Here is a 69,093-nt window from a genome sequence, read left to right as displayed (position 1 = left end):
GCAGAGTAAGGAGTCGTGCTGGGGGTAGTGTTTCAGGGATTAGGGCAGTGCAGTGGTGTTCGGGCAGTATAGGAGATCGTGTTGGGGCTGGTCTTTCAGGTTTTAGGGCAGTGCAGTGGTGTTCAGGCAGTGTTGGGGGTCGTGCTGGGGCTGTTGTTTCAGGTTTTAGGGCAGTTCAGTGGTGTTCGGGCAGTGTAAGGGTCGTGCTGGGGGTGGTGTTTCAGGGTTTAGGGCAGTGCAGTAGTGTTCGGGCAGTGTAGGGGGTCGTGCTGGGGCTGGTGTTTCAGGGTTAAGGGCAGTGCAGTGGTGTTTGGGCAGTGCAGGGGGTGGTGCTGGGGCTAGTGTTTCAGGGTTTAGGGCAGTGTAGTGGTGTTCGGGCAGAGTAGGGGTTGGTGCTGGGGCTGGTGTTTCAGTGTTTAGGGCAGTGCAGTGGTGTTCGGGCAGTGTAGGGGGTCATATTGGGGCTGGTGTTTCAGGTTTTAGGGCAGTTCAGTGGTGTTCAGGCAGTGTAAGGGTCGTGCTGGGGGTGGTGTTTCAGGGTTTAGGGCAGTGCAGTAGTGTTCGGGCAGTGTAGGGGGTCGTGCTGGGGCTGGTGTTTCAGGGTTAAGGGCAGTGCAGTGGTGTTCGGGCAGTGTAGGGTGTCGTGGTGGGGCTGGGTTTTCAGGGTTTAGGGCAGTGCAGTGGTGTTCAGGCAGTGTAGGGGGTCATGCTGGGGCTGGTGTTTCAGGGTTTAGGGCAGTGCAGTGGTGTTTGGGCAGTGTAGGGGTCATGCTGGGGCTGGTGTTTCAGGGTTTAGGGCAGTGCAGTGGTGTTCGGGCAGTGTAGGGGGTCGTGCTGGGGCTGGTGTTTCAGGGTTTTAGGCAGAGCAGTGGGGTTCAGGCAGTGTAGGGTGTCATGCTGGGGCTGGTGTTTCAGGGTTTAGGGCAGTGCAGTGGTGTTCGGGCAGTGTAGGGGGTCTTGCTGGGGGTGGTGTATCAGGGTGTAGGTCAGTGCGGTGTTGCTCGGGCAGTGTAGGGGGTTGTGCTGGGGGTGGTGTTTCAGGGTTTAGGGCAATGCAGTGGTGTTCGGGCACTTTAGGGGGTCGTGCTGGGGGTGGTGTTTCAGGGTTTAGGGCAGTGCAGTGGTGTTCAGGCAGTGTAAGGGGTCATGCTTTAGGTAGTGTTTCAGGGTTTAGGGCAGTGCAGTGGTGTTCGGGCACAGTAGGGGGTTGTGCTGGGGCTAGTGTTTTAGGGTTTAGGGCAGTGCAGTGATGTTTGGGCAGAGTTGGGGGTCTTGCTGGGGGTAGTGTTTCAGGGTATAGGGCAGTGGTGTTCGGGAAGTGTAGGGGGTCGTGCTGGGGCTGGTGTTTCAGAGCTTAGGGCAGTGCAGTTGTGTTCGGGCAATGTAGGGGGTCATGCTGGGGGTGGTCTTTCAGGGTTTTGGGCAGAACAGTGGTGTTCGGCCAGTGTAGGGGGTCGTTCTCGGGGTGGTGTTTCAGGGTTTCGTGCAGTGGTGTTCGGGCAGTTTAGGGGGTCTTGCTGGGGGTGGTGTTTCAGGGTTTAGGGCAGTGCAGTGGTGTTCGGGCAGTGTTGGGGGTCTTGCTGGGGGTAGTGTTTCAGGTTGTAGGGCAGTGCAGTGTCGTTCGGGCAGTGTAGGGGGTCGTGCTGGGGGTGGTGTTTCAGGGTTTAGGGCAGTGCAGTAGTGTTCGGGCAGTGTAGGGGTTCGTGCTGGGGTGGTGTTTCAGGGTTTAGCGCAGTGCAGTGGTGTTCGGGCAGAGTAAGGAGTCGTGCTGGGGGTAGTGTTTTAGGGATTAGGGCAGTGCAGTGGTGTTCGGGCAGTATAGGAGATCGTGTTGGGGCTGGTCTTTCAGGTTTTAGGGCAGTGCAGTGGTGTTCAGGCAGTGTTGGGGGTCGTGCTGGGGCTGGTGTTTCAGGTTTAAGGGCAGTTTAGTGGTGTTCGGGCAGTGTAAGGGTCGTGCTGTGGGTGGTGTTTCAGGGGTTAGGGCAGTGCAGTAGTGTTCGGGCAGTGTAGGGGGTCGTGCTGGGGCTGGTGTTTCAGGGTTAAGGGCAGTGCAGTGGTGTTTGGGCAGTGCAGGGGGTGGTGCTGGAGCTAGTGTTTCAGGGTTTAGGGCAGTGTAGTGGTGTTCGGGCAGAGTAGGGGTTGGTGCTGGGGCTGGTGTTTCAGTTTTTAGGGCAGTGCAGTGGTGTTCGGGCAGTGTAGGGGGTCATATTGGGGCTGGTGTTTCAGGTTTTAGGGCAGTTCAGTGGTGTTCGGGCAGTGTAAGGGTCGTGCTGGGGGTGGTGTTTCAGGGTTTAGGGCAGTGCAGTAGTGTTCGGGCAGTGTAGGGGGTCGTGCTGGGGCTGGTGTTTCAGGGTTAAGGGCAGTGCAGTGGTGTTCGGGCAGTGTAGGGTGTCGTGGTGGGGCTGGGTTTTCAGGGTTTAGGGCAGTGCAGTGGTGTTCAGGCAGTGTAGGGGGTCATGCTGGGGATGGTGTTTCAGGGTTTAGGGCAGTGCAGTGGTGTTTGGGCAGTGTAGGGGTCGTGCTGGGGTGGTGTTTCAGGGTTTAGCGCAGTGCAGTGGTGTTCGGGCAGAGTAAGGAGTCGTGCTGGGGGTAGTGTTTCAGGGATTAGGGCAGTGCAGTGGTGTTCGGGCAGTATAGGAGATCGTGTTGGGGCTGGTCTTTCAGGTTTTAGGGCAGTGCAGTGGTGTTCAGGCAGTGTTGGGGGTCGTGCTGGGGCTGTTGTTTCAGGTTTTAGGGCAGTTCAGTGGTGTTCGGGCAGTGTAAGGGTCGTGCTGGGGGTGGTGTTTCAGGGTTTAGGGCAGTGCAGTAGTGTTCGGGCAGTGTAGGGGGTCGTGCTGGGGCTGGTGTTTCAGGGTTAAGGGCAGTGCAGTGGTGTTTGGGCAGTGCAGGGGGTGGTGCTGGGGCTAGTGTTTCAGGGTTTAGGGCAGTGTAGTGGTGTTCGGGCAGAGTAGGGGTTGGTGCTGGGGCTGGTGTTTCAGTGTTTAGGGCAGTGCAGTGGTGTTCGGGCAGTGTAGGGGGTCATATTGGGGCTGGTGTCTCAGGTTTTAGGGCAGTTCAGTGGTGTTCAGGCAGTGTAAGGGTCGTGCTGGGGGTGGTGTTTCAGGGTTTAGGGCAGTGCAGTAGTGTTCGGGCAGTGTAGGGGGTCGTGCTGGGGCTGGTGTTTCAGGGTTAAGGGCAGTGCAGTGGTGTTCGGGCAGTGTAGGGTGTCGTGGTGGGGCTGGGTTTTCAGGGTTTAGGGCAGTGCAGTGGTGTTCAGGCAGTGTAGGGGGTCATGCTGGGGCTGGTGTTTCAGGGTTTAGGGCAGTGCAGTGGTGTTTGGGCAGTGTAGGGGTCATGCTGGGGCTGGTGTTTCAGGGTTTAGGGCAGTGCAGTGGTGTTCGGGCAGTGTAGGGGGTCGTGCTGGGGCTGGTGTTTCAGGGTTTTAGGCAGAGCAGTGGGGTTCAGGCAGTGTAGGGTGTCATGCTGGGGCTGGTGTTTCAGGGTTTAGGGCAGTGCAGTGGTGTTCGGGCAGTGTAGGGGGTCTTGCTGGGGGTGGTGTATCAGGGTGTAGGTCAGTGCGGTGTTGCTCGGGCAGTGTAGGGGGTTGTGCTGGGGGTGGTGTTTCAGGGTTTAGGGCAATGCAGTGGTGTTCGGGCACTTTAGGGGGTCGTGCTGGGGGTGGTGTTTCAGGGTTTAGGGCAGTGCAGTGGTGTTCAGGCAGTGTAAGGGGTCATGCTTTAGGTAGTGTTTCAGGGTTTAGGGCAGTGCAGTGGTGTTCGGGCACAGTAGGGGGTTGTGCTGGGGCTAGTGTTTTAGGGTTTAGGGCAGTGCAGTGATGTTTGGGCAGAGTTGGGGGTCTTGCTGGGGGTAGTGTTTCAGGGTATAGGGCAGTGCAGTGTTGTTCGCGCAGTGTAGGGGGTCGTGCTGTGGGTGGTGTTTCAGGGTTTAGGGCAGCGCAGTGGTGTTCGGGCAGTGTAAAGGTTTGTGCTGGGCGTGGTGTTTCAGGGTTTAGGACAGTGCAGAGGTGTTTGGGCAGTGTAAGGGGGCATGCTGGGGGTGGTGTTTCAGGGTTTAGGGCAGTGCAGTGGTGTTCGGGCAGTATAGGGGATCGTGCTGGGGCTGGTGTTTCAGGTTTTAGGGCAGTGCAGTGGTGTTCATGCAGTGTAGGGGGTCGTGCTGGGGGTGGTGTTTCAGGTTTTAGGGCAGTGCAGTGGTGTTCAGGCAGTGTAGGGGTTCGTGCTGGGGCTGGCGTTTCAGGTTTTAGGCCAGTGCAGTGGTGTTCGGGCAGTGTAGGGGGTCATGCTGGGGCTAGTGTTTCAGTGTTTAGGGCAGTGTAGTGGTGTTCGGGCAGGGAGGGGGTTCGTGCTGGGGCTGGTGTTTCAGTGTTTAGGGCAGTGCAGTGGTGTTCGGGCAATGTAGGGGATCATATTGGGGCTGGTGTTTCAGGTTTTAGGGCAGTTCAGTGGTGTTCGGGCAGTGTAGGGGTCGTGCTGGGGCTAGCGTTTCAGGGTTTTGGGCAGTGCAGTAGTGTTCGGGCAGTGTAGGGGGTCATGCTGGGGCTGGTGTTTCAGGGTTTAGGGCAGTGCAGTGGTGTTCGGGCAGTCTAGGGTGTCGTGGTGGGGCAGGGTTTTCAGGGTTTAGGGCAGTGCAGTGGTGTTCGGGCAGTGTATGGGGTCATGCTGGGGCTGGTGTTTCAGGGTTTAGGGCAGTGCAGTGGTGTTCGGGCAGTGTAGGGGGTCATGCTGGGGCTGGTGTTTCAGGGCTTAGGGCAGTGCAGTGGTGTTCGGGCAGTGTAGGGGGTCGTGCTGGGGCTGGTGTTTCAGGGTTTTAGGCAGAACAGTGGTGTTCGGGCAGTGTGGGGTGTCATGCTGGGGCTGGTGTTTCAGGGTTTAGGGCAGTGCAGTGGTGTTCGGGCAGTGTAGGGGGTCTTGCTGGGGGTGGTGTTTCAGGGTTTAGGGCAGTGCAGTTGTGTTCGGGCAGTGTGGGGGTGTTCTGGGGGTAGTGTATCAGGGTGTAGGGCAGTGCAGTGTCGCTCGGGCAGTGTAGGGGGTTGTGCTGTGGTGGTGTTTCAGGGTTTAGGGCAATGCAGTGGTGTTCGGGCACTTTAGGGGGTCGTGCTGGGGGTGGTGTTTCAGGGTTTAGGGCAGTGCAGTGGTGTTCAGGCAGTGTAAGGGGTCATGCTGGAGGTGGTGTTTCAGGGTTTAGGGCAGTGCAGTGGTGTTCGGGCACAGTAGGGTGTTGTGCTGGGGCTAGTATTTTAGGGTTTAGAGCAGTGCAGTGATGTTTGGGCAGTGTAGGGTGTCGTGCTGGGGGTGGTGTTTCAGGGTTTAGTGCAGTGGTGTTCGGGAAGTGTAGGGGGTCTTGCTGGGGGTGGTGTTTCAGGGTTTAGGGCAGTGCAGTGGAGTTCGGGCAGTGTTGGGGTCTTGCTGGGGGTAGTGTTTCAGGGTGTAGAGCAGTGCATTGTCGTTCGGGCAGTGTAGGGGGTTGTGCTGTGGGTGGTGTTTCAGGGTTTAGAGCAGTGCAGTGGTGTTCGGGCAGTGTAAGGGTTCGTGCTGGGGGTGGTGTTTCAGGGTTTAGGACAGCGCAGTGGTGTTTGGGCAGTGTAAGAGGTCGTGCTGGGGGTGGTGATTAAGGGTTTAGGGCAGTGCAGTGGTGTTTGGGCAGTATAGGGGATCGTGCTGGGACTGGTGTTTCAGGTTTTATGGCAGTGCAGTGGTCTTCATGCAGTGTAGGGGGTTGTGCTGGGGCTGGCGATTCAGGTTTTAGGGCAGTGCAGTGGTGTTCGGGCAGTGTAGGGGTTCGTGCTGGGGCTGGTGTTTCAGGGTTTCGGGCAGTGTAGTGGTGTTCGGGCAGGGTAGGGGTTTGTGCTGGCGCTGGTGTTTCAGGGTTTAGGGCAGTGTAGTGGTGTTCGGGCAGTGTAGGGGTCGTGCTGGGGCTAGTGTTTCAGGGTTTAGGGCAGTGCCGTAGTGTTCAGGCAGTGTAGCGGGTCATGCTGGCGCTGGTGTTTCAGGGTTTAGGGCAGTGCAGTGGTGTTTGGGAAGTGTAGGGGGTCGTGCTGGGGCTGGTGTTTCAGGGTTTTAGGCAGAGCACTGGGGTTCAGGCAGTGTAGGGTGTCATGCTGGGGCTGGTGTTTTAGGGTTTAGGGCAGTGCAGTGGTGTTTGGGCAGTGTAGGGGGTCTTGCTGGGGGTGGTGTATCAAGGTGTAGGGCAGTGCAGTGTCGCTCGGGCAGTGTAGGGGGTTGTGCTGGGGGTGGTGTTTCAGGGTTTAGGGCAATGCAGTGGTGTTTGGGCACTTTAGGGGGTCGTGCTGGGGGTGGTGTTTCAGGGTTTAGGGCAGTGCAGTGGTGTTCAGGCAGTGTAAGGGGTCATGCTGGAGGTAGTGTTTCAGGGTTTAGGGCAGTGCAGTGGTGTTCGGGCACAGTAGGGGGTTGTGCTGGGGCTAGTGTTTTAGGGTTTAGGGCAGTGCAGTGATGTTTGGGCAGAGTTGGGGGTCTTGCTGGGGGTAGTGTTTCAGGGTGTAGGGCAGTGCAGTGTCGTTCGCGCAGTGTAGGGGGTCGTGCTGTGGGTGGTGTTTCAGGGTTTAGGGCAGCGCAGTGGTGCTCGGGCAGTGTAAAGGTTCGTGCTGGGGGTGGTGTTTCAGGGTTTAGGACAGTGCAGTGGTGTTCGGGCAGTGTAAGGGGTCATGCTGGGGGTGGTGTTTCAGGGTTTAGGGCAGTGCAGTGGTGTTCGGGCAGTATAGGGGATCGTGCTGGGGCTAGTGTTTCAGGTTTTAGGGCAGTGCAGTGGTGTTCGGGCAGTGTAGGGGGTCGTGCTGGGGGTGGTGTTTCAGGGATTAGGGCAGTGCAGTGGTGTTCGGGCAGTATAGGAGATCGTGTTGGGGCTGGTGTTTCAGGTTTTAGGGCAGTGCAGTGGTGTTCAGGCAGTGTAGGGGTTTGTGCTGGGGCTGGCGTTTCAGGTTTTAGGGCAGTGCAGTGGTGTTCGGGCAGTGTAGGGGTCGTGCTGGGGCTAGTGTTTCAGGGTTTAGGGCAGTGTAGTGGTGTTCGGGCAGGGAGAGGGTTTGTGCTGGGGCTGGTGTTTCAGTGTTTAGGGCAGTGCAGTGGTGTTCGGGCAGTGTAGGGGATCATATTGGGGCTGGTGTTTCAGGTTTTAGGGCAGTTCAGTGGTGTTCGGGCAGTGTCGGGGTCATGCTGGGGCTGGTGTTTCAGGGTTTAGGGCAGTGCAGTGGTGTTCGGGCTGTGTAGGGTGTCGTGGTGGGGCTGGGTTTTCAGGGTTTAGGGCAGTGCAGTGGTGTTTGGGCAGTGTATGGGGTCGTGCTGGGGCTGGTGTTTCAGGGTTTAGGGCAGTGCAGTGGTGTTCGGGCAGTGTAGGGGGTCGTGCTGGGGCTGGTGTTTCAGGGCTTAGGGCAGTGCAGTGGTGTTCGGGCAGTGTAGGGGGTCGTGCTGGGGCTGGTGTTTCAGGGTTTTAGACAGAGCAGTGGTGTTCGGGCAGTGTGTGGTGCCATGCTGGGGCTGGTGTTTCAGGGTTTAGGGATGTGCAGTTGTGTTCGGGCAGTGTGGGGGTGTTCTGGGGGTAGTGTATCAGGGTGTAGGGCAGTGCAGTGTCGCTCGGGCAGTGTAGGGGGGTTGTGCTGGGGTGGTGTTTCAGGGTTTAGGGCAATGCAGTGGTGTTCGGGCACTTTAGGGGGTCGTGCTGGGGGTGGTGTTTCAGGGTTTAGGGCAGTGCAGTGGTGTTCAGGCAGTGTAAGGGGTCATGCTGGAGGTGGTGTTTCAGGGTTTAGGGCAGTGCAGTGGTGTTCGGGCACAGTAGGGTGTTGTGCTGGGGCTAGTATTTTAGGGTTTAGAGCAGTGCAGTGATGTTTGGGCAGTGTAGGGTGTCGTGCTGGGGGTGGTGTTTCAGGGTTTAGTGCAGTGGTGTTCGGGAAGTGTAGGGGGTCTTGCTGGGGGTGGTGTTTCAGGGTTTAGGGCAGTGCAGTGGAGTTCGGGCAGTGTTGGGGTCTTGCTGGGGGTAGTGTTTCAGGGTGTAGGGCAGTGCATTGTCGTTCGGGCAGTGTAGGGGGTTGTGCTGTGGGTGGTGTTTCAGGGTTTAGAGCAGTGCAGTGGTGTTCGGGCAGTGTAAGGGTTCGTGCTGGGGGTGGTGTTTCAGGGTTTAGGACAGTGCAGTGGTGTTTGGGCAGTGTAAGAGGTCGTGCTGGGGGTGGTGTTTAAGGGTTTAGGGCAGTGCAGTGGTGTTTGGGCAGTATAGGGGATCGTGCTGGGACTGGTGTTTCAGGTTTTAGGGCAGTGCAGTGGTCTTCATGCAGTGTAGGGGGTTGTGCTGGGGCTGGCGATTCAGGTTTTAGGGCAGTGCAGTGGTGTTCGGGCAGTGTAGGGGTTCGTGCTGGGGCTGGTGTTTCAGGGTTTAGGGCAGTGTAGTGGTGTTCGGGCAGGGTAGGGGTTTGTGCTGGCGCTGGTGTTTCAGGGTTTAGGCAGTGTAGTGGTGTTCGGGCAGTGTAGGGGTCGTGCTGGGGCTAGTGTTTCAGGGTTTAGGGCAGTGCCGTAGTGTTCAGGCAGTGTAGCGGGTCATGCTGGGGCTGGTGTTTCAGGGTTTATGGCAGTGCAGTGGTGTTCAGTCAGTGTATGGGGTCATGCTGGGGCTCGTGTTTCAGGGTTTAGGGCAGTGCAGTGGTGTTCGGGCAGTGTAGTTGGTCGTGGTGGGGCTGGGTTTTCAGGGTTTAGGGCAGTGCAGTGGTGTTCGGGCAGTGTAGGGGGTCATGGTGGGTCTGGTGTTTCAGGGTTTAGGGCAGTGCAGTGGTGTTCGGGCAGTGTAGGGTGTTGTGCTGGGGCTGGTTTTTCAGGGTTTAGGGCAGTGCAGTGGTGTTCGGGCAGTGTAGGGGTTCTTGCTGGGGGTGGTGTTTCAGGGTTTAGGGCAGTGCAGTTGTGTTCAGGCAGTGTTGGGGGTCTTCTGGGGGTAGTGTATCAGGGTGTAGGGCAGTGCAGTGTCGCTCGGGCGGTGGTGGGGGTTGTGCTGGGGGTGGTGATTCAGGTTTTAGGGCAGTGCAGTGGTGTTCGGGCACTTTAGGGGTCATGCTGGGGGTTGTGTTTCAGGGTTTAGGGCAGTGCAATGGTGTTCGGGCAGTGTAAGGAGTTGTGCTGGGGGTGGTGTTTCAGGGTTTAGGGCATTGCAGTGGTGTTCGGGCAGTGTAGGGGGTCGTGCTGGGGCTGGTGTTTCAGGGCTTAGGGCAGTGCAGTGGTGTTCGGCAGTGTAGGGGGTCGTGCTGGGGCTGGTGTTTTAGGGTTTTAGGCAGAGCAGTGGTGTTCGGGCAGTGTAGGGTGTCATGCTGGGGCTGGTGTTTCAGGGTTTAGGGCAGTGCAGTTGTGTTTGTGCAGTGTTGGGGGTGTTCTGGGGATAGTGTATCAGGGTGTAGGGCAGTGCAGTGTCGCTCGGGCAGTGTAGGGGGTTGTGCTGGGGTGGTGTTTCAGGGATTAGGGCAATGCAGTGGTGTTCGGGCACTTTAGGGGGTCGTGCTGGGGTGGTGTTTCAGGGTTTAGGGCAGTGCAGTGGTGTTCAGGCAGTGTAAGGGGTCATGCTGGAGGTGGTGTTTCAGGGTTTAGGGCAGTGCAGTGGTGTTCGGGCACAGTAGGGTGTTGTGCTGGGGCTAGTGTTTTAGGGTTTAGGGCAGTGCAGTGGTGTTTGGGAAGTGTAGGGGGTCGTGCTGGGGCTGGTGTTTCAGGGTTTTAGGCAGAGCACTGGGGTTCAGGCAGTGTAGGGTGTCATGCTGGGGCTGGTGTTTTAGGGTTTAGGGCAGTGCAGTGGTGTTTGGGCAGTGTAGGGGGTCTTGCTGGGGGTGGTGTATCAAGGTGTAGGGCAGTGCAGTGTCGCTCGGGCAGTGTAGGGGGTTGTGCTGGGGGTGGTGTTTCAGGGTTTAGGGCAATGCAGTGGTGTTTGGGCACTTTAGGGGGTCGTGCTGGGGGTGGTGTTTCAGGGTTTAGGGCAGTGCAGTGGTGTTCAGGCAGTGTAAGGGGTCATGCTGGAGGTAGTGTTTCAGGGTTTAGGGCAGTGCAGTGGTGTTCGGGCACAGTAGGAGGTTGTGCTGGGGCTAGTGTTTTAGGGTTTAGGGCAGTGCAGTGATGTTTGGGCAGAGTTGGGGGTCTTGCTGGGGGTAGTGTTTCAGGGTGTAGGGCAGTGCAGTGTCGTTCGCGCAGTGTAGGGGGTCGTGCTGTGGGTGGTGTTTCAGGGTTTAGGGCAGCGCAGTGGTGCTCGGGCAGTGTAAAGGTTCGTGCTGGGGGTGGTGTTTCAGGGTTTAGGACAGTGCAGTGGTGTTCGGGCAGTGTAAGGGGTCATGCTGGGGGTGGTGTTTCAGGGTTTAGGGCAGTGCAGTAGTGTTCGGGCAGTATAGGGGATCGTGCTGGGGCTAGTGTTTCAGGTTTTAGGGCAGTGCAGTGGTGTTCGGGCAGTGTAGGGGGTCGTGCTGGGGGTGGTGTTTCAGGGATTAGGGCAGTGCAGTGGTGTTCGGGCAGTATAGGAGATCGTGTTGGGGCTGGTGTTTCAGGTTTGAGGGCAGTGCAGTGGTGTTCAGGCAGTGTAGGGGTTTGTGCTGGGGCTGGCGTTTCAGGTTTTAGGGCAGTGCAGTGGTGTTCGGGCAGTGTAGGGGTCGTGCTGGGGCTAGTGTTTCAGGGTTTAGGGCAGTGTAGTGGTGTTCGGGCAGGGAGAGGGTTTGTGCTGGGGCTGGTGTTTCAGTGTTTAGGACAGTGCAGTGGTGTTCGGGCAGTGTAGGGGATCATATTGGGGCTGGTGTTTCAGGTTTTAGGGCAGTTCAGTGGTGTTCGGGCAGTGTCGGGGTCATGCTGGGGCTGGTGTTTCAGGGTTTAGGGCAGTGCAGTGGTGTTCGGGCTGTGTAGGGTGTCGTGGTGGGGCTGGGTTTTCAGGGTTTAGGGCAGTGCAGTGGTGTTTGGGCAGTGTATGGGGTCGTGCTGGGGCTGGTGTTTCAGGGTTTAGGGCAGTGCAGTGGTGTTCGGGCAGTGTAGGGGGTCGTGCTGGGGCTGGTGTTTCAGGGCTTAGGGCAGTGCAGTGGTGTTCGGGCAGTGTAGGGGGTCGTGCTGGGGCTGGTGTTTCAGGGTTTTAGACAGAGCAGTGGTGTTCGGGCAGTGTGTGGTGCCATGCTGGGGCTGGTGTTTCAGGGTTTAGGGATGTGCAGTTGTGTTCGGGCAGTGTGGGGGTGTTCTGGGGGTAGTGTATCAGGGTGTAGGGCAGTGCAGTGTCACTCAGGCAGTGTAGGGGGGTTGTGCTGGGGTGGTGTTTCAGGGTTTAGGGCAATGCAGTGGTGTTCGGGCACTTTAGGGGGTCGTGCTGGGGGTGGTGTTTCAGGGTTTAGGGCAGTGCAGTGGTGTTCAGGCAGTGTAAGGGGTCATGCTGGAGGTGGTGTTTCAGGGTTTAGGGCAGTGCAGTGGTGTTCGGGCACAGTAGGGTGTTGTGCTGGGGCTAGTATTTTAGGGTTTAGAGCAGTGCAGTGATGTTTGGGCAGTGTAGGGTGTCGTGCTGGGGGTGGTGTTTCAGGGTTTAGTGCAGTGGTGTTCGGGAAGTGTAGGGGGTCTTGCTGGGGGTGGTGTTTCAGGGTTTAGGGCAGTGCAGTGGAGTTCGGGCAGTGTTGGGGTCTTGCTGGGGGTGGTGTTTCAAGGTGTAGGGCAGTGCATTGTCGTTCGGGCAGTGTAGGGGGTTGTGCTGTGGGTGGTGTTTCAGGGTTTAGAGCAGTGCAGTGGTGTTCGGGCAGTGTAAGGGTTCGTGCTGGGGGTGGTGTTTCAGGGTTTAGGACAGTGCAGTGGTGTTTGGGCAGTGTAAGAGGTTGTGCTGGGGGTGGTGTTTAAGGGTTTAGGGCAGTGCAGTGGTGTTTGGGCAGTATAGGGGATCGTGCTGGGACTGGTGTTTCAGGTTTTAGGGCAGTGCAGTGGTCTTCATGCAGTGTAGGGGTTCGTGCTGGGGCTGGTGTTTCAGGGTTTAGGGCAGTGTAGTGGTGTTCGGGCAGGGTAGGGGTTTGTGCTGGCGCTGGTGTTTCAGGGTTTAGGCAGTGTAGTGGTGTTCGGGCAGTGTAGGGGTCGTGCTGGGGCTAGTGTTTCAGGGTTTAGGGCAGTGCCGTAGTGTTCAGGCAGTGTAGCGGGTCATGCTGGGGCTGGTGTTTCAGGGTTTATGGCAGTGCAGTGGTGTTCAGTCAGTGTATGGGGTCATGCTGGGGCTCGTGTTTCAGGGTTTAGGGCAGTGCAGTGGTGTTCGGGCAGTGTAGGGGGTCATGGTGGGGCTGGTGTTTCAGGGTTTAGGGCAGTGCAGTGGTGTTCGGGCAGTGTAGGGTGTTGTGCTGGGGCTGGTTTTTCAGGGTTTAGGGCAGTGCAGTGGTGTTCGGGCAGTGTAGGGGTTCTTGCTGGGGGTGGTGTTTCAGGGTTTAGGGCAGTGCAGTTGTGTTCAGGCAGTGTTGGGGGTCTTCTGGGGGTAGTGTATCAGGGTGTAGGGCAGTGCAGTGTCGCTCGGGCGGTGGTGGGGGTTGTGCTGGGGGTGGTGATTCAGGTTTTAGGGCAGTGCAGTGGTGTTCGGGCACTTTAGGGGTCATGCTGGGGGTTGTGTTTCAGGGTTTAGGGCAGTGCAATGGTGTTCGGGCAGTGTAAGGAGTTGTGCTGGGGGTGGTGTTTCAGGGTTTAGGGCAGTGCAGTGGTGTTCGGGCAGTGTAGGGGTCGTGCTGGGGCTGGTGTTTCAGGGCTTAGGGCAGTGCAGTGGTGTTCGGCAGTGTAGGGGGTCGTGCTGGGGCTGGTGTTTTAGGGTTTTAGGCAGAGCAGTGGTGTTCGGGCAGTGTAGGGTGTCATGCTGGGGCTGGTGTTTCAGGGTTTAGGGCAGTGCAGTTGTGTTTGTGCAGTGTTGGGGGTGTTCTGGGGATAGTGTATCAGGGTGTAGGGCAGTGCAGTGTCGCTCGGGCAGTGTAGGGGGTTGTGCTGGGGTGGTGTTTCAGGGTTTAGGGCAATGCAGTGGTGTTCGGGCACTTTAGGGGGTCGTGCTGGGGTGGTGTTTCAGGGTTTAGGGCAGTGCAGTGGTGTTCAGGCAGTGTAAGGGGTCATGCTGGAGGTGGTGTTTCAGGGTTTAGGGCAGTGCAGTGGTGTTCGGGCACAGTAGGGTGTTGTGCTGGGGCTAGTGTTTTAGGGTTTAGGGCAGCGCAGTGATGTTTGGGCAGAGTTGGGGGTCTTGCTGGGGGTAGTGTTTCAGGGTGTAGGGCAGTGCAGTGTCGTTCGCGCAGTGTAGGGGGTCGTGCTGTGGGTGGTGTTTCAGGGTTTAGGGCAGCGCAGTGGTGCTCGGGCAGTGTAAAGGTTCGTGCTGGGGGTGGTGTTTCAGGGTTTAGGACAGTGCAGTGGTGTTCGGGCAGTGTAAGGGGTCATGCTGGGGGTGGTGTTTCAGGGATTAGGGCAGTGCAGTGGTGTTCGGGCAGTATAGGAGATCGTGTTGGGGCTGGTGTTTCAGGTTTTAGGGCAGTGCAGTGGTGTTCAGGCAGTGTAGGGATTTGTGCTGGGGCTGGCGTTTCAGGTTTTAGGGCAGTGCAGTGGTGTTCGGGCAGTGTAGGGGTCGTGCTGGGGCTAGTGTTTCAGGGTTTAGGGCAGTGTAGTGGTGTTCGGGCAGGGAGAGGGTTTGTGCTGGGGCTGGTGTTTCAGTGTTTAGGGCAGTGCAGTGGTGTTCGGGCAGTGTAGGGGATCATATTGGGGCTGGTGTTTCAGGTTTTAGGGCAGTTCAGTGGTGTTCGGGCAGTGTCAGGGTCATGCTGGGGCTGGTGTTTCAGGGTTTAGGGCAGTGCAGTGGTGTTCGGGCTGTGTAGGGTGTCGTGGTGGGGCTGGGTTTTCAGGGTTTAGGGCAGTGCAGTGGTGTTCGGGTAGTGTATGGGGTCGTGCTGGGGCTGGTGTTTCAGGGTTTAGGGCAGTGCAGTGGTGTTCGGGCAGTGTAGGGGGTCGTGCTGGGGCTGGTGTTTCAGGGCTTAGACAGAGCAGTGGTGTTCGGGCAGTGTGTGGTTCCATGCTGGGGCTGGTGTTTCAGGGTTTAGGGATGTGCAGTTGTGTTCGGGCAGTGTGGGGGTGTTCTGGGGGTAGTGTATCAGGGTGTAGGGCAGTGCAGTGTCGCTCAGACAGTGTAGGGGGGTTGTGCTGGGGTGGTGTTTCAGGGTTTAGGGCAATGCAGTGGTGTTCGGGCACTTTAGGGGGTCGTGCTGGGGGTGGTGTTTCAGGGTTTAGGGCAGTGCAGTGGTGTTCAGGCAGTGTAAGGGGTCATTCTGGAGGTGGTGTTTCAGGGTTTAGGGCAGTGCAGTGGTGTTCGGGCACAGTAGGGTGCTGTGCTGGGGCTAGTGTTTTAGGGTTTAGAGCAGTGCAGTGATGTTTGGGCAGTGTAGGGGGTCGTGCTGGGGGTGGTCTTTCAGGGTTTAGTGCAGTGGTGTTCGGGAAGTGTAGGGGGTCTTGCTGGGGGTGGTGTTTCAGGGTTCAGGGCAGTGCAGTGGAGTTCGGGCAGTGTTGGGGGTCATGCTGGGGGTAGTGTTTCAGGGTGTAGGGCAGTGCAGTGTCGTTCGGGCAGTGTAGGGGGTTGTGCTGTGGGTGGTGTTTCAGGGTTTAGAGCAGTGCAGTGGTGTTCTTGCAGTGTAAGGGTTCGTGCTGGGGGTGGTGTTTCAGGGTTTAGGACAGTGCAGTGGTGTTCGGACAGTGTAAGGGGTCATGCTGGGGGTGGTGTTTCAGGGGTTAGGGCAGTGCAGTGGTGTTCGGGCAGTATAGGGGATCGTGCTGGGACTGGTGTTTCAGGTTTTAGGGCAGTGCAGTGGTGTTCATGCAGTGTAGGGGGTTGTGCTGGGGCTGGTGATTCATGTTTTAGGGCAGTGCAGTGGTGTTCGGGCAGTGTAGGGGTTTGTGCTGGGGCTGGTGTTTCAGGGTTTAGGGCAGTGTAGTGGTGTTCGGGCAGGGTAGGGGTTTGTGCTGGCGCTTGTGTTTCAGGGTTTAGGGCAGTGTAGTGGTGTTCGGGCAGTGTAGGGGTCATGCTGGGGCTAGTGTCTCAGGGTTTAGGGCAGTGCCGTACTGTTCAGGCAGTGTAGGGGGTCATGCTGGGGCTGGTGTTTCAGGGTTTATGGCAGTGCAGTGGTGTTCGGTCAGTGTATGGGGTCATGCTGGGGCTGGTGTTTCAGGGTTTAGGGCAGTGCAGTGGTGTTCGGGCAGTGTAGGGGGTCGTGGTGGGGCTGGGTTTTCAGGGTTTAGGGCAGTGCAGTGGTGTTCGGGCAGTGTAGGGGGTCGTGGTGGGGCTGGTGTTTCAGGGTTTAGGGCAGTGCAGTGGTGTTCGGGCAGAGTAGGGTGTTGTGCTGGGGCTGGTTTTTCAGGGTTTAGGGCAGAGGTGTTCGGGCAGTGTAGGGGTTCTTGCTGGGGGTGGTGTTTCAGGGTTTAGGGCAGTGCAGTTGTGTTCAGGCAGTGTTGGGGGTCTTCTGGGGGTAGTGTATCAGGGTGTAGGGCAGTGCAGTGTCGCTCCGGCAGTGGTGGGGGATGTGCTGGGGGTGGTGATTCAGGTTTTAGGGCAGTGCAGTGGTGTTCGGGCACTTTAGGGGTCATGCTGGGGGTGGTGTTTCAGGGTTTAGGGCAGTGCAGTGGTGTTCGGGCAGTGTACGGGGTCATGCTGGGGGTGGTGTTTCAGGGTTTAGGGCAGTGCAGTGGTGTTCAGGCAGTGTAGGGGTTTGTGCTGGGGCTGGCGTTTCAGGTTTTAGGGCAGTGCAGTGGTGTTCGGGCAGTGTAGGGGTCGTGCTGGGGCTAGTGTTTCAGGGTTTAGGGCAGTGTAGTGGTGTTCGGGCAGGGAGAGGGTTCGTGCTGGGGGTGGTGTTTCAGGGTTTAGGACAGTGCAGTGGTGTTCGGGCAGTGTAAGGGGTCATGCTGGGGGTGGTGTTTCAGGGATTAGGGCAGTGCAGTGGTGTTCGGGCAGTATAGGGGATCGTGCTGGGGCTAGTGTTTCAGGTTTTAGGGCAGTGCAGTGGTGTTCGGGCAGTGTAGGGGGTCGTGCTGGGGGTGGTGTTTCAGGGATTAGGGCAGTGCAGTGGTGTTCGGGCAGTATAGGAGATCGTGTTGGGGCTGGTGTTTCAGGTTTTAGGGCAGTGCAGTGGTGTTCAGGCAGTGTAGGGGTTTGTGCTGGGGCTGGCGTTTCAGGTTTTAGGGCAGTGCAGTGGTGTTCGGGCAGTGTAGGGGTCGTGCTGGGGCTAGTGTTTCAGGGTTTAGGGCAGTGTAGTGGTGTTCGGGCAGGGAGAGGGTTTGTGCTGGGGCTGGTGTTTCAGTGTTTAGGGCAGTGCAGTGGTGTTCGGGCAGTGTAGGGGATCATATTGGGGCTGGTGTTTCAGGTTTTAGGGCAGTTCAGTGGTGTTCGGGCAGTGTCGGGTGTCGTGGTGGGGCTGGGTTTTCAGGGTTTAGGGCATTGCAGTGGTGTTCGGGCAGTGTATGGGGTCGTGCTGGGGCTGGTGTTTCAGGGTTTAGGGCAGTGCAGTGGTGTTCGGGCAGTGTAGGGGGTCGTGCTGGGGCTGGTGTTTCAGGGCTTAGGACAGTGCAGTGGTGTTCGGGCAGTGTAGGGGGTCGTGCTGGGGCTGGTGTTTCAGGGTTTTAGACAGAGCAGTGGTGTTCGGGCAGTGTGTGGTTCCATGCTGGGGCTGGTGTTTCAGGGTTTAGGGATGTGCAGTTGTGTTCGGGCAGTGTGGGGGTGTTCTGGGGGTAGTGTATCAGGGTGCAGGGCAGTGCAGTGTCGCTCGGACAGTGTAGGGGGGTTGTGCTGGGGTGGTGTTTCAGGGTTTAGGGCAATGCAGTGGTGTTCGGGCACTTTACGGGGGTCGTGCTGGGGGTGGTGTTTCAGGGTTTAGGGCAGTGCATTGGTGTTCAGGCAGTGTAAGGGGTCATGCTGGAGGTGGTGTTTCAGGGTTTAGGGCAGTGCAGTGGTGTTCGGGCACAGTAGGGTGCTGTGCTGGGGCTAGTGTTTTAGGGTTTAGAGCAGTGCAGTGATGTTTGGGCAGTGTAGGGGGTCGTGCTGGGGGTGGTCTTTCAGGGTTTAGTGCAGTGGTGTTCGGGAAGTGTAGGGGGTCTTGCTGGGGGTGGTGTTTCAGGGTTCAGGGCAGTGCAGTGGAGTTCGGGCAGTGTTGGGGGTCATGCTGGGGGTAGTGTTTCAGGGTGTAGGGCAGTGCAGTGTCGTTCGGGCAGTGTAGGGGGTTGTGCTGTGGGTGGTGTTTCAGGGTTTAGAGCAGTGCAGTGGTGTTCTTGCAGTGTAAGGGTTCGTGCTGGGGGTGGTGTTTCAGGGTTTAGGACAGTGCAGTGGTGTTCGGACAGTGTAAGGGGTCATGCTGGGGGTGGTGTTTCAGGGTTTAGGGCAGTGCAGTGGTGTTCGGGCAGTATAGGGGATCGTGCTGGGACTGGTGTTTCAGGTTTTAGGGCAGTGCAGTGGTGTTCATGCAGTGTAGGGGGTTGTGCTGGGGCTGGTGATTCAGGTTTTAGGGCAGTGCAGTGGTGTTCGGGCAGTGTAGGGGTTTGTGCTGGGGCTGGTGTTTCAGGGTTTAGGGCAGTGTAGTGGTGTTCGGGCAGGGTAGGGGTTTGTGCTGGCGCTGGTGTTTCAGGGTTTAGGGCAGTGTAGTGGTGTTCGGGCAGTGTAGGGGTCGTGCTGGGGCTAGTGTCTCAGGGTTTAGGGCAGTGCCGTAGTGTTCAGGCAGTGTAGGGGGTCATGCTGGGGCTGGTGTTTCAGGGTTTATGGCAGTGCAGTGGTGTTCGGTCAGTGTATGGGGTCATGCTGGGGCTGGTGTTTCAGGGTTTAGGGCAGTGCAGTGGTGTTCGGGCAGTGTAGGGGGTCGTGGTGGGGCTGGGTTTTCAGGGTTTAGGGCAGTGCAGTGGTGTTCGGGCAGTGTAGGGGGTCGTGGTGGGGCTGGTGTTTCAGGGTTTAGGGCAGTGCAGTGGTGTTCGGGCAGAGTAGGGTGTTGTGCTGGGGCTGGTTTTTCAGGGTTTAGGGCAGTGGTGTTCGGGCAGTGTAGGGGTTCTTGCTGGGGGTGGTGTTTCAGGGTTTAGGGCAGTGCAGTTGTGTTCAGGCAGTGTTGGGGGTCTTCTGGGGGTAGTGTATCAGGGTGTAGGGCAGTGCGGTGTCGCTCCGGCAGTGGTGGGGGATGTGCTGGGGGTGGTGATTCAGGTTTTAGGGCAGTGCAGTTGTGTTCAGGCAGTGTTGGGGGTCTTCTGGGGGTAGTGTATCAGGGTGTAGGGCAGTGCAGTGTCGCTCCGGCAGTGGTGGGGGATGTGCTGGGGGTGGTGATTCAGGTTTTAGGGCAGTCCATTGGTGTTCGGGCAGTGTAAGGGGTTGTGCTGGGGGTGGTGTTTCAGGGTTTAGGGCAGTGCAGTGGTGTTTGGGCAGTGTAGGGGGTCGTGCTGGGGGTGGTGTTTCAGGGTTTAGCGCAGAGCAGTGGTGTTCGGGCAGTGTAGGGTGTCGTGGTGGGGCTGGGTTTTCAGGGTTTAGGGCAGTTCAGTGGTGTTCGTGCAGTGTAGGGGGTTGTGCTGGGGCTGGTGTTTCAGGGTTTAGGGCAGTGCAGTGGTGTTCGGGCAGTGTAGGGGGTCGTGCTGGGGCTGGTGTTTCAGGGCTTAGGGCAGTGCAGTGGTGTTCGGGCAGTGTAGGGGGTCGCGCTGGCGCTGGTGTTTCAGGGTTTTAGGCAGAGCAGTGGTGTTCAGGCAGTGTAGGGTGTCATGCTGGGGCTGGTGTTTCAGGGTTTAGGGCAGTGCAGTGGTGTTTGGGCAGTGTAGGGGGTCTTGCTGGGGGTGGTGTTTCAGGGTTTAGGGCAGTGCAGTTGTGTTCTTGCAGTGTTGGGGGTGTTCTGGGGATAGTGTATCAGGGTGTAGGGCAGTGCAGTGTCGCTCGGGCAGTGTAGGGGGTTGTGCTTGGGTGGTGTTTCAGGGTTTAGGGCAGTGCAGTGGTGTTCAGGCAGTGTAAGGGGTCATGCTGGAGGTGGTGTTTCAGGGTTTAGGGTAGAGCAGTGGTGTTCGCCCAGAGAAGGGGGTCGTGCTGGGGGTGGTGTTTAGGGTTTTGGGCAGTGCAGTGGTGTTCGGGCAGTGTAGATAGTCATGCTGGGGGTGGTGTTTCAGGGTTTAGGGCAGTGCAGTTGTGTTCGGGCAGTGAGGGGGTCGTGCAGGGGTGGTGTTTCAGGGTTTAGGGCAGTGCAGTGGTGCTTGGGCAGTGAAGGGTTCGAGCAGGGGGTGGTGTTTCAGGGTTTAGGGCAATGCAGTAGTGTTCGGGCAGTTTAGGGGGTCGTGCTGGTGCTGGTGTATCAGGGTTTAGGGTAGTGCAGTGGTGTTTGTGTAGTGTAGGGGGTCATGCTGGTGGTAGTGTTTTAGGGTTTAGGGTAGTGCAGTGATGTTTGTGTAGTGGTGGGGGTCATGCTGGGGGTGGAGTTTAGGGTTTGGGGCAATGCAGTGGTGATCGGGTAATATGGGGGTTGTGCTGGGGGTGGTGTTTCAGGGTTTAGGGCAGCGCAGTGGTGTTCGGGCAGTGTAGGGGTCGTGCTGGGGCTAGTGTCTCAGGGTTTAGGGCAGTGCCGTAGTGTTCAGGCAGTGTAGGGGGTCATGCTGGGGCTGGTGTTTCAGGGTTTATGGCAGTGCAGTGGTGTTCGGTCAGTGTATGGGGTCATGCTGGGGCTGGTGTTTCAGGGTTTAGGGCAGTGCAGTGGTGTTCGGGCAGTGTAGGGGGTCGTGGTGGGGCTGGGTTTTCAGGGTTTAGGGCAGTGCAGTGGTGTTCGGGCAGTGTAGGGGGTCGTGGTGGGGCTGGTGTATCAGGGTTTAGGGCAGTGCAGTGGTGTTCGGGCAGAGTAGGGTGTTGTGCTGGGGCTGGTTTTTCAGGGTTTAGGGCAGAGGTGTTCGGGCAGTGTAGGGGTTCTTGCTGGGGGTGGTGTTTCAGGGTTTAGGGCAGTGCAGTTGTGTTCAGGCAGTGTTGGGGGTCTTCTGGGGGTAGTGTATCAGGGTGTAGGGCAGTGCAGTGTCGCTCCGGCAGTGGTGGGGGATGTGCTGGGGGTGGTGATTCAGGTTTTAGGGCAGTGCAGTGGTGTTCGGGCACTTTAGGGGTCATGCTGGGGGTGGTGTTTCAGGGTTTAGGGCAGTGCAGTGGTGTTCGGGCAGTGTAAGGGGTCATGCTGGGGGTGGTGTTTCAGGGTTTAGGGCAGTGCAGTGGTGTTCAGGCAGTGTAGGGGTTTGTGCTGGGGCTGGCGTTTCAGGTTTTAGGGCAGTGCAGTGGTGTTCGGGCAGTGTAGGGGTCGTGCTGGGGCTAGTGTTTCAGGGTTTAGGGCAGTGTAGTGGTGTTCGGGCAGGGAGAGGGTTCGTGCTGGGGGTGGTGTTTCAGGGTTTAGGACAGTGCAGTGGTGTTCGGGCAGTGTAAGGGGTCATGCTGGGGGTGGTGTTTCAGGGATTAGGGCAGTGCAGTGGTGTTCGGGCAGTATAGGGGATCGTGCTGGGGCTAGTGTTTCAGGTTTTAGGGCAGTGCAGTGGTGTTCGGGCAGTGTAGGGGGTCGTGCTGGGGGTGGTGTTTCAGGGATTAGGGCAGTGCAGTGGTGTTCGGGCAGTATAGGAGATCGTGTTGGGGCTGGTGTTTCAGGATTTAGGGCAGTGCAGTGGTGTTCAGGCAGTGTAGGGGTTTGTGCTGGGGATGGCGTTTCAGGTTTTAGGGCAGTGCAGTGGTGTTCGGGCAGTGTAGGGGTCGTGCTGGGGCTAGTGTTTCAGGGTTTAGGGCAGTGTAGTGGTGTTCGGGCAGGGAGAGGGTTTGTGCTGGGGCTGGTGTTTCAGTGTTTAGGGCAGTGCAGTGGTGTTCGGGCAGTGTAGGGGATCATATTGGGGCTGGTGTTTCAGATTTTAGGGCAGTTCAGTGGTGTTTGGGCAGTGTCGGGGTCATGCTGGGGCTGGTGTTTCAGGGTTTAGGGCAGTGCAGTGGTGTTCGGGCTGTGTAGGGTGTCGTGGTGGGGCTGGGTTTTCAGGGTTTAGGGCAGTGCAGTGGTGTTCGGGCAGTGTATGGGGTCGTGCTGGGGCTGGTGTTTCAGGGTTTAGGGCAGTGCAGTGGTGTTCGGGCAGTGTAGGGGGTCGTGCTGGGGCTGGTGTTTCAGGGCTTAGGGCAGTGCAGTGGTGTTCGGGCAGTGTAGGGGGTCGTGCTGGGGCTGGTGTTTCAGGGTTTTAGAAAGAGCAGTGGTGTTCGGGCAGTGTGTGGTTCCATGCTGGGGCTGCTGTTTCAGGGTTTAGGGATGTGCAGTTGTGTTCGGGCAGTGTGGGGGTGTTCTGGGGGTAGTGTATCAGGGTGTAGGGCAGTGCAGTGTCGCTCGGACAGTGTAGGGGGGTTGTGCTGGGGTGGTGTTTCAGGGTTTAGGGCAATGCAGTGGTGTTCGGGCACTTTAGGGGGTCGTGCTGGGGGTGATGTTTCAGGGTTTAGGGCAGTGCAGTGGTGTTCAGGCAGTGTAAGGGGTCATGCTGGAGGTGGTGTTTCAGGGTTTAGGGCAGTGCAGTGGTGTTCGGGCACAGTAGGGTGCTGTGCTGGGGCTAGTGTTTTAGGGTTTAGAGCAGTGCAGTGATGTTTGGGCAGTGTAGGGGGTCGTGCTGGGGGTGGTCTTTCAGGGTTTAGTGCAGTGGTGTTCGGGAAGTGTAGGGGGTCTTGCTGGGGGTGGTGTTTCAGGGTTCAGGGCAGTGCAGTGGAGTTCGGGCAGTGTTGGGGGTCATGCTGGGGGTAGTGTTTCAGGGTGTAGGGCAGTGCAGTGTCGTTCGGGCAGTGTAGGGGGTTGTGCTGTGGGTGGTGTTTCAGGGTTTAGAGCAGTGCAGTGGTGTTCTTGCAGTGTAAGGGTTCGTGCTGGGGGTGGTGTTTCAGGGTTTAGGACAGTGCAGTGGTGTTTGGACAGTGTAAGGGGTCATGCTGGGGGTGGTGTTTCAGGGTTTAGGGCAGTGCAGTGGTGTTCGGGCAGTAAAGGGGATCGTGCTGGGACTGGTGTTTCAGGTTTTAGGGCAGTGCAGTGGTGTTCATGCAGTGTAGGGGGTTGTGCTGGGGCTGGTGATTCAGGTTTTAGGGCAGTGCAGTGGTGTTCGGGCAGTGTAGGGGTTTGTGCTGGGGCTGGTGTTTCAGGGTTTAGGGCAGTGTAGTGGTGTTCGGGCAGGGTAGGGGTTTGTGCTGGCGCTGGTGTTTCAGGGTTTAGGGCAGTGTAGTGGTGTTCGGGCAGTGTAGGGGTCGTGCTGGGGCTAGTGTCTCAGGGTTTAGGGCAGTGCCGTAGTGTTCAGGCAGTGTAGGGGGTCATGCTGGGGCTGGTGTTTCAGGGTTTATGGCAGTGCAGTGGTGTTCGGTCAGTGTATGGGGTGATGCTGGGGCTGGTGTTTCAGGGTTTAGGGCAGTGCAGTGGTGTTCGGGCAGTGTAGGGGGTCGTGGTGGGGCTGGGTTTTCAGGGTTTAGGGCAGTGCAGTGGTGTTCGGGCAGTGTAGGGGGTCATGGTGGGGCTGGTGTTTCAGGGTTTAGGGCAGTGCAGTGGTGTTCGGGCAGAGTAGGGTGTTGTGCTGGGGCTGGTTTTTCAGGGTTTAGGGCAGTGGTGGTCGGGCAGTGTAGGGGTTCTTGCTGGGGGTGGTGTTTCAGGGTTTAGGGCAGTGCAGTTGTGTTCAGGCAGTGTTGGGGGTCTTCTGGGGGTAGTGTATCAGGGTGTAGGGCAGTGCAGTGTCGCTCCGGCAGTGGTGGGGGATGTGCTGGGGGTGGTGATTCAGGTTTTAGGGCAGTGCAGTGGTGTTCGGGCACTTTAGGGGTCATGCTGGGGGTGGTGTTTCAGGGTTTAGGGCAGTCCATTGGTGTTCGGGCAGTGTAAGGGGTTGTGCTGGGGGTGGTGTTTCAGGGTTTAGGGCAGTGCAGTGGTGTTTGGGCAGTGTAGGGGGTCGTGCTGGGGGTGGTGTTTCAGGGTTTAGCGCAGAGTAGTGGTGTTCGGGCAGTGTAGGGTGTCGTGGTGGGGCTGGGTTTTCAGGGTTTAGGGCAGTTCAGTGGTTTTCGGGCAGTGTAGGGGGTTGTGCTGGGGCTGGTGTTTCAGGGTTTAGGGCAGTGCAGTGGTGTTCTGGCAGTGTAGGGGGTCGTGCTGGGGCTGGTGTTTCAGGGCTTAGGGCAGTGCAGTGGTGTTCGGGCAGTGTAGGGGGTCGCGCTGGGGCTGGTGTTTCAGGGTTTTAGGCAGAGCAGTGGTGTTCAGGCAGTGTAGGGTGTCATGCTGGGGCTGGTGTTTCAGGGTTTAGGGCAGTGCAGTGGTGTTTGGGCAGTGTAGGGGGTCTTGCTGGGGGTGGTGTTTCAGGGTTTAGGGCAGTGCAGTTGTGTTCTTGCAGTGTTGGGGGTGTTCTGGGGATAGTGTATCAGGGTGTAGGGCAGTGCAGTGTCGCTCGGGCAGTGTAGGGGGTTGTGCTGGGGTGGTGTTTCAGGGTTTAGGGCAATGCAGTGGTGTTCAGGCACTTTAGGGGGTCGTGCTGGGGGTGGTGTTTCAGGGTTTAGGGCAGTGCAGTGGTGTTCAGGCAGAGTAAGGGGTCATGCTGGAGGTGGTGTTTCAGGGTTTAGGGTAGAGCAGTGGTGTTCGCCCAGAGAAGGGGGTCGTGCTGGGGGTGGTGTTTAGGGTTTTGGGCAGTGCAGTGGTGTTCGGGCAGTGTAGATAGTCATGCTGGGGGTGGTGTTTCAGGGTTTAGGGCAGTGCAGTTGTGTTCGGGCAGTGAGGGGGTCGTGCAGGGGTGGTGTTTCAGGGTTTAGGGCAGTGCAGTGGTGCTTGGGCAGTGAAGGGTTCGAGCAGGGGGTGGTGTTTCAGGGTTTAGGGCAATGCAGTAGTGTTCGGGCAGTTTAGGGGGTCGTGCTGGTGCTGGTGTATCAGGGTTTAGGGTAGTGCAGTGGTGTTTGTGTAGTGTAGGGGGTCATGCTGGTGGTAGTGTTTTAGGGTTTAGGGTAGTGCAGTGATGTTTGTGTAGTGGTGGGGGTCATGCTGGGGGTGGAGTTTAGGGTTTGGGGCAATGCAGTGGTGATCGGGTAATATAGGGGGTTGTGCTGGGGGTGGTGTTTCAGGGTTTAGGGCAGCGCAGTGGTGTTCGGGCAGTGTAGTGGGTCGTGCAGGGGTGGTGTTTCAGGGTTTAGGGCAGTGCAGTGGTGCTCGGATAGTGTAGGGGGTCTTGCTGGGGGTGGTGTCTCAGGGTTTAGGGCAGTGGTGTTCGGACAGAGTAGGGGGTCTTGCTGGGGGTGGTGTTTCAGGGTTTAGGGCAGTGGTGTTCGGACAGTGTACGGGGTCTTGCTAGGGCTGGTGTTTCAGGGTTTAGGGCAGTGCATTAGTGTTCGGGCAGTGTAGGGGGTCGTGTGGGGGCTGGTGTTTCAGGTTTTAGGGTAGTGCAGTGGTGTTTGTGTAGTGTAGGGGGTTGTGCTGATGGAAGTGTTTTAGGGTTTAGGCTAGTGCAGTGATGATTGTGTAGTATAGGGGGTCGTGCTTGGGGTAGATTTAGGCTTTACAGTAGTGCAGTGGTATTTGTGTAGTGTAGGGGGTCGTGCTGACGGTAGTGTTTTACGGTTTAGGGCAGTGCAGTTGTGTTTGTGTAGTGTAGGGGGTCTTGCTGGGGGTAGTGTTTTAGCGTTTAGGGTAGTGTAGTGGTGTTTGGGTAGTGTAGGGGGTCATGCTGGGGGTAGTGTTTTAGGGTGTAGTGTAGTGCAGTGGTGTTTGGGTAGTGTAGGGGGTCATCCTGAGGGTAGATTTAGGGTTTATGGAAGTGCAGTGGTGTTTGGATAGTGTAGGGGGTCGTGCTGGGGGTAGATTTAGTGTTTAGGGTAGTGCAGTGGTGTTTGGGTAGTTTAGGGAGTCGTGCTGGGGGAGTGTTTTAGGGTTTAGGTTAGTGCAGTGGTGTTTGGGTATTGTAGGGGGTCATGCTGGGGTAGTGTTTTAGGGCCCGATTCACAGAACTAACTTAAGACAAAATCCTAAACTTACTACCATTTTGGTATTCACAGAAGGCACTTACTCATTTTGGTATTCACAGAAGGCACTTACTCATTTCGGTATTCACAGAAGTTAGGAGTCCTAACTTTGGGACTCCTAAATGCCTTCTGTGAATACCGAAAGTCTTGAAATTAGGATTTTTCTCAGTTTAGTAGTAGTATAGTTAGGACTCCTAACTTTAGGACTCCTAAATGCCTTCTGTGAATACCGAAAGTCTTAAAATTAGGATTTTTCTCAATTTAGTAGTAGTAAAGTTAGGACTCCTAAGTTTAGGACTCCTAAATGCCTCTGTGAATACTGAAAGCCTTAAAATTTGGATTTTTCTCAATTTAGTAGTAGTATAGTTTGGACTCCTAACTTTAGGACTCCCAAATGCCTTCTGTGAATACCGAAAGCCTTAAAATAAGGATTTTTCTCAGTTTAGTAGTAACTTTAGGATTCCTAAACTGAGAAAAATCCAAATTTTAAGACTTTCGGTATTCACAGAAGGCATTTAGGAGTCCTAAAGTTAGGACTCCTAACTTCTGTGAATACCGAAGTGAGGAAGTGTCTTCTGTGAATACGAAAATGAGTAAGTGCCTTCTGTGAATACGAAAATGGTAGTAAGTTTAGGATTTTGTCTTAAGTTAGTTCTGTGAATCGGGCCCTTAGGGTTTAGGGTAGTGCAGTGATGTTTGGATATTGTAGGGGGTTGTGCTGGGGGTAGTGGTTTAGGGTATAGGGCAGTGCAGTGGTGTTTGGGTAGTGTAGGGGAACTGCTGGGGGTAGTGTTTTAGGGTTTAGGGTAGTGAAATGGTGTTTGAGTAGTGTAGGTGGTACTGCTGGGGGTAGTGTTTTAGGGTTTAGGGTAGTGCAGTGGTGTTTTGGTAGTGTTGGTTGTACTGCTGCGGGTAGTGTTTTAGGGTTTATGGTTGAGCAGTGGTGTTTGTGTAGTGCAGGAGGTAGTGTTTTAGGATTTAGGGCAGTGCAGTGGTGTTTGTGTAGTGTAGGGGGTCGTGTTTTAGGGTTAAGGGAAGTGTAGTGGTGTTTGGGTAGTGTAGAGGGTCGTGCTGGGGGTAGTGTTTTAGGGTTTAGGGTAGTGCAGTGGTCTTTGGGTAGTGTAGGGGGCCGTGCTGGAGGTAGATTTAGTGTTTAGGATAGTGCAGTGGTGTTTGGGTAGTTTAGGGAGTCGTGCTGTGGGAGTGTTTTAGGGTTTAGGGTAGTGCAGTGGTGTTTGGGTAGTGTAGGGGGTCGTGCTGGGGTAGTGTTTTAGGGTTTAGGGTAGTGCAGTGGTGTTTGGATAGTGTAGGGGTCGTGCTGGGGGTAGTGGTTTAGGGTATAGGGCAGTACAGTGGTGTTTGGGTAGTGTAGGGGGTACTGCTGGGGGTAGTGTTTTAGGGTTTAGGGTAGTGCAATGGTGTTTGAGTAGTGTAGGTGGTACTGCTGGGGGTAGTGTTTTAGGGTTTAGGGTAGTGCAGTGTTGTTTTGGTAGTGTTGGTTGTACTGCTGGGGGTAGTGTTTTAGGGTTTAGGGTTGAGCAGTGGTGTTTGTGTAGTGCAGGGGGTAGTGTTTTAGGGTTTAGGGTAGTGTAGTGGTGTTTGGGTAGTGTAGGGGGTCGTGCTGGGGGTAGTGTTTTAGGGTTTAGGGTAGTGCAGTGGTCTTTGGGTAGTGTAGGGGGCCGTGCTGGAGGTAGATTTAGTGTTTAGGGTAGTGCAGTAGTGTTTGGGTAGTTTAGGGAGTCGTGCTGGGTGAGTGTTTTAGGGTTTAGGGTAGTGCAGTGGTGTTTGGGTAGTGTAGGGGGTCGTGCTGGGGTAGTGTTTTAGGGTTTACGGTAGTGCAGTGGTTTTTGGATAGTGTAGGGGTCGTGCTGGGGGTAGTGGTTTAGGGTATAGGGCAGTGCAGTGGTGTTTGGGTAGTGTAGGGGGTACTGCTGGGGGTAGTAATTTAGGTTTTAGGGTAGTGCAATGGTGTTTGAGTAGTGTAGGGGGTACTGCTGGGGGTAGTGTTTTAGGGTTTAGGGTAGTGCAGTGGTGTTTGGGTAGTGTAGGGGGTACTGCTGGGAGTAGTGTTTTAGGGTTTAGGGTTGTGCAGTGGTGTTTGGGTAGTGTAGGGGTAGTGTTTTAGGGTTTAGGGTAGTGCAGTGGTGTTTGTGTAGTGTAGGGGTCGTGTTTTAGGGTTTAGGGTAGTGTAGTGGTGTTTGGGTAGTGTAGGAGGGTCATGCTGGGGGTAGTGTTTTAGGGTTTAGGGTAGTGCAGTGGTCTTTGGGTAGTGTAGGGGGTCTTGCTGGGGGTTGTGTTTTAGGGTTTACTGTAGTGCAGTGGTGTTTGTGTAGTGTAGGAGGTCGTGTGGGGATGGTGTTTTATGGTTTAGGGTAGTGCAGTGGTGTTCAGATAGTGTAGGGGAGCGTGCTGGGGGTGCTGTTTTAGGGTTCAGGGCAGTGTAGTGGTGTTCGGGCAGTGTAGGGGGTTGTGCTGGGGGTGGTGTTTTAGGGTTTAGGGCTGTGCAGTGGTGTTCGGGCAGTGTAGGGGGTCGTGCTGGGGATGGTGTTTTAGGGTTTAGGGCAGTGCAGTGGTGTTCGGTCAGTGTAGGGGGTCATGCTGGGGGGCTGTTTTAGGATTTAGGGCAGTGAAATGGTGTTCGGGCAGTGTAGGGGGTCGTGCTGGGGGTGGAGTTTCAGGGATTAGGGCAGTGCCGTGGTGTTTGGGCAGTGTAAGGGGCTGTGCTGGTGGTGGTGTTTCAGGGTTTAGGGCAGTGGTGTTCGGGTGTTGTATGGGGTCATGCGGAGGTAGTGTTTCAGGGTTTAGGGCAGTGCAGTTTTGTTCGGGCAGTGTAGGTGGTCATGCTGGGGGTGGTGTTTCAGGGTTTAGGGCAGTGCAGTGGTGTTCGGGGAGTGTAGGGCGTCGTGCTGGGGTGGTGTTTCAGGGTTTAGGGCAGTGTAGTGTTTTTTGGGCAGTGTTGGACGTCGTGCTGGGGGTGGTGTTTTAGGGTTTAGGGCAGTGCAGTGGTGTTTGTGCAGTGTAGGGGGTCGTGCTGGGTGTGGTGTTTCAGGGTTTAGGGCAGTGCAGTGGTGTTTGGGCAGTGTAGGGGGTCATGCTGGGGTGGTGTTTCAGGGTTTAGGGCAGTGCAGTGGTGTTCGGGCAGTGTAGGGCGTTGTGCTGGGGCTGGTGTTTCGGGGTTTAGGGCAGTGGTGTTCGGACAGAGTAGGGGGTCTTGCTGGGGGTGGTGTTTCAGGGTTTAGGGCAGTGGTGTTCGGACAGTGTACGGGGTCTTGCTGGGGCTGGTGTTTCAGGGTTTAGGGCAGTGCATTAGTGTTTGGGCAGTGTAGGGGGTCGTGTGGGGGATGGTGTTTCAGGTTTTAGGGTAGTGCAGTGGTGTTTGTGTAGTGTAGGGGGTTGTGCTGGTGGTAGTGTTTTAGGGTTTAGGCTAGTGCAGTGATGATTGTGTAGTGTATGGGGTCGTGCTTGGGGTAGATTTAGGGTTTACAGTAGTGCAGTGGTATTTGTGTTGTATAGGGGGTCGTGCTGACGGTACTGTTTTACGGTTTAGGGCAGTGCAGTTGTGTTTGTGTAGTGTAGGGGGTCTTGCTGGGGGTAGTGTTTTAGGGTTTAGGGTAGTGCAGTGGTGTTCTGTTAGTGTTGGGGGTCATGCTGGGGGTAGTGTTTTAGGGTTTAGTGTAGTGCAGTGGTGTTTGGGTAGTGTAGGGGGTCATCCTGAGGGTAGATTTAGGGTTTATGGAAGTGCAGTGGTGTTTGGGTAGTGTAGGGGGTCGTGCTGGGGTAGATTTAGTGTTTAGGGTTGTGCAGTGGTGTTGGGTAGTGTAGGGGGTCGTGCTGGAGGTAGATTTAGTGTTTAGGGTAGTGCAGTGGTGTTTGGGTAGTTTAGGGAGTCGTGCTGGGGGAGTGTTTTAGGGTTTAGGTTAGTGCAGTGGCGTTTGGGTAGTGTAGGGGGTACTGCTGGAGGTAGTGTTTTAGGGTTTAGGGTAGTGCAGTGTTGTTTTGGTAGTGTTGGTTGTACTGCTGGGGGTAGTGTTTTAGGGTTTAGGGTTGAGCAGTGGTGGTTGTGTAGTGCAGGGGGTAGTGTTTTAGGGTTTAGGGTAGTGTAGTGTTGTTTGGTTAGTGTAGGGGGCCGTGCTGGAGGTAGATTTAGTGTTTAGGGTAGTACAGTAGTGTTTGGGTAGTTTAGGGAGTCGTGCTGGGGTAGTGTTTTAGGGTTTAGGGTAGTGCATGGGTGTTTGGATAGTGTAGGGGGTCGTGCTGGGGGTAGTGGTTTAGGGTACAGGGCAGTGCAGTGGTGTTAGGGTAGTGTAGGGGGTACTGCTGGGGGTAGTGTTTTAGGTTTTAGGGTAGTGCAATGGTGTTTGAGTAGTGTAGGGGGTACTGCTGGGGGTAGTGTTTTAGGGTTTAGGGTAGTGCAGTGGTGTTTGGGTAGTGTAGGGGGTACTGCTGGGAGTAGTGTTTTAGGGTTTAAGGTAGTGCAGTGGTTTTTTGGTAGTGTTGGTTGTACTGCTGGTGGTAGTGTTTTAGGGTTTAGGGTTGTGCAGTGGTGTTTGGGTAGTGCAGGGGTAGTGTTTTAGGGTTTAGGGTAGTGCAGTGGTGTTTGTGTAGTGTAGGGGGTCATGTTTTAGGGTTTAGGGTAGTGTAGTGGTGTTTGGGTAGTGTAGGAGGGTCATGCTGGGGGTAGTGTTTTAGGGTTTAGGGTAGTGCAGTGGTCTTTGGGTAGTGTAGGGGGTCTTGCTGGGGGTTGTGTTTTAGGGTTTACTGTAGTGCAGTGGTGTTTGTGTAGTATAGGAGGACGTGTGGGGTGGTGTTTTCTGGTTTAAGGTAGTGCAGTGGTGTTCAGCTAGTGTAGGGGAGCGTGCTGGGGGTGCTGTTTTAGGGTTTAGGGCAGTGTAGTGGTGTTCGGGCAGTGTAGGGGGTTGTGCTGGGGGTGGTGTTTTAGGGTTTAGGGCTGTGCAGTGGTGTTTGGCAGTGTAGGGGGTCGTGCTGGGGATTGTGTTTTAGGGTTTAGGGCAGTGCAGTGGTGTTCGGTCAGTGTAGGGGGTCATGCTGGGGGGGCTGTTTTAGGATTTAGGGCAGTGAAATGGTGTTCGGGCAGTGTAGGGGGTCGTGCTGGGGGTGGAGTTTCAGGGATTAGGGCAGTGCCGTGGTGTTTGGGCAGTTTAGGGGTCATGCTGGGGGTGGTGTTTCAGAGTTTAGGGCAGTGCAGTGGTGTTCGGGCAGTGTAGGGGGTTGTGCTGGGGGTGATGTTTCAGGGTTTAGGACCGGGTTGTTTGGGCAGTGTAGGGGGTCTTGCTGGGGGTGGTGTTTTAGGGTTTAGAGCAGTGCAGTGGTGTTTGGGCAATGTAGGGGTTCGTGTGGGGGTGATGTTTCAGGGTTTAGGGCAGTGCAATAGTGTTCGGGCAGTGTCGGGGGTCGTGCGGGGGGTGGTGTTTCAGGGTTTAGGGCAGTGGTGTTCGGGTGTTGTATGGGGTCATGCGGAGGTGGTGTTTCAGGGTTTAGGGCAGTGCAGTTTTGTTCGGGCAGTGTAGGTGGTCATGCTGGGGGTGGTGTTTCAGGGTTTAGGGCAGTGCAGTGGTATTCGGGCAGTGTAGGGCGTCGTGCTGGGGTGGTGTTTCAGGGTTTAGGGCAGTGTAGTGTTGTTTGGGCAGTGTTGGACGTTGTGCTGGGGGTGGTGTTTCAGGGTTTAGGGCAGTGCAGTGGTGTTTGGGCCGTGTAGGGGGTCGTGCTGGGGGTGGTGTTTCAGGGTTTAGGGTGGTGCAGTGGTGTTCAGGCAGTGTAGGGGGTCATGCTGGGGTGGTGTTTCAGGGTTTAGGGCAGTGCAGTGGTGTTCAGGCAGTGTAGGGGTTTGTGCTGGGGCTGGTGTTTTGAGGTTTAGGGCAGTGGTGTTCGGACAGAGTAGGGGGTCTTGCTGGGGGTGGTGTTTCAGGGTTTAGGGCAGTGGTGTTCGGACAGTGTACGGGGTCTTGCTGGGGCTGGTGTTTCAGGGTTTAGGGCAGTGCATTAGTGTTCGGGCAGTGTAGGGGGTTGTGTGGGGGCTGGTGTTTCAGGTTTTAGGGTAGTGCAGTGGTGTTTGTGTAGTGTAGGGGGTTGTGCTGGTGGTAGTGTTTTAGGGTTTAGGCTAGTGCAGTGATGATTGTGTAGTGTAGGGGGTCGTGCTTGGGGTAGATTTAGGGTTTACAGTAGTGCAGTGGTATTTGTGTAGTGTAGGGGGTCGTGCTGACGGTAGTGTTTTACGGTTTAGGGCAGTGCAGTTGTGTTTGTGTAGTGTAGGGGGTCTTGCTGGGGGTAGTTTTTTAGGGTTTAGGGTAGAGCAGTGGTGTTCGGGTAGTGTAGGGGGTCATGCTGGGGGTAGTGTTTTAGGGTTTAGTGTAGTGCAGTGGTGTTTGGGTAGTGTAGGGGGTCATCCTGAGGGTAGATTTAGGGTTTATGGAAGTGCAGTGGTGTTTGGGTAGTGTAGGGGGTCGTGCTGGGGGTAGATTTAGTGTTTAGGGTTGTGCAGTGGTGTTGGGTAGTGTAGGGGGTCGTACTGGAGGTATATTTAGTGTTTAGGGTAGTGCAGTGGTGTTTGGGTAGTTTAGGGAGTCGTGCTGGGGGAGTGTTTTAGGGTTTAGGTTAGTGCAGTGGTGTTTGGGTATTGTAGGGGGTCGTGCTGGGGTAGTGTTTTAGGTCCCGATTCACAGAACTAACTTAAGACAAAATCCTAAACTTACTACCATTTTGGTATTCACAGAAGGCACTTACTCATTTTGGTATTCACAGAAGGCACTTACTCATTTCGGTATTCACAGAAGTTAGGAGTCCTAACTTTAGGACTCCTAAATGCCTTCTGTGAATACCGAAAGTCTTGAAATTAGGATTTTTCTCAGTTTAGTGGTAGTATAGTTAGGACTCCTAACTTTAGGACTCCTAAATGCCTTCTGGGAATACCGAAAGTCTTAAAATTAGGATTTTTCTCAATTTAGTAGTAGTAAAGTTAGGACTCCTAAGTTTAGGACTCCTAAATGCCTTCTGTGAATACCGAAAGCCTTAAAATTTGGATTTTTCTCAGTTTAGTAGTAGTATAGTTTGGACTCCTAACTTTAGGACTCCTAAATGCCTTCTGTGAATACCGAAAGTCTTAAAATAAGGATGTTTCTCAATTTAGTAGTAGTAAAGTTAGGACTCCTAACTTTAGGACACCTAAATGCCTTCTGTGAATACCGAAAGCCTTAAAATTAGGATTTTTCTCAGTTTAGTAGTAGTAAAATTAGGAGTCCTAACTTTAGGACTCCTAAACTGAGAAAAATCCTAATTTTAAGACTTTCGGTATTCACAGAAGGCATTTAGGAGTCCTAAAGTTAGGACTCCTAACTTCTGTGAATACCGAAGTGAGGAAGTGTCTTCTGTGAATACCAAAATGAGTAAGTGCCTTCTGTGAATACGAAAATGGTAGTAAGTTTAGGATTTTGTCTTAAGGTAGTTCTGTGAATCGGGCCCTTAGGGTTTAGGGTAGTGCAGTGATGTTTGGATATTGTAGGGGGTTGTGCTGGGGGTAGTGGTTTAGGGTATAGGGCAGTGCTGTGGTGTTTGGGTAGTGTAGGGGAACTGCTGGGGGTAGTGTTTTAGGGTTTAGGGTAGTGAAATGGTGTTTGAGTAGTGTAGGTGGTACTGCTGGGGGTAGTGTTTTAGGGTTTAGGGTAGTGCAGTGGTGTTTTGGTAGTGTTGGTTGTACTGCTGCGGGTAGTGTTTTAGGGTTTAGGGTTGAGCAGTGGTGTTTGTGTAGTGCAGGGGGTAGTGTTTTAGGGTTTAGGGTAGTGCAGTGGTGTTTGTGTAGTGTAGGGGGTCGTGTTTTAGGGTTTAGGGAAGTGTAGTGGTGTTTGGGTAGTGTAGGGGGTCGTGCTGGGGTAGTGTTTTAGGGTTTAGGGTAGTGCAGTGGTCTTTGGGTAGTGTAGGGGGCCGTGCTGGAGGTAGATTTAGTGTTTAGGATAGTGCAGTGGTGTTTGGGTAGTTTAGGGAGTCGTGCTGTGGGAGTGTTTTAGGGTTTAGGGTAGTGCAGTGGTGTTTGGGTAGTGTAGGGGGTCGTGCTGGGGTAGTGTTTTAGGGTAGTGCAGTGGTGTTCGGATAGTGTAGGGGTCGTGCTGGGGGTAGTGGTTTAGGGTATAGGGCAGTACAGTGGTGTTTGGGTAGTGTAGGGGGTACTGCTGGGGGTAGTGTTTTAGGGTTTAGGGTAGTGCAATGGTGTTTGAGTAGTGTAGATGGTACTGCTGGGGGTAGTGTTTTAGGGTTTAGGGTAGTGCAGTGTTGTTTTGGTAGTGTTGTTTGTACTGCTGGGGGTAGTGTTTTAGGGTTTAGGGTTGAGCAGTGGTGTTTGTGTAGTGCAGGGGGTAGTGTTTTAGGGTTTAGGGTAGTGTGGTGGTGTTTGGGTAGTGTAGGGGGTCGTGCTGGGGGTAGTGTTTTAGGGTTTAGGGTAGTGCAGTGGTCTTTGGGTAGTGTAGGGGGCCGTGCTGGAGGTAGATTTAGTGTTTAGGGTAGTGCAGTAGTGTTTGGGTAGTTTAGGGAGTCGTCTGTGAATACCAAAATGAGTAAGTGCCTTCTGTGAATACGAAAATGGTAGTAAGTTTAGGATTTTGTCTTAAGGTAGTTCTGTGAATCGGGCCCTTAGGGTTTAGGGTAGTGCAGTGATGTTTGGATATTGTAGGGGGTTGTGCTGGGGGTAGTGGTTTAGGGTATAGGGCAGTGCAGTGGTGTTTGGGTAGTGTAGGGGAACTGCTGGGGGTACTGTTTTAGGGTTTAGGGTAGTGAAATGGTGTTTGAGTAGTGTAGGTGGTACTGATGGGGGTAGTGTTTTAGGGTTTAGGGTAGTGCAGTGGTGTTTTGGTAGTGTTGGTTGTACTGCTGCGGGTAGTGTTTTAGGGTTTAAGGTTGAGCAGTGGTGTTTGTGTAGTGCAGGGGGTAGTGTTTTAGGGTTTAGGGTAGTGCAGTGGTGTTTGTGTAGTGTAGGGGGTCGTGTTTTAGGGTTTAGGGAAGTGTAGTGGTGTTTGGGTAGTGTAGGGGGTCGTGCTGGGGGTAGTGTTTTAGGGTTTAGGGTAGTGCAGTGGTCTTTGGGTAGTGTAGGGGGCCGTGCTGGAGGTAGATTTAGTGTTTAGGATAGTGCAGTGGTGTTTGGGTAGTTTAGGGAGTCGTGCTGTGGGAGTATTTTAGTGTTTAGGGTAGTGCAGTGGTGTTTGTGTAGTGTAGGGGGTCGTGCTGGGGTAGTGTTTTAGGGTTTAGGGTAGTGCAGTGGTGTTCGGATAGTGTAGGGGTCGTGCTGGGGGTAGTGGTTTAGGGTATAGGGCAGTACAGTGGTGTTTGGGTAGTGTAGGGGGTACTGCTGGGGGTAGTGTTTTAGGGTTTAGGGTAGTGCAATGGTGTTTGAGTAGTGTAGGTGGTACTGCTGGGGGTATTGTTTTAGGGTTGAGGGTTGAGCAGTGGTGTTTGTGTAGTGCAGGGGGTAGTGTTTTAGGGTTTAGGGTAGTGTAGTGGTGTTTGGGTAGTGTAGGGGGTCGTGCTGGGGGTAGTGTTTTAGGGTTTAGGGTGGTGCAGTGGTCTTTGGGTAGTGTAGTGGGCCGTGCTGGAGGTAAATTTAGTGTTTAGGGTAGTGCAGTAGTGTTTGGGTAGTTTAGGGAGTCGTGCTGGGGGAGTGTTTTAGGGTTTAGGGTAGTGCAGTGGTGTTTTGATAGTGTAGGGGGTCGTGCTGGGGGTAGTGGTTTAGGGTATAGGGCAGTGCAGTGGTGTTTGGGTAGTGTAGGGGGTACTGCTGGGGGTAGTGTTTTAGGTTTTAGGGTAGTGCAATGGTGTTTGAGTAGTGTAGGGGGTACTGCTGGGGGTAGTGTTTTAGGGTTTAGGGTAGTGCAGTGGGTTTGGGTAGTGTAGGGGGTACTGCTGGGAGTAGTGTTTTAGGGTTTAGGGTAGTGCAGTGGTTTTTTGGTAGTGTTGGTTGTACTGCTGGTGGTAGTGTTTTAGGGTTTAGGGTAGTGCAGTGATGTTTGGGTAGTGCAGGGGTAGTGTTTTAGGGTTTAGGGTAGTGCAGTGGTGTTTGTGTAGTGTAGGGGGTCGTGTTTTAGGGTTTAGGGTAGTGTAGTGGTGTTTGGGTAGTGTAGGAGGGTCATGCGGGGGGTAGTGTTTTAGGGTTTAGGGTAGTGCAGTGGTCTTTGGGTAGTGTAGGGGGTCGTGCTGGGGGTTGTGTTTTAGGGTTTACTGTAATGCAGTGGTGTTTGTGTAGTGCAGGAGGTCATGTGGGGGTGGTGTTTTATGGTTTAGGGTAGTGCAGTGGTGTTCAGCTAGTGTAGGGGAGCGTGCTGGGGGTGCTGTTTTAGGGTTTAGGGCAGTGTAGTGGTGTTCGGGCAGTGTAGGGGGTTGTGCTGGGGTGGTGTTTTAGGGTTTAGGGCTGTGCAGTGGTGTTCGGGCAGTGTAGGGGGTCGTGCTGGGGATGGTGTTTTAGGGTTTAGGGCAGTGCAGTGGTGTTCGGTCAGTGTAGAGGGTTATGCTGGGGGGCTGTTTTAGGATTTAGGGCAGTGAAATGGTGTTCGGGCAGTGTAGGGTGTCATGCTGGGGGTGGAGTTTCATGGATTAGGGCAGTGCCGTGATGTTTGGGCAGTGTAGGGGTCATGCTGGGGGTGGTGTTTCAGAGTTTAGGGCAGTGCAGTGGTGTTCGGGCAGTGTAGGGGGTTGTGCTGGGGGTGGTGTTTCAGGGTTTAAGGCCGGGTTGTTTGGGTAGTGTAGGGGGTCCTGCTGGGGGTAGTGTTTTAGGGTTTAGGGTAGTGCAGTGGGTTTGGGTAGTGTAGGGGGTACTGCTGGGAGTAGTGTTTTAGGGTTTAGGGTAGTGCAGTGGTTTTTTGGTAGTGTTGGTTGTACTGCTGGTGGTAGTGTTTTAGGGTTTAGGGTAGTGCAGTGATGTTTGGGTAGTGCAGGGGTAGTGTTTTAGGGTTTAGGGTAGTGCAGTGGTGTTTGTGTAGTGTAGGGGGTCGTGTTTTAGGGTGTAGGGTAGTGTAGTGGTGTTTGGGTAGTGTAGGAGGGTCATGCGGGGGGTAGTGTTTTAGGGTTTAGGGTAGTGCAGTGGTCTTTGGGTAGTGTAGGGGGTCGTGCTGGGGGTTGTGTTTTAGGGTTTACTGTAATGCAGTGGTGTTTGTGTAGTGCAGGAGGTCATGTGGGGGTGGTGTTTTATGGTTTAGGGTAGTGCAGTGGTGTTCAGCTAGTGTAGGGGAGCGTGCTGGGGGTGCTGTTTTAGGGTTTAGGGCAGTGTAGTGGTGTTCGGGCAGTGTAGGGGGTTGTGCTGGGGTGGTGTTTTAGGGTTTAGGGCTGTGCAGTGGTGTTCGGGCAGTGTAGGGGGTCGTGCTGGGGATGGTGTTTTAGGGTTTAGGGCAGTGCAGTGGTGTTCGGTCAGTGTAGAGGGTTATGCTGGGGGGCTGTTTTAGGATTTAGGGCAGTGAAATGGTGTTCGGGCAGTGTAGGGTGTCATGCTGGGGGTGGAGTTTCATGGATTAGGGCAGTGCCGTGATGTTTGGGCAGTGTAGGGGTCATGCTGGGGGTGGTGTTTCAGAGTTTAGGGCAGTGCAGTGGTGTTCGGGCAGTGTAGGTGGTTGTGCTGGGGGTGGTGTTTCAGGGTTTAAGGCCGGGTTGTTTGGGCAGTGTAGGGGGTCTTGCTGGGGGTGGTGTTTCAGGGTTTAGGGCAGTGCAGTGGTGTTTGAGCAATGTAGGGGTTCGTGTGGGGGTGATGTTTCAGGGTTTAGGCCAGTGCAATAGTGTTCAGGCAGTGTAGGGGGTCGTGCGGGGTGGTGTTTCAGGGTTTAGGGCAGTGGTGTTCGGGTGTTGTATGGGGTCATGCGGAGGTGGTGTTTCAGGGTTTAGGGCAGTGCAATTTTGTTCGGGCAGTGTAGGTGGTCATGCTGGGGGTGGTGTTTCAGGGTTTAGGGCAGTGCAGTGGTGTTCGGGCAGTGTAGGGCGTCGTGCTGGGGTGGTGTTTCATGGTTTAGGGCAGTGTAGTGTTGTTTGGGCAGTGTTGGACGTCGTGCTGGGGGTGGTGTTTCAGGGTTTAGTGCAGTGCAGTGGTGTTTGGGCAGTGTAGGCGGTCGTGCTGGGGGTGGTGTTTCAGGGTTTAGGGCAGTGCAGTGGTGTTCGGGCAGTGTAAGGGGTCATGCTGGGGTGGTGTTTCAGGGCTTGGGGCAGTGCAGTGGTGTTCGGGCAGTGTAGGGGGTTGTGCTGGGGCTGGTGTTTCGGGGTTTAGGGCAGTGCAGTGTTGTTCGGGCAGTGCAGGGGGTCGTGCTGGGGCTGGTGTTTCAGGGTTTTGGGCAGAGCAGTGGTGTTCGGGCAGTGTAGGGGGTCATGCTGGGGCTGGTGTTTCAGGGTTTAGGGCAGTGGTATTCGAGCAGCGTAGGGGGTCTTGCTGGGGGTGGTGTTCTAGGTCAGTGCAGTGGTTTTCAGGCAGTGTAGGGGGTCTTGCTGGGGGTAGTGTTTCAGGGTTTAGGGCAGTGCCGTGGTGTTCGGGCAGTGTAGGGGGTCATGCTGGGGTAGTGTTTCAGAGTTTAGGGAAGTGCAGTGGTGTTTGTACAGTGTAGGGGGTCTTGCTGGGTTAGTGTTTTAGGGTTTAGGGCAGTGCAGTGGTGTTAGTGTAGTGTGCAGCGCATGTGCTGCATCGCTAGGCGAGACCTAAAAAGCATTGCACCAAGATGGCTGCCAACACTTACTGGATTGAAGTGTTGGCAGCCAGTTAGAGTCAAGCTCGTGCTTGTGTAGTTTTTTCCCGCCCAGATATATAAAGATTTTTTTCCTTTAATATCTCGAAAACTACTGAACGGTTTTACACCATTTTAAAAAAAGGTCGCTTTATGAACTAAGCACTACCTTTTTGCCAAATTTGGTGTAATTCCGTTCAGCAGTTTCAGCTGTAACCGTGTCTACAAATTCCTATGGGAAATTGATTTTTTGACCTCTATTTTTGGAATTTCTCACGAACTACTGAACGGATTTACATCATTTAAAAAAAAGGTCTCTTTCTGAACCAAGGGCTACCTTTTTGCCAAATTTGGTGTAATTCCGTTCAGCAGTTCGGGTTGTAGTCGTGTCTAATGTTTCCTATGGGAAATAACATGGAGAAAACACGTTTTGAGACCCCCCCTTTTTTCTCGGCCCCCGCTTGGCGAATCACCCCGAAACTTTCAGGATAGGAGCTGACTGGAGCGGGACCAACGTTTTGAAAATTTTGCAAAGATATAGAAACAAGGTCCTAACTATAACTGCCTACTGGCGACCGCCAGTAGGTAATATATATATATATATATATATATATATATATATATATATATTATCTACTGGCGGTCGCCAGTAGATAGTTATAGTTAGGGCCGTGTTTCCATAGGAAATCCGCAACATTCTATTTGGAATAACTTTGGCGCCGGTCGATGAATCCTCGCGAAATTTTTAAAACTAATGGGGCGCTATGCTCCGCTCCTACCCTGAAAGTCTCGGGGGGATTCGTCAAGCGGGGGCTGAGAAAAAAGGGGGGTCCCAAAACGTGTTTTCCCCATGCATTTTTCCATAGGACCTTTAGACACAGCTACAGCCCGAACGGCTGAACAGAATTACTTGAAATTTGGCAGAGAGGTAGTCCTCAGGTCAAGGATGTGCCTTTTGTAGGTCTGGTGTAAATCTGTTCAGTAGGTTCTGAGAAAATAGCATTTAAATCAATATATATATCTGTAAGCGTGCTCCGTGCGCTTACCGTAAGCTTACCGTACGCGTACGGTGCCGTGCGCGAGCTCAATTCTGATTGGTGGTTACATGACTGTAAACATTCGAATCGGTCGAAATCAGGAAGTGTCGGCCGCCATTTTCTGTCTCTCGCACTGAGAAACAAAGGTGGGGAACATGAAACGGGGGCAACGAAGAGAGTTGCAGACCCCCTAGTGTTTGTCAGGGGGTCCAAGAAGGACCCAAAAGTACGAAAAATAAATTTAATAATTTTTAAAAAAAATCGCGGGGTACGCGTACGGTAAGCTTACCGTACGCGCACGGCAAAAAAAAAAAAAAAAAAAAAATAAAGAAGTAACAATCACATTTATTAAATAAATTAAAGGACCCACAAGGGAGAAAAAAACAAATGTTACTGCATAAAAAAAGGCGAGGCGCGCACGGCATGGACTGCGCAACGTGGGCGCTCGGTGCGAGAAGTGCACCGAGCGCCCACAGCGCGTGCACAGGGCGCGCAGGGTGTGCGCATAGTGAAAATCCAGAAAAAAAAATAAATAATAAATACATAACTTAGCATTTAAAAAAACGTACAAATTCACTGAAAAAACCATAGGTTTCACACACGTTATAGTTAGGATTTATCATTTACAAAACCTTGCAAATTCACTTAAAAAACCATAGGTTTCACACATGTTATAGTTAGCTGTACATTTCACTCGTAAAAAACCAATGAAATTCCACGTTATAGTTAGATCAGGTAACTATAACTTGCGCGACCGCAATCCACAATGTGTAATTTCAGATGTCATCATTGATGTCATGAGTGATGTCACTGACCATGTCATGAGTGATGTACTATGTGACGTCATCAGCAGTTTATTGTGGGCGCGCAAGTTATAGTTACCTGATCTAACTATAACGTGGAATTTCATTGGTTTTTTACGAGTGAAATGTACAGCTAACTATAACATGTGTGAAACCTATGGTTTTTTAAGTGAATATATATATATATATATATAGATCTATATATACAGATATAGACATGTTCAGAGGATACAATGGTATTTTTTCATTTATTACATGTTCAGTATCACATTGATGTATGTTTTGCAAGTGCAAATCCTACAAATCCATCCAAGGTGGGTGAACGAAGTACCATAAAATGATCAATAGCAACAGATTCTGGTTATAGCATTTAGAACCAGCAGAAGTGCAGTGCGCAGCAATACACAAAAGAAGGAGTTATTATTATTATTTAAAGTATTAGTAATGATTGTAGAGCCAAGCTCTTTGCATAAGGGGGAGGGGAGACTGGATAAGCGTGGTGGCCAGTGGTGCAGGGCAGGGGTGTATCGGGTGGGAGGGGGAAGTCAACGGAATCAATAAAATTAATAAATAAAACCTATTCCATCATCTGTCGACACCCCCACCCCACCCTGCCCTGACCTGATCCACCACCTCACCGCGCTTACCGCCACCAGCTGTGACTGGAGTGGATAGTCCTCCAATGTGTTTGCAGCAGATCAAGGTGAGCAGCCCCAGCCTAACTTTCTTTATTTTAATTCCTACTTGAAATATATGTTGATCTGCTGCGCGCAGAGTTGGGAGAGCGGCTGTGCACTGCTCGGACAGGTCTGACCTAGGAACCGGGTCAGAGCTGCACTAGATAGTTTACTTCAGAATATGTTTAGGTGATTATATTTGTATCATATTGTTCAATTGTATGTACATGAAATGTAATCCAGTCGGATTTATTACCAAAGATGGCTGTGAACAATTATATGGATTGTCTTCTTACATTTTAACTTCCTTAATAATTGCATATTAAATAAATATATTTGCTATTTTGAATATATAATATATGAGTTTTTGTCTATGTTTGTATCAAATTTATCACTTGTGTATTTTTGATTAAGCTATATGCCCGCAACTTAAATCTAATAGTACTTGCTAAAGATTTTTTCGAAGTTACATTGTTCTTCCCCTGCTCTTGGCAAGCTACCCATATGCAGGGGACCCCTTTTTTCTAAATAAATGATGGTATATCTACCACAACTCTTTATAGGAAACCTAGTACTGAATCATTGGTTAGGGAGGGTGAGGAGGTTAAAAAAAGTAAAAACCTTTCCTCTGCTGTCTCTCCGTCGTCCCTCCAGGCTGTAAAAGGGAAGCAGGAAGCACCCATCTCCCAGACTCCCCATAGCCAATCACAACGCTGCAATGTAGCATTGTGATTGGTCTGAGTACCGTGGTTCTGCGCTCAGCCAGGGAATGAGGGACTGGGCATGTTCTCCATGCAGGCTGTAATGCAGCCTGCCTGGAGAAAATGCAAAGTGCGCATGACTGTTTGGCTGGCCAGAGAGGACCGGCCAAACAGTTATGCACATGTAGGGAGTGCAAACCACACCTCGTCTGCCCTGCTCTGTGAGCAGAGCAGACCAGCCCACCGGCAAATCTGCAGCAGCAGGGAAACATAGAATGATAATAACAGCAAGTTATTATCATTTTATGTTTCCTTTATTTCACTGCTGCAAAGCAGTGAGGCGACGCTCCTCCACATTGCCTAGGAGCTGCCAATGATCCTGCAGGTGCACAAATGCAATTTACAACATATGAGGGCAATCAAAAACAGTGATCCCAACTAACCAGTGGCAAGGCATTTTCATCAGAAGAATGGGGTGATCCTAGAAAAATTAGATACAGTGTGTTAGATCATGTAAAAAGAGAACCGAGAGGAGGAAACAGAGAAAGTGCATTGCATTGCAATATTCTGTCCCTTAACAGTAAGAAGCCTTGGGGGCAGTGGCGAGCAGTGACCCTCAACAATGGAGGAGCATAGAGAGCACAGAGAAATAAACCTAGTGGGGGCCAAAAAGCGAATTCAAAAAATTAAAACTGTACTTACCTGTGTTTTGCTCTCCTCCATGTTTCCTTCTCTCTTCTGGTGTCAGCGTGACAGCACCTCTTGGAGCATCAGGCAACCATGTTCTGCAAATCTCGATGCTGCTCTCATGCTGCTGATGAGCAGCTTGAGAGCAGCGCCAGAATTGGCTGGAGTGGGCTGCTTCGACGCTCCAGCAGACACAGGTGGCCATGCCTGCTCTCCACCCAGCTGTCTAAGCACTGTCAGGCTGGCCGTTGCAAGACAGATGGCCAAAGTGACTTGCATAGTGTAAACTGGTGGAGTGAGTACCACTCAGCTGCTGCCACTCAGCAGCAATGCCCTGCCCCCAAACACTGCTGGGCTGGGAGCACGGAAAAATAAAACGGTATTTCATATTATTTCCATGTTATCTTTGACTTTTGCTGTGCTGGCAGCAAGGGGGGTGACGCTGCTCCGCCCTAATGCGGAGGGTGTGGCGCCGCTGCTTGGGGGCTAAATTCAGATGAAGAGATGTATGTCCACTTGTGAATTTGCCTAATAAATTAGCTGTTTGCATTTATCTGGCATAAAGCCGTTGATAATTCATTTTTTGTGCGTGTGTGTGAGAATAAAGTTTGAATATGTTACATTGAGTGATGGAAAATAAGTGTGTAATTTCAACACTTTAGCAAGTAATTTTGTTTTAGCCCACTTGGGCATGATTGTTAATTATGTCATGAAAGATGATGAAATATGAGATCTAACGTCTATTAATTATTTAAAGTGCTGTAATTAGATTGCACACTTTCAAAAATTATGAGTGTGTTTGTTGTGATTTACTTCTATATTCTAGATACCTGTGTATAACCTTCCCCTTTTAAAGAAGCCTACTCTGGACCCTCTGATCCCAGGGAACTATAGCTCTATCTCCCTCCTGCCCAGCTTAGCCAAAGTCTGTGAGAAGCTGGTCTCCAGACAACTTACGGAATTTGTTGAAGAGTTGGATGCCCTGCACCCTGCGCAGTCTGGGTTTCGCTCCTCCTACAGTACCAAGACAGCGCTGGTGGGGATCTCCGAAGCCATCCGTGACTGCTTAGATGCCGGTGGGAGAGCAGCATTAGTAATACTCGACCTGTCGGCTGCATTCGATACGGTCCCGCATGCCAAGCAGCTCGCCCGACTTACCGAGATTGGTGTCTCTGGCGATGCCTGGGGCTGGTTAAGGTCCTTCTTGGAAGGGCGGGTTCAACAGGTTTGGTTGACACTGGCCGCTTCCACTCCACAGTCGGTCACCACTGGTGTCCCACAGGGGTCTTCCCTTAGACCCCTTCTCTTTAATATCTATGTTACTCCTCTGCTCTATTTAGCCAAGGAGTTGGGGGCTAAGGTGATAGCATATGCTGACGACACCCAGCTCCTTTTTACGTGGGGTAAGGAGGAGGACTCAGTATCCTCTGTACAGCAATGCTTGTCTTCAGTTTTTGAGTGGCTTGCGGCGGCCCAACTCAAGTGTAACGAAGACAAGTCAGAGATCCTACTTTACGGTAACTTTCCCCCTGACTTCAGAAACACGATCTGGCCTCCTGGTTTCCCTTTACCAATCGCCAATGGGAAATCCGCTAAAAACCTAGGACCGTGGTTTGAGGATTACCTCTCCTTTTCTGCTCAGGTGAAAAAGATCTCAGGCAGCTGTTTTGGCCTCCTCAAAACACTAAGGAGTTTTCTTTCTCTTCTTCCTAGGTCTACCAAAGAGACGGTCATCTGGACTTTGATCCTGTCTCGATTGGATTACGCTAATGCACTGTACATTGGCATCCCTGGATATTCACTGAAAAGACTTCAGGAAACCACAATGCGGCTGCTAGGCTGCTCTTGGGAATCGCTAAGAGGAGTAGTGTGCATGATCATCTCCGCTCCCTCCACTGGCTTCCCGTGGCGGATGGGGTCAAATTTAAATCTCTGGTCATTGCCCACCGAGGCCTTTACGCTCATGGGCCCGCCTACTTACAAAAGCGGTTCTCCTTTAATGTCCCGCTGAGACAACTGCGATCTGCTGCCCTCCTTCTAGCTAGGGTACCTCGGTTCTTTCGCCACAAGCTGGGTGGATGTTTTCTGGCTGTTAAGGCTGCTCAGGCTTGGAATGCCCTCCCATTTCTAATACACAATACTCAGGACCCGTTAGCCTTCAAGAAACTATTAAAAAACTATTAAAAACTCACCTGTTCCCGTAGATGTTGGTTGCGCAATTCAGAGACTCTTCTTGGTTCCGCGCTGGGACACTCCTTGGAGTAGCTATTGCGCGTTATAAAAGCACTTAACATAAACATAACATAACTTTATATCTTTTTTTATAAAACTTGGATTTTGGTCATACAAGTAATCTTCCAATGTGTATTGACTATGCACTAGAGGAAGTATGTCTTCTATGTTCACATAAAAGGTGTATTTTAGTGGATTTCAAGATGGTGTCACTTATAGTGACCAAGGCTTCAGAGGAAGGTGAAACACGTAGATGGGCCCACCACCATTGTTGTAATAAACAATCTGCACCACATACCATCCCCTGTGTACCGCCTATATCCTTCAGAGGAGCAAGACAATTTTGGATGGTATAAATATCTCAATATATGTATATCTATCTTGCTCTCTCCCTCTCTCTCTCTCTCTCTCTCTCTCTCTCTCTCCCTCTCTCTTCCTCTCTCTCTTTCTCTGTATATCTGCATATATATATCTATACATCTATATATCTCTCTATATATATATGTATATATATATATATATACACATACATACATATATATATATATAGATATATATTATCTACTGGCGGTCGCCAGTATATAGTTATAGTTGGGACCGTGTTTCCATAGGAATTCTCAAAATGCTATTTTGAATAACTTTGGCGCCGGCTGACGAATTTTTACGAAATTTTCAAAACTAATGGGGTGCTCCGCTCAGCTCCTACCCTGAAAGTCTCGGGGTGATTCGTCAAGCGGGGGCCGAGAAAAAAAGGGGGTCCCAAAACGCGTTTTCCCCATGCATTTTTCCATAGGACCTTTAGTCGAAGGTACAGCCCGAACGGCTGAACAGAATTACTTGAAATTTGGTAGAGAGGTAGTCCTCAGGTCAGGGAAGTGCCTTATGCATATATGGAGTCAATCTGTTCAGTAGTTCCTGAGAAAATTGCATTTAAAAGCACATACATATCTATAGCCGGGCACTGTGCGCGCACAGTTCGCGCACCCTAACGTGCACGAGCGTAATTCTGATTGGTGGTTACATGTCAGTCAACGTTCGAATCGGTCGAAATCAGGTAGTGTCGGCCGCCATTTTGTTTGTTATCAGTGCGAGAGTGGAAAAGGAAGGTGGTGAACGTGAAAAGGGGGCAGGGTAGAGAGTTCCTGATCCCCTAGCCTTTGTCAGGGGTTCCCTGAAGGACCCCGAAGGCAGAAAAAAACATTTAAAAAATTTTTTTTTTAAATCGCGGGGGTGCGCGCACCGTGCGCGCACGGTGAAAAACCATTAAAAAAAAAAACATTTAATACGTAGTTTATTGTGAAATAAATATATTAAAAAAATAATAATACATACATAACTTAGCATTTAAAAAACCGTACAAATTCACTGAAAAAACCATAGGTTTCACACACGTTATAGTTAGGAATTAGCATTTAAAAAACCTTGCAAATTCACTTAAAAAACCATAGGTTTCACACATGTTATAGTTAGGTGGATATTTCACTCGTAAAAAACCAATGAAATTCCCCCGTTATAGTTACTTCAGATAAGTATAACTCGCGCGACCGCCACTCTATCACAAGGAGGATGTCATCAGTGATGTCAAGGGTGATGCCACTGAGCATGTCATGAGTGATGTAATATGTGACGTCATGAGCACAGGATTGCAGGCGCGCGAGTTATAGTTATCTGAAATAACTATAACGGGGGAATTTCATTGGTTTTTTACGAGTGAAATATCCACCTAACTATAACATGTGTGAAACCTATGGTTTTTTAAGTGAATATAGATATATATATATATATACATACATACAAGAGCAAGATATATATATATATCAAGAACCCTCGTTATTTAAAAAGAATCGGGCATGGACACTGCTTTACTTTTTCAGTTTATTGCACAATTCTGTGTCATGACTAGTTTTGGCTAATCCTGGCATTGATCACATATGCACCGGGAAACATATACAGAAAGAGAGAGAGAGAGAGACAGAGAGAGAGTGAGAGAGAAAGATGATATAAATAACCTACTGGTGGTCGTCAGTAGGCAGTTATACTTAGGACCTAGTTTCCAGGGAAAAAGCATTTTTTGTTTTGCTAATAACTTTAGCACCATTTGCTGAATCTGCATACATTCTTTAAAGCTAGTTTTCTACTCACTTCAGCTGCTGTCTAGAAAGTTGTAGGGTGATTCCCCAAGAGGAGGCCAAGAAAAAAAATAATCTATCTATCTATCTATCTATCTATCTATCTATCTATCTATCTATCTATCTATCTATCTATCTATCTATCTATCTATCTATCTATCTATCTATCTATCTATCTATCTATCTATCTATCTATCTATCTATCTATCTATACATACATACATACATACATACATATAAATATATATTCTAATACAACTTGGGTTACAGGTAACATTGCCCGGCGCCACCAATCTCAGACACTGGTCCCCACCAGTGCAATTATATATTCAACACAAACAAATCTGAGATTTGTTTGTGTTGAATATATATATAAAAACGTCAGCAGAAGGCGATCTGAAAGCGGGAACAGCGGTACCAGGTAGGCGGATACGCGTTTAATCTATGCGTTAGTTCTGCCGGTAACCCTGAACCAGCTTAACGGATCAAAGTGCTGCATCCAAGACAGTGAATTTCGGGAGTGGGGTATTTTCGCCAGTGTTGCATAAGAGGATCTAATTGAAGCTCCCCGCAATTGGCAGGTAACCAGCGTATCCTATTTTTCCCCAAACAATGACCATGACAGCTGACACGCTCCGAGAACGGGAGGCGGCGGCGGCCGATATGTTTGATGATGCTAAACGACCCACAATTGACTCAACATCCCACAATATCAGTCTAAAAGAAAAATTCAAAATGTTAGAAAAATTAATGAAAAATGAACAAAAAAAGTGGTGGGAGGCCAAATCCCTTCAGCGATATGTGGACGTTGGCAGGGTACCCCGGGGCTTGAGAATTTTATTAGCACCAAGCTATGAGGACCAAGATAGAGACATGATGAGAGAGTGGGCTGAGGCCAACTTAGACTCCTCACGCTGACTTATGCTTATTTTAGTCAAATACGCGGAAAAAGATAGAGGCAAGCTATTGGTGCAAATTGAAAGTTTGAATATTGGAATACAAGGCATGGGCTCAATAGAGGATACAAACAAACTACAAGATGAAATGAAAAAGCGCCTTAAAAGAGAGGAAGATATAATCAGAGAAAGAAAAGCTTACAAGTTTCACAGAGACCGCACTGATTATGAGACCGGCAGAATCTTCACTTTCGCTAAAAAATACGACTCGCTAAAAGTCTCAAAGTTCAAGGGTGGTCAAACTGATAAAAGAATTCCAGCCACGGAACTCAATGTAGAGGCAATATCATCAAATTCCGAACTTAGTTCGGCGCCAGAAAGCGAAACGGAGATCGAATCTCGCAATCAATTGCTGCGACAGATGCCAGCATCTCTCTCGTTGGCAGACGAAGTAGATTTTTTAGTGGAAGAGCGCAGGCAAACCCTGCGCCCACGACCACTATAGGAGAGTAGGGTCTGCTATCCTATGGTCACCCCAAATTTTTGCTTTTTGCTTCACTGGTTTTTGACATATTGAGGCTGTGGGCCTGCTAATCAGACCCCCAGCCTGCTGTTCTCTCTACTAAATTGACACTATGCACTCCAGGTGCATAACCAATTGGAATTGGATCACCCTGTGAGCCCCTGTACCAGTACACACTAGGTACACAGGGCATTGGTGTATCTAAGGCCTACCAGGGGCTGAAGCATGTATTGTGCCACCCCTGGCCTGGCCTAACAATTTGACACAACTGGCTGATCACTCAGCTGGGGTAAGTTGGTGTAACCACCTCTTACTTAGGTGTAGAATACCTATACCTAACTTTAAATGGGACACATGTTAACCTATAAGTCACTCCTATGGCAGGCCTTAACAATCCTGAAGGCAGAGTGCTTGGTTCCATGTGAGATGGTGCTCTGGCATGAGCTGAGCCTGTCTGCAGTGGTCGGAACAACTTCCTTCTACCGTTTCCAGATATCGCCATACCATATACTCTTAAGTGCATTATGAACCTCGCGGTTAAATGCTATCTTTGGTTTGGCTTTATCAAAACATGTCGAGTAAGGTGTCATACGAATTGGAATACTAACCCCTCGCCAATTCTGGCGACGGGGTTAGCATTCCACCCTTCTAGAGGGACACGACATGTACAGTATCTGAAACCTGGGTAAAATCAGACATAGCCTCAGCTCCACAAAATGGACGCTGCCACCACAGACACAAGTCTGCCCTCCTGCTGCTGGGATGTGGACAAAGGGTTTCCTGCCAGGGGAGGTGCATGCACCACCCCAGACAGGATTTTGTGTATTGGTCAGGTAGGGCTTGAATAGAATCAGACATGCCTGAGGCTCACAAGGAGCCTCGGTGCATATGCCAGTTCAAACCGGTCCTGGGGCACACCAGCCCCGGACCTGGGGCGAGCTGGACAAAGGATTGGGGGTGTAACCACCCCCCTTCCTGGTCCCACCCTTAGGGAGGGACCTAGCAGGTAGTCCGGCCCCTAGAATCCGCTTAAAGGTAGGAGCTGTGTCCTAAGACTTCAGACATCCTGGAATCAACTTATCACTAAGAAGAAGACGGGAACTTCGATGCTCTGCTACACAGAGGACAGAAGGAATTCTCCCCTATGGTCAGGGAGTGACCATCTTGCTAACGCAAGCACCAACCAGCGAATCGACGTCTGCTTTGCCGCCGCCTCCTGCCGGAGCCCGAGCCCAGAGACCGACAAGAACTGGACCTCCAGACCTCTCACCGCCCGATCCACAGTCCCTGCAAAGAAGGAACCCGTGGAGGCACCGAGACACGTGGAGCCAGCCATCTTGAAAAGACACTCGACAAGCTGCAAGCGCAACAACAGAGGCTCCCTCCAAGTTGTGCTTTGGGTCCTGAGAAACCCAACACCCGAGCAGCATCTGCACCAAAAGTGAGCCCTCCAGCATCTCCACGATCTGCGTGGGGCCCCTCTGCACTTTGCAACTCGAAGCGCCTGCCCGGTCCCTGGCCCGTTGGCTAGTGGCCATTTTGGCAAACTATCTTGAAAACTACGATGCTGGTCTGGGTTCCCCATACTGGCCCCTGCGGCCCTCCAAAGGAGCAGCCCCTCTGACCTTGCTGGTCAGAACCATCAGCTTTCTTCATTTCCTACGACTCCTGCTTTTGCCAAGGCTTGTTTGCTTCCTTTGAGTCGCTGACACCGCCGACAGCGAGAGCCTGCGTGGGCCAGCTTGTGAACCGACTCCTTGATGTCGTCGACCTTCAGGAACTACGTGGCTGCGGAGACAAGCTACACCTCTTCACCTGTTTGCACCCAACATCGCCTGGTACCTACCTGGTGCCACGCCGGTCACTGGCTAGTGACTGTGAACACTGTCCCCTCTGCTTACAGGTCTTCTACAACTCCGATCCACCCTTGGATCCACCGCATCTCTTCTGGACCGGCCGCCTGCAGCATCTTTGTCATCAGGCTCCATTGAACAGATAGACGAAACCCGACACACTTCGAGACCTATGCACCCGCTTCCTGTGGGTGAGGTAAATCTGGCACTCCGGTGCACAAGTGTAGAGTGACATCTATAATGTTTAGATCTGAAGTCTTGATTTCGTAGTTCAACCAGAAGACCCTTTTAGCAGTAACTTTTGAACTTTTACGCACCCATTGGAAACCTATGGGAGCCCGCGTGTAACTTTCCTCGCTGCACACGCGACCCGTGGACCTCCTGGTCACTAACTAACGTTAGCTCCTTGTAGGCCCAGCGATTCTAGAGGCCCTAGGCCTTTTCCCTTTCTTAGTCGTGGTACTTATACCACTATTTTAGTATATGGTTTCAGCGGCCACCAGGGCCTATCCATATAAAGTGCAACTTCTGTATATTGTAATACTTTCTTGTTTAACGATTTGTGCTCCTGTGCTCATAAAGAGTCTAGGGGATACTTTGAGTAATAAATACATATATATTTTGAATATATATCTGTGTGGTGTCCTTTCATTGGTATAAAGGGGGGTTACATATGGTAAAACAGCCTGCTTAACACGCTTTAACGAGTTTAGCCTCAAAGACTGCTTAGCCTACGCTACCACTAGGGCAGCTAGTCCGAAAAGGTTGACTTACAACCACACCATAAGGGTTGCTTGGCATGGTACAAGGTGGTCACTTTAACTAGTGAACATCATATACCAGGCCAACTTCTCACATTGGTGGCAGCGGTGGGATTTGAGCTTGCTGTGTTTTACCATTGTAATCTCTTTGTTACCAATTGAAAGATCACATAGGTACCTGTAGGTACATATAAAACAAGACTAGATATACTTAAGTTCTACTGAACTTAGTTGTTGTAGAGCAAAGGGAGTAGCACACCCTGACTACAACTACTAGATAGGTTTAGTAGGAAAACCCAAGTGTAGGTAGTTGCAACACATCCACCCACACTTTAGAGCAATGGCTGGGGCAGAGGGGTCCAATGTACCCATCTCTGTCGAGAGTGACCCCCAGAGGGCACCAACCATCTTTGCTACCCTAAACCAGAATGAGCTCAGGCAGTTGGCAAATATCAGGGGCCTTAAACAGCCCAGGAACCCTACCTCTGCTGAACTCAGAGAACTGTTACAAGCTGATGAAGATCACAGAGCTCTCAAGAAAGCCTCCCAGTTAGACCCCTCAGGGACTCGAACAGGAGGCCCTCCTTCTGAAGATGCTACTGAGGTACCCCTTTCTAACAGTCGCCCCTTAGTTGAGAATCAGACTACAGATGATGAGGATAAGCATAGGGACAGGGATGACAAAGGGGGTGAGTCTGATAGTAGTAGTAGTTCTGATGGGAGAAATAGCCCAGTGCCAGGTGCTATACCTGGCTCAGCTAACTTAAGACTACTTGGGACTGACAATGGGTTCACCCCATTGGATCTCCCTAGTGGACTTAACCAGGGGTTTGGGAGACAGAGGAATCACTCAGGTGACTCTAATGCCTCATGCCTCTAGAGGCTCTCAAGGTCACTCCAGAAGAAGGATGACCAGCCCTCAGAGGAGGGAGCATGAGGCCAGAATGAAGGAAGCCCAGCTGAGGATCAGGAGACAGGAGCTAGAAGTAGCCCTGATGGAGGAGAAACTGAGCAAGGCTAGGCAACCTAGAGAGAGTGGGGCTATACCCACTGGTGGCAGCATTGTCCCTAGGGACAAAGATAGGGTCTTTGACAATAGGAACCTGTCCAAGGTTGTGCCCCCCTACAAAAGTGGGGATGATATCCACAAGTGGATGACTGCTCTTGAGAGAGCCTGCAAAGTGCAGCAGGTTCCTGAAGACCAGTGGGCAGCAATCTTATGGCTCTCCTTTGAAGGTAGAGGCAGAGATAGACTCCTCACTGTTAGGGAGGAGGATGTCAGAAACTACAGAGCCCTGAAGAGTGTCCTGGTTGATGGGTTAGGCTTAACCGCTGAACAGTACAGGTTAATGTTCAGAGATACCCAGAAGACACAGACTCAGGACTGGTCTGAATACATTGAATGTGCCACTAAGGCTTTGGAGGGTTGGTTGCTGGGAAGTAAGGTATCTGATTATACAGGATTGTACAATGTGATGATGAGAGAACAGATTTTAAATAACTGTCAAAACCAGCAACTGCATCAACACTTGGTTGACTCAGATCTGACCACTCCCCAAGAATTGGGAAAGAAGGCAGACAAATGGGTCAGAACCAGGGTTAAGCAAAAGAACCAGAACCAGGGCCAAGGGGGTGATCAGAAGAAAACAGACCAAAAGGGTGGAGATCAGAAATCCAAAGACCAGAAGTCTTCAACAGGGCCCCAAACTAGTACTAATGAGGGTGGGTCCCAACAACCTAAAGGGAAGAAGAAAGAAGGTCCAAAGAAACCCTGGTGCAAATCTTGCAAGAATACAACTCACTGGACTAGTGATTGTAAGAAGGGTGGAGCCCCCAACACTGTTGCCCCTAAGGCACCTGCTCCCAGTACTACTGTTAGCAGTGTTGGTCCCCAGACAAAGGGTGTAGTGGGAATCACTATGGGAACTGAAGGAGATTCTGACTTAGACAGAACCCTTACACAGGCAGTCTTGATCTGTGATGGGGACATGGATTTGTCCCTGACTGTGAGCCCCAGTAACCTGGGCAAGTACAGACAGACTCCTTTAATAAATGAAAAAGTGGCTCAAGCCTACAGGGACACATGTGCCAGTGTCACTATGGTGACACCAGGCTTTGTGGACCCTGGACAGTACATACCAGGTGAGAACTACCTGGTGACCAATGCCAGCAATGCCACTACTTCTCATAGTGTGGCTATTGTTAACTTCTCATGGGGAGGGGTAACTGGCCTCAAAAGGGTTGTGGTTAGTGCAGACCTCCCAGTAGAATGTTTGTTGGGCAATTACCTAGACAGTTCTCTATGGTCAGAAGTGGAGTACAGGACACATGCAGAGATGTTAGGTATATCACCACATGTCCTTGCTGTGACCAGGTCACAGGCCAAAAAGTGCCTTACTAAACCACAGGTCTTGGATCCTGGAACAATGGACCAAACACCTACCAAGAAGAAGAACAGGAGGGTTAAGGCTGTGCCTTCCCCCCTGCCTCCAAGTGATGATCAGTCTTCCCAGGAGGATGATCTAGAGAACCCTGAAGGAACTGTCCCTGAAGAGCTTGAACCTGACCAGGTTGAGTTTCTGGGGACAGGGGGACCTTCCAGGGCTGACTTGGGGCAGGCTCAGTTATCCTGTCCATCTCTTGAACCCCTCAGACAGCTGGCTGCTGCTGAGGCTGCTGGGAATGCTCAAGGTACCCATAAAGTGTATTGGGATGATGGGCTCCTTTATTCAGAGGCTAGAGACCAAAAACCTGGTGCAACCAGGAGGTTGGTTATACCTCTGCAATTTAGGGGCTTCCTTCTTACCTTGGCCCATGATATTCCTCTAGCAGGACACTTAGGCCAGAACAAGACTTGGGACAGGCTTGTCCCACACTTTCACTGGCCTCACATGAATGAAGATACCAAGGAGTTTTGTCGCTCCTGTGTGACCTGCCAAGCCAGTGGCAAATCAGGTGGCACAACAAAGGCCCCCCTAATACCACTACCTGTGGTGGGGGTTCCCTTTGAAAGAGTGGGAATAGATATAGTGGGTCCCATGGATCCTCCCACTGCATCTGGGCACAGATTTATACTGGTGGTAGTGGATCATGCCACCAGGTATCCAGAGGCAATTCCCCTTAGGACCACTACAGCTCCTGTTGTGGCCAGGGCCCTGCTGGGAGTATTCTCCAGAGTGGGGTTTCCTAAGGAGGTGGTTTCTGACAGAGGTACCAACTTCATGTCAGGATACTTGACAGCTATGTGGAAGGAATGTGGTGTCAACTACAAGTTCACCACCCCTTATCACCCACAATGCAATGGGCTTGTTGAGAGATTCAACAAGACCCTAAAGGGTATGATCAAATGATTACCTGAAAAGCTCAGGCGAAGATGGGACATACTTCTACCCTGCCTTCTGTTTGCTTACAGAGAGGTCCCACAAAAAGGAGTTGGCTACAGCCCCTTTGAATTGTTGTTTGGGCACCCTGTAAGAGGCCCCCTATGTCTGGTGAGCGAAGGATGGGAGTTACCTCTCAAAAAGCCTAAGCAAGACACAGTGGACTATGTACTTGGTCTCCGCTCCAGGATGGCTGAGTATATGGAGAAGGCATCCAAAAACCTTGAGGCAAGCCAGGCCTTACAGAAAGCTTGGCATGACCAAAAGGCTGTCTTGGTTGAGTTTCAGCCAGGACAGAAGGTATGGGTGTTGGAGCCAGTGACCCCAGCAGCACTCCAAGACAAATGGTCTGGACCCCATACAATCCTGGAAAAGAAGGGAGAGGTTACCTACTTGGTGGACCTAGGCACTCCCAGGAGTCTCCACAGGTTACTCCATGTTAACAGGTTAAAAGCATATGTTGACAGGGCAGACATGGGCTTGCTCATGGCTACAGATGAGGGACAGGAGGAGGAGAGTGACCCTCTCCCAGACCTGTTGTCTCAGAACCCTGAAGATGGTTCAGTTGAAGGAGTGACCCTTGGAGGCAACCTCACTGAGCATCAGCAGATTGAATGTAGACAGGTTCTACAATCATTTCAGCATATGTTCTCACTGATACCTAGTCAAACTGACTGGTGTACCCATGTGGTGGACACTGGTGACAGTCTCCCTGTAAAGAACAAACTTTACAGACAACCTGACCATGTCAGGGACTGTATAAAGGCTGAGGTACACAAAATGCTGGAACTGGGTGTCATTGAACCCTCAGAGAGCCCCTGGGCTAGCCCAGTGGTTCTGGTCCCCAAACCTCACACCAAATATGGCAAGAGAGAGATGAGGTTCTCTGTGGATTACAGAGGACTCAATGCTGTCACTAGGACAGATGCACATCCTGTTCCAAGGGCATATGAGCTCATAGATAAACTGGCTTCTGCTAAGTTTTTGAGCACATTTGATTTGACAGCTGGCTATTGGCAAATCAGGTTAGCTGAGGAGTCTAAGGCCAAAACAGCATTCTCAACCCCAGGAGGACACTTCCAATTTTTGGTGATGCCCTTTGGTCTGAAGAACGCACCTGCCACCTTCCAAAGGTTGGTGAATCAAGTCCTTACTGGGTTGGATGACTTTTGTGCAGCATATCTTGATGACATTGCTGTCTTTAGCTCCACCTGGGAGGAACACCTGATCCACCTGAAGAAGGTACTTGAGGCTCTGCAAAAGGCAGGCCTCACTATCAAGGCTACTAAGTGCCAGATAGGGCAGAGTAAGGTTGTGTATTTGGGCCACCTTGTAGGTAGAGGCCAAGTTCAACCACTGGAGAGTAAGATACAATCCATCAAGGACTGGTCTCCTCCAACCACCCAGACTCAAGTTCGAGCTTTCTTGGGCTTGACTGGGTACTACAGGAAGTTTGTTAAGAACTATGGGTCCATTGTGACTCCTCTTAATGATCTGACATCCAAGAAGATGCCCAAAAAGGTTCAGTGGACAGTAAGCTGTCAAAAGGCATTTGAAGACCTGAAGAAGGCCATGTGCTCTGCACCTATCCTGAAAAGTCCTGACTACTCCAAAGAGTTTATTGTCCAAACAGATGCTTCTGAGTTGGGTGTGGGAGCTGTGCTGTCACAACTTAAGGTAGATGGTCAAGACCAACCCATTGCTTTTATTAGCAGAAGGTTGACCCCCAGAGAGAAGAATTGGTCAGCTATTGAGAGGGAGGCCTTTGCTGTGGTGTGGGCCCTGAAGAAGCTGAGGCCATACTTGTTTGGCACTCACTTCAAGATTCAGACCGACCATAAGCCCCTCTTGTGGCTAAATCAGATGAAGGTTGAAAACCCCAAACTGCTTAGGTGGTCCATTTCCCTACAGGGGATGGACTTTACAGTGGAGCACCAGCCAGGTACACACCATGGGAATGCAGATGGTCTCTCCAGGTACTTCCATTTAGGACATGAAGACGAGACTGGTCAAGGCTAGTTTAATGTCCCTGCGTTTGGGGGGGGGGATTGTGTAGGAGAGTAGGGTCTGCTATCCTATGGTCACCCCAAATTTTTGCTTTTTGCTTCACTGGTTTTTGACATATTGAGGCTGTGGGCCTGCTAATCAGACCCCCAGCCTGCTGTTCTCTCTACTAAATTGACACTATGCACTCCAGGTGCATAACCATTGGAATTGGATAACCCTGTGAGCCCCTGTACCAGTACACACTAGGTACCCAGGGCATTGGTGTATCTAAGGCCTACCTGGGGCTGAAGCATGTATTGTGCCACCCCTGGCCTGGCCTAGCAATTTGACACAACTGGCTGATCACTCAGCTGGGGTAAGTTGGTGTATCCACCTCTTACTTAGGTGTAGTATGCCTATACCTAACCTTAAATGGGACACATGGTAACCTATAAGGCACTCCTATGGCAGGCCTTGACAATCCTGAAGGCAGAGTGCTTGGTTCCATGTGAGATGGTGCTCTGGCATGAGCTGAGCCTGTCTGCAGTGGTCGGAACAACTTCCTTCTACTGTTTCCAGATATCGCCATACCATATACTCTTAAGTGCATTATGAACCTCGCGGTTAAATGCTATCTTTGGTTTGGCTTTATCAAAACATGTCAAGTAAGGTGTCATACGAATTGGAATACTAACCCCTCGCCAATTCTGGCGAAGGGGTTAGCATTCCACCCTTCTAGAGGGACACGACATGTACAGTACCTGAAACCCGTGTAAAATCAGACATAGCCTCAGCTCCACAAAATGGACGCTGCCACCACAGACACAAGTCTGCCCTCCTGCTGCTGGGAGTCCTTCCAGCTTGGGAGATGTGGACAAAGGGTTTCCTGCCAGGGGAGGTGCGTGCACCACCCCAGACAGGATTTTGTGTAATGGTCAGGTAGGGCTTGAATAGAATCAGACATGCCTGAGGCTCACAAGGAGCCTCGGTGCATATGCCAGTTCAAACCGGTCCTGGGGCACACCAGCCCCGGACCTGGGGCAAGCTGGACAAAGGATTGGGGGTGTAACCACCCCCCTTCCTGGTCCCACCCTTAGGGAGGGACCTAGCAGGTAGTCCGGCCCCTAGAATCCGCTTAAAGGTAGGAGCTGTGTCCTAAGACTTCAGACATCCTGGCATCAACTTAACACTAAGAAGAGGACGGGAACTTCGACGCTCTGCTGCACAGAGGACAGAAGGAATTCTCCCCTATGGTCAGGGAGTGACCATCTTGCTAACGCAAGCACCAACCAGCGAATCGACGTCTGCTTTGCCGCCGCCTCCTGCCGGAGCCTGAGCCCAGAGACTGACAAGAACTGGACCTCCAGACTTCTCACTGCCCGATCCACAGTCCCTGCAAAGAAGGAACCCGTGGAGGCACCGAGACACGTGGAGCCAGCCATCTTGAAAAGACACTCGACAAGCTGCAAGCGCAACAACAGAGGCTCCCTCCAAGTTGTGCTTTGGGTCCTGAGAAACCCAACACCTGAGCAGCATCTGCACCAAAGGTGAGCCCTCCAGCATCTCCACGATCTGCGTGGGGCCCCTCTGCACTTTGCAACTCGACGCACCTGCCCGGTCCCTGGCCCGTTGGCTAGTGGCCATTTTGGCGAACTATCTTGAAAAGTACGACATTGGTCTGGGTGCCCCAGACTGGTCCCTGCTGCCCTCCAAAGGAGCAGCCCCACTGACCTTGCTGGTCAGAACCATCAGCTTTCTTCATTTCCTACGACTCCTGCTTTTGCCAAGGCTTGTTTGCTTCCTTTGAGTCACCGACACCGCCGACAGCGAGAGCCTGCGTGGGACAGCTCGTGAACCGACTCCTGGTCATCGTTGACCTTCAGGGACCACGTGGCTGCGGAGACAAGCTACACCTCTTCACCTGTTTGCACCCGACATCGCCTGGTACCTACCTGGTGCCACGCCGGTCACTGGCTAGTGACTGTGAACACTGTCCCCTCTGCTTACAGGTCTTCTACAACTCCAGTCCACCCTTGGATCCACCGCATCTCTTCTGGACCGGCCGCCTGCAGCATCTTTGTCATCAGGCTCCATTGAACAGATAGACGAAACCCGACGCACTTCGAGACCTATGCACCCGCTTCCTGTGGGTGAGGTAAAGCTGGCACTCCGGTGCACAAGTGTAGAGTGACATCTCTAATGTTTAGATCTGAAGTCTTGATTTCGTAGTTCAACCAGAAGACCCTTTTAGCAGTAACTTTTGAACTTTTACGCACCCATTGGAAACCTATGGGAGCCCGCGTGTAACTTTCCTCACTGCACACGCGACCCGTGGACCTCCTGGTCACTAACAAACGTTAGCTCCTTGTAGGCCCAGCGACTCTAGAGGCCCTAGGCCTTTTCCCTTTCTTAGTCGTGGTACTTATACCACTATTTTAGTATATGGTTTGAGCGGCCACCAGGGCCTATCCATATAAAGTGCAACTTCTGTATATTGTAATACTTTCTTGTTTAACGATTTGTGCTCCTGTGCTCATAAAGAGTCTAGGGGATACTTTGAGTAATAAATACATATATATTTTGAATATATATCTGTGTGGTGTCCTTTCATTGGTATAAAGGGGGGTTACATATGGTAAAACAGCCTGCTTAACACGCTTTAACGAGTTTAGCCTCAAAGACTGCTTAGCCTACGCTACCACTAGGGCAGCTAGTCCGAAAAGGTTGACTTACAACCACACCATAAGGGTTGCTTGGCATGGTACAAGGTGGTCACTTTAACTAGTGAACATCATATACCAGGCCAACTTCTCACAACCACCATACAACAAAACACAAGAAGAACAATCAATCGCCGCGAAAGAAGGCGGGCAAGCAAAATCAAATACTAACAGCATGACAAGACAAAGGAGGCAATAGAAGAAGAGCTGGCGACGTTAAACAATAACACCAGTGAAACTACCCCCTCTTTGGTCAATCTTACAGAAATTACATTGAATAAAGCAGAACAACAACTTCTCTCTCAGGGCCTCTCATTTTGCCCTGTCAGTTCTTTCAACTATGCCACCACACGACTCGATGTCTACAAAAGCATTAGAAAGTTGAAATTAAAAAAGCATTTTCATCAAACCGAATTACAGCTAAACAAAGCGAGTTATAACACTATGGACATACAATCTACCCATATTACCACAGGAACGACCCCGAATCCCCTTACTCAATCTGATAAGGGTTTTCTAACTGAAATGCAAGAACTTTTAGATGAAAACGCAATCTCAACTTCGAGTCCTTTGATGCCATCCAATCAGGAAGGTGATGATAGAAACATGCAACTCAAGCCCAAAACACCTTTTAAACCATGCTCCATTTTCCATCCATTGATGATTAAAGATGCAATAGACAATTTTCATGAAAACGTTATCAACGGTTTGAAAGACTTAAATTATGAAATTGAAAAAGAACTCTGACATTGTTATACGAAATGCGGATAAAGGTGGCAATGTTGTCCTTTGGAAAAAAAGTGATTACATTGCGGAAGCCATGAAACAACTTAAGGACAACAAGTGTTATCGGCGCAGTGACTACCCAACTTTACGGAATATAACCAATGAATTCATGTTGAAACTGATAGGATGGAAAAACAAGGGACTCCTGACGGCGGACGAATTGAAATTTAAAAAAAATGACCATCCAGTAGTCCCAATTTTGTACTTTATTCCTAAGATTCACAAGAACGCACTGCAACCACCAGGTAGACCTATCATTTCAGCGCGCAACAGTCTACTGGAAAACACCTCGAAATATGTAGACTATTTTTTGCAAGAACATGTTCAGAGTCTAACATCATACATCAAAGATACTAGTTACTTTTTGGCTAAACTTTTAAAATGCTCATGGCAAGATAAAAATCTATTGATGACACTAGACGTTACATCTCTATATACGTCAATTAATCACAGAGATGGGTTAAAGGCTATTGAATTTTATTTGGCTAAAAAAGGATCCCAATATATCGAACATATTACCATGATTGTTAATATGGCAGAATTTTGCTTAAAAAATAATTATTTCTTGTTCCAAAATAACCTTTACCAACAATTGCGAGGCGTAGCAATGTTGGCCAGCTTTTCCCCCAGCTATGCCTGTCTCCACATGGGTTGGTGGGAAGAGCTGGTCCTACCCAACCAATACAAGATGTATGTAACCAAAAATATCAAAGTTTAGTGGAGATACATAGATGACCTTTTTATAATCTGGGAGAGGTCAAGGACAGAAGCAGAGGAGTTACTGAGTCAACTAAATAACAATGCTCTGAATCTTGAGTTCACGGCATCCATCAGCGATACAAATGTAAACTTTCTAGATGTAGAAGTTTACATACAGGATGGGAAAATTGAGACTAGGTTACACAGGAAGCCGACGGCAGGTAACACCACGTTACATGCGAGCAGTTCCCATCCTAGCCATCTCATCAACAGAGTATTCCTTATGGTGAGATGCTTAGGTTGAGACGTATCGGCAGCAATGACAATGACCTCAATAAGGAACAAGACATTAGCAAAAAAAAGATTCCAGGAAAGGGGCTACACTACTAAATGTTTAGAAACAGCCCTTCTCAAGAGTAGAAGTAAGTCTACAGAAGTGTTGCTTAAACCAAACGCTAAATACAGGATGAACTAACAAGAAGACACGTTCAGATTCATTATCCAATTCAGCAAACATGAAAAAGAAATCAAAAAATTGATTACTAAAAACTGGTCGCTGGTTTTAAGTGACCCTATTATAGGTCAAACTTTGGCCAAAAAAACAGCTATCACATACAGTAGGGCTTCATCTATGAAGGACATTTTAGTCCAAAATGATCCAGCCAGCAATAACAAAAATACTTGGCTAGACCAAAGAAAGGGTTTTTTCAAATGTAAGGTGTGCAAAGCATGCAAACATGGCTCAAACCAGACATCTTACACATCACCTTTCAATGATGAAGAAAAATTAATCACCAAAGCCCTGAATTGCAAATCAGAATATGTGATATATGTGTTAGAATGTCCTTGTGGTCTCAAATATATAGGCAGTACCATCCTACAAGCCCACAAGCGGATACTACAACACATAAGAGCTATTAAGAACAGGGACCAGGTATATCCAGTAGCCAGACATTTCAATGAGGTACACAATGCAGATCCAACTGGCCTTAGCTACTTTTTAATTGATTCAATTCCGTTCAATAAGAGAGGGGGAGACATACAAAAAGCATTGAGACTCATGGAAACCAAATACATTTTGAATTTAGACACGAAACATCCCAGAGGCCTCAACGCAACTGAAGAGCTCTATACATGCCTTTAACTAGCACATACTTTGTCATGTGACTTTACTAGATACATTTTTATAGAGTACCAGAAGGATGGTACTTCTATAAGATAGCTATTACAGGATATACAGCAATCAGACATATCCGCCGCCAATACCGCTAAGTTTTATGAAGGTACTATTTTGCACATAGGGGTGATTTTACAGGTCTTTTTATAGGTATTTTATAAGTCTTTACAAATATCACTTTTTATTAAACTCGGGGATTTTACTGAGTAACAGGCACTTGCACTTTATTTAAGCACAATATGACATGAATTCTTTTTAGCAAATCAAAATGTAACATCTTGTTTCTGAATAATTGTATTCTGCAATCCTATAGAAAGGACTATTTAGTTGTTGGTTTGAAGTTTTTTTTTTAAAAGTCAGTATTTATACTGCCATTTTACTTCACCAACAATAATCTAACGTTGAGTCATTTTTGTTGCATTCATGCACATGATACTTCGATTGCAATTTACAACGATGTTATTTGACTAACATGTCGTTTTAACAAAGTTGGAATATTTATTCAATTTGCTCAAATTGTAAACATTTTAGCTATTTATGATGTGTTTTAACATTTGTTTTAGACACTAATATTTTTAAATATAGTTTGTAATTTTGAGTGATTTCTAATTTTGTATTTAATTGCTACTTTAATTGCGTTGTAGTGGGTTGCTGGGTTTGTAGGGGTATACAATGGGAAGTTAATTAAGCAATAATGAATTAACAATTTATTATAATTTGATACTAATTATTTCATTGTTCATTAAGTATGTCAATTGTGTAGTAATTATAACTTTAGTTATATATTAAGTGCAGGTTGCTGGGTTTGTAGTGGTATAGGGTGGGACGTTAATTAAATAATAATTACAAATGAATTAGTAATTTATAATCCATTTTTTATTGATCATTAATTATGTAAATTGTGTGATCATTATATTTGTAGGGTTATAGGGTGTGTAGTTCATTAATAGTTGATTAACAATTAATGATCAATGTATTAATACTTTTTTAATTGAATATTAATTATGTTAATTGTGTTATACTTATTTATTTAAGTTACATTTTAGTGGGGGATACTAAGTTTGTGGGGGTATAGGGTGGGAAGTAACACATAAATAACCATTTTTAATTGACAATTCATTATTAAATTGTTTAATAATCATGTAAATTGTTTAATAGTTTTTTTTAATTTTATATATAGAATTAATTTCTGTTCATATTAAGAGTTATATATTTGTGCTAAATTAATAAGGTTATTTCAATATGTTATGAGCTTCAAGTGAAAAACTTTCCCTGCTGTTGGACAGACTGTACATTTCAGGGCTACTGACAACTAACTGTCCCTTCATCGATTTGGCTTTGCGAAATGTAATGAAAGGTCTATCTTACATTAAGGTCCTATTACTGGATCACTAGCAATTAGATGCCAATGGGATTTTAGTATTTGCCTCCCACTTGATGTTGTGTGGTGTAGTTTGTGATCAAGCGGATTGCTTGTTCACCTTCTGCTTGTCTCTTTTTAACTGAGAACAGTAGCTGTTCCCTGGTTTTGTGGTTGGCTTTCTGTCTTGCCCCTTGAATTACTTCAGGGCTGTAGCCCCTGTCTAGGAATCTTCTGGCTAACTCATCCAGTTCCTCCACATCCGTAGATTCTCAGTATATGGAATGAGATATATATACATACTCATGGACACATATATGCTTTTTATAGTGGTAAATAAAAAAAAAAGTATCCTAAAAAATGTAATACAATGTAAAATATATTTTTTTATAATAGTGTTATATATATCTATATGAACACACACACGTATGTGTGTGTGTGTGTGCGTTTAAGTAAGTATATATTTATACAGAGTATTAAATATTATCCGCTTTTATTTACTTTACATTATAATAATGTTATATATTAAAATATTTAAGATTTGCTATTTTTAATTATATATATATATACATACATATATATATATGCAAGAAAGATCGCTCCAACGAAGAGACCAGAGGACACAGCGGGGACATTTTCACAGCGACCATTTTATTCACAAGTGCGAGGCATAATGAATTTCGGCGTCTGCCTTCATCGGATGCCTTTTAGCACTGAGTTAGATTCGCTCCCTCCTTTAAACAATCACGATGCTCCCATGGGCGGGAGTGTAGCAGGCTCGGCTCGTTAATTACTTGCAGCTGCAGTCCGATGTGAATGACTGCGAATCCCAGCTTGCATTTCTTCGGTAGATATCGAATGTGGAGCCGTGTCATGCTTCAATGCATGCTGATGTGCCTGGAAAAGGGGGGGACCGGGCTTGGTAGCCTCTGAGTGAATCCCAAATTAAAAGTGCCAATGGCCGCCTTGTGTCCCCAACGCCTAAGCCTCAGATCCAGATGTCCAATAGGGCCATGACACAAAGATACAATGATCCAGCATCTCCGTGCAGTCACAGACTGCTAATAGCAGCGGCCTCTTACTAGTCCTTAACCTGAGGTGGGCCTGCAAAATCCAATACCTTGGAAAGTTATTTGCCACGATGCCAATATTTTTCACAGGCCTCTTTCAAGACGGGTCCTCTTTCACGCGCAACTGGCCAGCACGTGGAAACATGCAAGAAAGATCGCTCCAACGAAGAGACCAGAGGACACAGCGGGGAAATTTTCACAGCGACCATTTTATTCACAAGTGCGAGGCATAATGCATTTCGGCGTCTGCCTTCATCGGATGCCTTTTAGCACTGAGTTAGATTCGCTCCCTCCTTTAAACAATCACGATGCTCCCATGGGCGGGAGTGTAGCAGGCTCGGCTCGTTAATTACTTGCAGCTGCAGTCCGATGTGAATGACTGCGAATCCCAGCTTGCATTTCTTCGGTAGATATCGAATGTGGAGCCGTGTCATGCTTCAATGCATGCTGATGTGCCTGGAAAAGGAGGGGGACCGGGCTTGGTAGCCTCTGAGTGAATCCCAAATTAAAAGTGCCAATGGCCGCCTTGTGTCCCCAACGCCTAAGCCTCAGATCCAGATGTCCAATAGGGCCATGACACAAAGATACAATGATCCAGCATCTCCGTGCAGTCACGGACTGCTAATAGCAGCGGCCTCTTACTAGTCCTTAACCTGAGGTGGGCCTGCAAAATCCAATACCTTGGAAAGTTATTTGCCACGATGCCAATATTTTTCACAGGCCTCTTTCAAGACGGGTCCTCTTTCACGCGCAACTGGCCAGCACATGGAAACATGCAAGAAAGATCGCTCCAACGAAGAGACCAGAGGACACAGCAGGGAAATTTTCACAGCGACCATTTTATTCACAAGTGCGAGGCATAATGCATTTCGGCGTCTGCCTTCATCGGATGCCTTTTAGCACTGAGTTAGATTCGCTCCCTCCTTTAAACAATCACGATGCTCCCATGGGCGGGAGTGTAGCAGGCTCGGCTCGTTAATTACTTGCAGCTGCAGTCGATGTGAATGACTGCGAATCCCAGCTTGCATTTCTTCGGTAGATATCGAATGTGGAGCCGTGTCATGCTTCAATGCATGCTGATGTGCCTGGAAAAGGAGGGGGACCGGGCTTGGTAGCCTCTGAGTGAATCCCAAATTAAAAGTGCCAATGGCCGCCTTGTGTCCCCAACGCCTAAGCCTCAGATCCAGATGTCCAATAGGGCCATGACACAAAGATACAATGATCCAGCATCTCCGTGCAGTCACGGACTGCTAATAGCAGCGGCCTCTTACTAGTCCTTAACCTGAGGTGGGCCTGCAAAATTCAATACCTTGGAAAGTTATTTGCCACGATGCCAATATTTTTCACAGGCCTCTTTCAAGACGGGTCCTCTTTCACGCGCAACTGGCCAGCACATGGAAACATGCAAGAAAGATCGCTCCAACGAAGAGACCAGAGGACACAGCAGGGAAATTTTCACAGCGACCATTTTATTCACAAGTGCGAGGCATAATGCATTTCGGCGTCTGCCTTCATCGGATGCCTTTTAGCACTGAGTTAGATTCGCTCCCTCCTTTAAACAATCACGATGCTCCCATGGGCGGGAGTGTAGCAGGCTCGGCTCGTTAATTACTTGCAGCTGCAGTCCGATGTGAATGACTGCAAATCCCAGCTTGCATTTCTTCGGTAGATATCGAATGTGGAGCCGTGTCATGCTTCAATGCATGCTGATGTGCCTGGAAAAGGGGGGGACCGGGCTTGGTAGCCTCTGAGTGAATCCCAAATTAAAAGTGCCAATGGCCGCCTTGTGTCCCCAACGCCTAAGCCTCAGATCCAGATGTCCAATAGGGCCATGACACAAAGATACAATGATCCAGCATCTCCGTGCAGTCACGGACTGCTAATAGCAGCGGCCTCTTACTACTCCTTAACCTGAGGTGGGCCTGCAAAATCCAATACCTTGGAAAGTTATTTGCCACGATGCCAATATTTTTCACAGGCCTCTTTCAAGACGGGTCCTCTTTCACGCGCAACTGGCCAGCACGTGGAAACATGCAAGAAAGATCGCTCCAACGAAGAGACCAGAGGACACAGCGGGGAAATTTTCACAGCGACCATTTTATTCACAAGTGCGAGGCATAATGCATTTCGGCGTCTGCCTTCATCGGATGCCTTTTAGCACTGAGTTAGATTCGCTCCCTCCTTTAAACAATCACGATGCTCTCATGGGCGGGAGTGTAGCAGGCTCGGCTCGTTAATTACTTGCAGCTGCAGTCCGATGTGAATGACTGCGAATCCCAGCTTGCATTTCTTCGGTAGATATCGAATGTGGAGCCGTGTCATGCTTCATTGCATGATGATGCGCCTGGAAAAGGGGGGGACCGGGCTTGGTAGCCTCTGAGTGAATCCCAAATTAAAAGTGCCAATGGCTGCCTTGTGTCCCCAACGCCTAAGCCTCAGATCCAGATGTCCAATAGGGCCATGACACAAAGATACAATGATCCAGCATATATATATAAACAATATTTTTGAAAATATTTTGGGACTTACCATTATAAGCATAGGGAACAATATTTTTGTAATCAATATTTTTGCCACAATATTTCTGTATCTCAAAATAGTTTTTTTAGATATTGTGTCAGTGATCCGGCATTCTTGTATCCTTCCATAAACGTTGCCATTAATGCAATAGACTTTTTCAGACACATGAGGATCAGCTCTGAGCAACATGAGAATGCATGGGTATATCACTGAGTGTTATTGTACCTGCACTATCAACCTTCTATCTGACCAAAAGGCAATGCTCTTGTTTGCTAGCTTCTCTCTCCTAATTTCCACCTGTACCACAATGGGGAACAGTCTTAAGAAGTAGATGTTGCTCCCAGTGTCAGATATCACTCCTAAAGTTAATGACTTTCCATTTCCTTCTGCCCCCTACTCTGTCAGGACCATTTGGTCTGAAACAAAGCTCCAAACTCCAAGACCTTCCTGCTGCCAGTGGTACTCCCAGACTCCTAGTCATCTCATCAATGGCGACTACAATGGCAAACATTTATCAAAGAAGGATTGTGATTCCACTGTATATTGTAGAAGCGCAGAGCTTTCCAGGGGAAGTGGCAGCAGTCTGAAGGCTGATTTAATGTCAGCTTTGTCTGCTAGGGCCCCACTGCAAGCGCCCAGCGCTGGTAAATTACTCCCAGGACACAAACAAACATCTCTACCTAGGTCGTTGTGCACCAAGTTCCTCCCTGAGAATGACAAATATTTTATCCTGTGGAGTTCACCTCTCTCCTCTTTGGCACCAGGCCCAAAGGTGAGACCATAACATCTTGAAATGGAGGAAAGGCAAACAGTCCCGCTTCCGTCCCCACCTCACACTCCTTCTGCACTTTCTTCAGTGGCATCTCGAGCATGTCTCTAGGCAGTTTCAAAATATTAATCCGGGGGTCTCTTCCTGCCCACTATGCTGAGGAAATGGGATTGGTAGTCTGCCCCTCCCTTGGCCTCCCTGGTCCTCTCTTTATTTCTTCTTGGTTGAGAGAGTTGAGCTTCGTTCTTAAGACCCCGAGCCCTTCCACCCATGCAGGCAGGTCCTGTAAGACCCTTGCAGCGCCCCTGCATTCACCAAGATTTAGGGTGTCTCACTTCACTCAAGCTACCCTCATGCAAATAGCTGTAGTCCATCTCTGCCCTGCAATAGCCAGCCTCGGACTGCCAGCAACCCTCCCTCTTCTGTGACAATGGGCATCTTTTGACATGCATGCCCTGAAACCCCTCACCGAGTGGACAACGCAAAACGGCTGGTTGGTGGCTTACAACTGGCCTCATTCATGAGACTGCTGTTCATCTTGGCCCAGTAGCAAGACTCCCACTCTGATGTAGCCCGTGGCTTGCCCAGGGGGTGGGAGGAGAGGGCCTTACGCCTCCACCGCCAGAGATCCCCAGCTAGATCTGACAACTTTAAAATTCCCTAGATAAATCATTAACATCAGTCACTTATGTCAGCCATGCCCAAGAACTGCCTTGTTGTTCTGTTGTCACAGGTACAGCCCAGTCACCTGCGCCCAGGGTGTGTCTGCCCTACAGGGAACAGGTCTCAGCCTCTGGCTAGTGTGGAATGGGCTGAGTGTGCCACAGTATTTATAGTGGAAAGAAATAAAGCTACAAGGACTAGAATGCAGAGAAAAGAAGCAAAGCCAATGCCAAACATTTTGGCTTTTGTATATTAAAACGTTATTTGAAAAGAGCAGTATAGAGAAGAGGTAGCACGCGGGTGGATAGATATTTCCTCCACACAAGTAATCTTGCACCTCCTCTGTACATGCTGTGAATGTCCAATGTTTTTCCCATCACTGTTCCTTGGGCTAGGGAAGTATGCACGGCTGTTTACAATGTTAGAAGGGAGAGAATGAAGGGTGCAAGGGGAGCATAGGTTACAAGAGTGGGAGTGCAGGGTAAAAAGAGGGCGCCATGGGCCAAAGCAGGAGGGCAGCATTATTATTATTATTATTAAACTCATTTGTAATGCGCAACGAATCATCCCCTGCGGGATCTCTCGGCGCCAGAGTAGCAGTCACCTAAAAAGAAACAGAATCTTAAAACAGCCAAGTCTTGAGCAGTTTCTTAAATTGAGACAAGTTGGAACAGGCTTGGATCTCATCAGGGAGACTGTTCCAATGGACGGGGGCTAGATGCGAAAAAGCACGACCGCCCATTTTGGCTTTCCTGATTCTCCGCTTGCACAGCAAGTTGCGATTGCTAGATCTCAACTGACGCACAGGTTGAAACAATTTAAGTTTCTTCTTAAGGTAGGCAGGGCCGGTCCCCTGAAGGGACTAAAAAACAGTACATAGAAGCTTGAAAACTGCTCGCTTTCTAATAGGAAGCCAATGTAGTTGACGTAGGAGAGGCAGAGATGAGGTGCGTACTGGTTTATTGAGAGCAAGGCGGGCTGCAGTATTCTGATCACCTGTAATTTTGATAATAGGTCTTCCCTGATTCCGACTAATAGAGAGTTACCATAATCCAGTCTACTAACCAAGAGCGACTGGATAAGAGTTTTCCTTGCCATGAGAGGGATCAAAGGGAAGATCTTTCTTAACATCCGCATTATTCTGAAGCAGGTGCCTGACAACGTCTTCACATGTTCCTCCATAGAGAGATTATTGTCAATTCTAATGCCTAAATTCTTTGCCCATTTTTTTGGTGAGGGAGCCTCCCCTAGTTCTGATGGCCATCATTCTGGAGTCCACAGCTCCTCAGCTTTACCAAACAGCAGTATCTCTATTTTGATGGAATTAAGCTGAAGAAACTTCTTCATCCATATGGCTATATTTGACACACAGTTTTTAAACTTAGCTTTGCTCAACTGGCAGTGCAGTGTGCAAAGAGGTGATCAGGGTATAAAGAGAAGGATCACAGTATGTGGGGAGGGAAATGAATGGTGCAAAGAGGGGCAACAGGGGGTGCAAAAGGGAATGCAGTGTGCTTCGCGAACACCAGGTGCAGTGAGGGGAAGCGCACAGTACAAATAAGAGGAAATCAGGATGAAAGGAGGGACAGAGCAGTACGTGGAGATGGAGAGCTGAGAGGACAAAAGGTGCAAAGGAGAGAACGCAGGGTGCAAAAGTGGGGGACATGGTGCAGTGCAAAGGGCAGGTGCAGAAGGGGATCTCGTCCATGGATAGAGGATGGGAGTCCACATGGTACGAAGCTGGAATGCAGAGTGAAATTCAAGAATACAGGTTGGGAGGTGGGAGTGATGGGTGCAAGCCCCCCTCGAAAACACTGAACTGCATTTATTTCCTTGAGGACGTTTCTTGGGTTGAAGAATTATAGATGATAGAAAGTGCCACAGCTCTTCCTGGTTGCAGAGAGCTGCTGGTTAAAGTAGCTACTGTCTCTCCCTGTATTTGTGTTATGGCTTCCAAGTCCATCTCCTAGACAGTGCTAGTTGCAGACGGCGCTACTTTCAGAGTTTCTTTACTTTTTAAGTTGGGACTTACAGATAAAAGCAGATGCTTGCAGTAATTT

Source organism: Triturus cristatus, chromosome 1_1 (genome assembly GCF_964204655.1).
Source record: "Triturus cristatus chromosome 1_1, aTriCri1.1, whole genome shotgun sequence".
Classification (NCBI taxonomy): Eukaryota; Metazoa; Chordata; class Amphibia; order Caudata; family Salamandridae; genus Triturus; species Triturus cristatus.
Note: the sequence above shows the minus strand (reverse complement) of the source record.